This window comes from Battus philenor, unplaced genomic scaffold, assembly GCF_028537555.1.
Source record: "Battus philenor isolate CCGP_79_NKW_IND1 unplaced genomic scaffold, ilBatPhil1.0.hap1 SCAF_13, whole genome shotgun sequence".
NCBI lineage: Eukaryota > Metazoa > Arthropoda > Insecta > Lepidoptera > Papilionidae > Battus > Battus philenor.
Genome location: NW_027181675.1, coordinates 949,051 through 1,020,584, shown reverse-complemented (window position 1 = coordinate 1,020,584; position 71,534 = coordinate 949,051). Strand labels below are relative to the sequence as shown.

The window sequence follows — 71,534 nt, the reverse complement described above, 5'->3', positions numbered from 1 at the left end:
GAGCACAAAGTTGGAATATACGGCGTGGCAATAACGGTTGTATCTAGATATATATTATCAAAGGATCCAAACTTTATCGTAATTAGAATGTAAGGTAACAATGGAATATATTATAGAAAATTAATATAAAAGTTGAAAAGATAGCATTGTTTTTATAATAACTAATTTCTTCGTTTCAACCTATAGCTGCACACTGCGAGATATTCCTCCCCACGAAGACATCTATAGGAGGATATACTAAAATCTCTACGCTTAGCAAGAGAGTTGGTGATCGCATTGCAGAGGACGCTACTGCCCATCATCTGGAAACCTTGTGATCAGCAATTCTATATATCCCGGAAATCGAATCCGCGGCCTACCACTGCTCGATAATAAAACCTAATTTATGCAGCACTGGTCACGCTAGGAGCAGTTCCTGTTGTTAAATTAAAATCTAACTACTCTGTGTTTATCACTAATCGGTGTAACATAACTCCTGAACATGCCCCGTGGAGGGGTGAAATACGTGTTGAGTGATTTGACGGTGGCGGTTGTGTAATTCGCATTGTTTGCATGCGCATTTATCAGCAAGCTGGCAGGCGGTGCACTTTGTTGCACGACTACCACTGCATGTGCGGAAGTGGCTAAATATTGGTCCTTTTCTTAAATTAAAAACTATTGCAGCTGCTACTTGAAACTTATTTATTCCAACGAGTCCCGACCGGCGTTAAAATAATCGTCTTCGAAAGACTTATACTATTGCCTTAATCTTCCACTAGGTGGACTGAGAGCAACCGCAGGACCTGTCATCATCGAATGACATCTATCGGCTGATAAAAAAGAATATACGCTATTAATTTAAAACATAACCTAAACATTTGAAGCAGTGATTCCCAAAGTGGTCTACATCGACCCCTAGGGGTCTATGACAACCTGCAAGGGGTCTACGTCAGCGAAAAAAAAATTGGGGGTCCACGATAGTGGATCTCAACACATACACTGATAGTACCTATTTACTTACATCATACTATCTTATAATATCAAAACATTTACTTTATTTATAAAAGTACCTATAAAGTAAAAAAAAAATATATGTTTATAAAATTGTGTAAGTTGTAGGATGTTGGTATAATAGATTGGTTTAGTTGGTATAGTAGATACAAAATTTTATTTTGAGTAGTTTTAATTTAAATTCAATTAATAAATGTATAAATTAACATGTGTTTTAACTTTATGTTTTTAACACTAAACTTCACTACAGTTAGAAATTTACAGGAAATCAATATCAGGTAAGTAGGAGGTCTACCAAACACGGAAAAACATGGCAAGGGGTCTACGACACAAAAAAGTTTGGGGAACTCTGATTTAAAGTATTAATAAAAAAATCACAATTGTTTAAGTGAAGAAATTTTTCATCAATAAATAATTTAATCTCAAAGATAAACTAACAAATATATCTAACCTATTTATAATTGATTAAGAAAATAATATAATTACTGTCGAATAGTTTTTCGTAGTTACTTCATCAGAGAGATAGATGGCGGCTGCGTGACCTTGTCGACATTCGAGCGCCACAAAAACCTTCGATAATAAAAGACAATCTATTTTCTCTGATATCCGATAGGAAATTAAATGTCAATTGGTACTCTGGGGAGGTTGTATTTCCAATTAAAGCCTCTCCGATGGCGATATCAGCAACGGACAACCAAAAATTTGTAAAGAAAACCATATATATCAGGGGTCGACACATGCGGATTTTCGAACGATTATTTTTGGCGCCGATTGATTGTTGAATTATATCAATATTAAAAGTTATATAAACTATTTAAGAAAAGGACCAACACAACCACAGAGACTGTGTTTGGCACTAATTGGTGTAACGTAACTCCTGAAGATGCCCCGTGGAGAGGTGAAACACGTGTTGAGTAATTTGTTGTTGTGGTTGTGTGACTCGCATTGTTTGCCGCATACGCATTTATCAGCAGGCTGGCGGGCAGTGCACACTTTGTTGCACGACTACCACTGCATGTGCGGAAGTGGCTAAATATTGATCCTTTTCTTACTTAGGATGGACTTCCGTAAGGTAACGCCTGATTCCATTAATAATTATATAAACTATGTCAACTCTCTTATCGTGTAAAACTCATCAGTCAATCACAAGTCGACAAGTATTGCAGAGCGCCCTCTTTAGCACAATGTATACAATTATATTTCTGTGGAATTCCCCTTTTCGATGCGCCGCTGACAATAACGTAATGCTCCTTTATTGTACACATACATTCTATAAACAAATATTAACATCAGATTAGTAAGAAGATTAGGAACTACGTCTCCTGTAAAAGAAAGCAGTATCCCAACGTTGGGATGATTGCAAAATTATATTACCATTGATACACTAGTAGCGACAATTAATTAAACATTATTTATTGTACACGTTAGGATACATTTAATAAGTTTCACAATAATATACCAAAAAAGTACAATGGGCGGTCTTATCACACAAGGTAATCTTTTACAGACAACCATAGTATGGAAAAGGTAAAAGTACTTATAATATAATAAAAAGAAATGAATTAACAGATAGAAAATCATAGGTCTAATAAATACTTAATAATCAATTTCTTGAAAATAGGTCGTGAATATGCACGTCTTATATTCAGAGGTAAATCATTCCACAATCGAACGGCCTGCGTGGTAAAAGATTTGGCCATAAACGAGGAAGAATGCACCAGAATTTTTAATTCCAGATTTTCTGATGATCTCAAAGACCTCTCATGTGTATCCTGAATGAACTGAAGCCTTGATTTGAGATAAGAGGGAGTATGTGGATTGAAAAGAATACTATTGAGTAGATAAAGTATGTTCAACAATGTTGTTAAAACGATTAATTAGAAATGAAATCAAATTTATTATAGACAGACGACCTGATTAAGATCATTGGAAGCTGCTGGATGCACTGCTTCCAACCGGTCATACTGGATATATATGTCCAGTATTAGAAGACTTACGATTTTAATGATCTAAGGTAGATAAACAATAGTGACACCAAGCTGCATAGATCACTACGCGCTATAAAACTTGAAGCTTATTTATGTAAACCTTTCTCTGTCGCACACATCTTCCGTCGCCTCACACAGACGACACTTGTAATTGGTAGTAAAGTAAGGGTTGTGATTGGTTGTGTAAATAAAGTTACTTCTAGGATTCCTTAACATAGTTTTAGGGTTATATACATGGGCGGCTTAACCTATAGTGCAGGGTGTACAATTTACACGGGCGCTGCCGCCTCAGGGGGCGCCGCGGCGCTCCTGGAGACAGCTAAGAGTCTTGGACCATCATGGTACCACAATGTTCAACAGAAGCGGCCAGCCAGCGCGGTGGCGGCTGTTATCAAACGCGAGCGCCTTATGGGCGGCTTCTTTTTCGAATATCTTGTTTCAACTCGAAATAAACCTTATTTAAAGTTTAGAAGCGACCAGACAGCAATGAGTGTTATTCTGCTGTCATAAGAAGAAAGGCCGTAACTAATACCATACTGTAAGCTATACCTACTTATAAAATAGCTTGTAGGAATATGAAAAAACTTTCTTGTTACGATGGCAAAGTTAAAAGTTATAGCCGTGGGGGGTGGTAGGATCAGGCCTAGGGGGCGCCAGGGTTTCATTGCACACGGGCGCAACACGAGCTAGAGCCGCCCCTGGTTACGTATAAACATAGGGTCTGTATAAAAAAAAATCTTTCGTCTACAAGAAGACATCTATACTGAGAAACCTTTGCAATAAAAATAAAGGTAGGTTAAAAGCTGGGGTGTACCAATAATTTAGGACGATTTTCTACGAAAGGTTTGCGTGTTAAACCTTTATGTTATTACTTAATACTTAAGTGTATTTACGGCTGGAGAACAGAAGATGGTTTCAATAAATTTTTACACAACTTAGGTATACTTAAGAGTGTTCTTTCTATGTAAGTTATTGGTTCAATGAATCAGTGTTTACATACGGAACATACACACGCACGCATTCCTGTTCAGTACAACTGAGGCATGTTTGGTTTAATGTCTAGTTTTTAAATAACTTTGTGTTTTTTTTTTAAATTTATTACCTTCTGTTCACCGTCCACTTTCCTTGAACTGCTCTAATTTTTGTGGATGTATTATATTATAAGAATATATTTGTTTGTATAGATAGGACTAATTTTTTGTATACCTTTTGTTAATTAAATAATAATTATTATACTCGGTAATTCTTGTCTAGTTCTTTTATTAACACTATATAATATTGTTAATATTTGGTGTACAATAAACATATTGTAATCAAGAATTATTGAGGTTAATTTATTTTGGCGCCAAATTGTATGTCATACTTTAAAGTAAGAAAAGGACCAATATTTAGCCACTTCCGCACATGCAGTGGTAGTCGTGCAATAAAATGCACCGCCCGCCAGCCCGCTGATAAACGCGCATGCGGCAAACAATGCGAATCACACAACCGCCACCGCCAAATTACTCAACACGTGTTTCACCCCTCCACGGGGCATCTTTAGGAGTTATGTTACACCGATTAGTGCCAAACACAGAGTCATACTTTAAAGTTTAAACGAAAATTTTATTAATAACAATGTTGCGGTAAGATACAATGAAAGTTGTAGATACTTATATATACTTGGGACAAACTGTCCAGTTTTTAGATCAACTTCAAGAAAGAGATCACATCAGAGAGATAGAGAAGAACGTCTTTGAACAGTGTGTCTTGCCAGTGATACGAGACTTGGTCGTTTACGGTGGACCTTAGAAAGCTTGAGGTCACCCAGAGAGTAATATAAAGAAATGAGATCCGCAGAAGAACCAAGGTGACTGGCGCAACTTTAAAAATTGCTTATCTAAAATGGCAGTAGTAGTATGCCCCAAATAGATTTCTTTTGTAAAATAAAACCCCATAAAAATTATGAATAGATTGTTATTCTAAAATCAAAATTTAAAAACATTCAAAAATAAACACATTTAAAAAACGTGGTGGTTGTGGAAAAATATGTACCTAGTCCGCCATATTGGAACGGCGTCCATCTTGAATTTTACATTTTCACATAATCATCGTGTTTTACTAGTGTAGCCCTTTCATTTGATACCGAGGAAAAATACGTACCTACTTAATCCGCCATTTTGTATCGGCGGCCATCTTAGATTTATAATGTTATTGATTATATTATATTGTATTGTCATCTAAATTAAATGTGTGTACCAAATTTCAGATCAATCTGACAACGGGAAGGTGCTTAAATTTCAATTTCTAATTTTGATCCAAATAAATTCCGTACGGGTCGAATTAAATAAAACCGTTTAATTACAATTATCAAAGAAAAGGATTTCAAATATCAGATGTCGAGTTCTCTGACTGTTGATTCGATCCTAGCTAAATTCAATCCCTGAGTGCAGTTAGATATCTCGACCGAAGCGAAACGTGTTTTATTTCCCAGGGGTCCAATCTTACGAAAGTGAAACTATTATTTTCAATTTTTACTTGTACCCTGCCTCCGGCAATCGAGCCCGGGTTTTGCGAGCGAAACCCGAAATCGTTTGGAACACGGTCTTGTTTAACATTAATGATTTGACCTTTGATTTCTACAAATTCGAATGCAATCATATATATACCATACACCATAAACCAAAATTTGTTTTCCGAAATATTAAATAACTTAATGATAATATAGCATAAAAAGCGTCTAAAATTCAGATTACTGTATATTAAAATTAATTATTGTTTATTATATGTCCATGCAAACTTAGCTTGTCGCGTTCCAACAGAAAAAATAAATGGATGTCACATATTACAGATAATATTACTTTTAAAGCCAAGGAAAGGTTGTTGTAAAAAAATAGAAATTAAGTGAGTAACCATTGTTAATAAATAAATAAAGTGACCGCTTTCAAATGAATAAAAACCTCTTATAACTTTAACTTAGACGTAAGTTTGTTTCTGTAACGCGATGCGGCCGCCCCAACGAGCGTTCAGATATTTTTCTTATCGGGTTACCGGAAATTTGAACTTCAGTTTAACTTGGATCATCTTTACTCCGTCCATTATGTATTTGGACAGAGACTAATCGTTGTTTTTTCCGGTACGATCATGTTACAGATGTTGACGACCTGTTTCAGAGTGATCACTTTATATATTTGAGCATCGGTAACCCAATGGCAGAGAACTGAGAGTTGAAGATCGCGGATTCGATTCTCTAGTGTATCTAGATCTTAAATAATTCACACTTTGTGCATTAATTGTATAGAATTAAAACTGCTCACAAACAAGTTTCTAGAAAGATGGGTAACATCGTCTTCTGTGCACGATAATACCGAACAGCGATCGCCAACCTGGCTGCCAAGCGCGGCGATTATGGAATATCCCTCCGTAGATATCTTTAGCGGAGGCCTATGCATCAAGCTGAAAAAACGAACTTTATTTATTGATTTATTATCTATAATAAACCGGAGTCACTTATTAAAAATATACTTTCTGTTTGTAATATTTTTTTATTACAATCTAACATATCATGGCAACACTGACGTCAAGTATTTGACAGCTAATGACAGTTTTTTTATTTAGTCTGTGGTTTATTTGAGATGATAAAATGTTATTGTTTATGCTGTAAAATATATATTTTACCTTCCATAAGAGTCTTTTTAGTGCTTTAATAACAATATAATAGCGTAGTATTGTTTTTAGCAATAAATTTGAAAATATATTTATATTTATGTAGATATATTTGTATACTGGCATATGGCGAAAAGGATAATGCTGTTAAACATCTTTTATTAGAATCTTGGAGTTCTTCGTCAAGTCATTTCTGAACGTGGCAACGATTGTCTATGGTAAGAGAAGGAGACGCATTCCTGTCCTCTGGTCTAACCAAATCCATAACACCTTAATGTTTCTTAGATCATACGCTTAGAGGAGAACCGAGAAAGAGGAACACGGAAGTAGTTATCATTACTGCATGATTGAGGTGATAATGCCACACAAGGAAGGCAGAAGGAATTAGAAGAATAATGGAATTTACACACATTACTTTTTCTCACAAGAAGCTCATAATGTATAGTACTTAAAAGAGAAACTTTAGTTCAATCTTTTGACTTAGCTTTCCTTGTTGACGGATTGTTCACTGTCCGCCAGGGACGCGGGATGATGTATGGACTATGTATCGAATTACGAAGAAAAACCGATGCGCTTTCAAGTCCTTGTATTATATATATATATAAATATCACGGAGGGGGATGAAGAACATCCTCCTAGTCAGATAGACATGAATTCCATCCATAATTCCTCTTGAGCGTAGGTTGTCGAATCGAACACAGGTTGTCGGGGATCACCTATTATTATTAAAAGAATAAAATAACAAATTGTTATTAAAAATCATCAATTTAAGAAAGAATGATTAAGATGAAAGAATTAACAAAAGAATAGAGTTGAGTGAACGCGATGTTCTCAGCGCTCGTGCGCGCACTATGGCTACCCAAGCACAACTACCCGCAATTGCGCGCACGCACACAGATTACATCTGTATGTAGACGACCTCGTCGACCATCCGAATTTTCGTTACGCTCGGCGCTCCTCAATTCCGACACACTCACACACACACGCACGCGCGCGCGCGCACACACACACACATATTACGTTCAATCTTTCGCCAATAAGTATCGAATAAAATTTTAAATATATAACTATTCACTCATTCAATATAAAATGATTACGATGGCGTGTTTATACCGAATTAAGATATTTTTTACGGACCAATAAAGTTTGATTTTTTAGCACATTATATAGCAATAAAATACATTACGAAACATTAGCGAAAGTAAGTAAACATTTATTTATCGAAACGGAAATGATAATTAGCTTATTACAGTTTTAATAATTATTTGATCGTCTAAGAAAGGAACTAATATATAGCTACTTCCGCTATGCAGCAGTAGTCGTGCAATGAAGTGCACCGCCCGCCAGCCCGCTGATAAATGCGCGTGCGGCAAACAATGCGAAACACAACTACCGCCGTTGATCTACTCTACACGTGCTTCACCCCTCCACGGGGCATCCTCAGGAACTCGGTGTTTGGCACTGGTCGGTGTAACATTACTCCAGCACTTAATAATTGCACGACTACGATTGAACCTAATCCAGTAACCTCTCTAATTATGTTTAAACTAAATATTTGCATGTTACTACACTGAAGTTTAAACTGTTGACAAAATTTTTAGCGCCTGCTAAAATAAATTAGCAAATATTTGATTAAAATGCAGAGTGCAGGACTTTAGTAGGCGCGGTTTTTAATTAAAATAAAACTACAGTTGTTATTTTAGACCGACCAATGCCAAACACCGAGTGAGCCCATTTTTTCTATTATATATACTTGTTCTTCTGTTGATCAATTGCAAATCTAAAACAACGATTAAGGTGAGATCGATCTAAAATTAAACCTGATTGAATTTCTTAGAAACTGAACGTATGTGACAGTTCTATACAACAGGCTTATATAAGTATAGACCTAATACAAAAATAGCCACGATGAATGGTGTGCCTGCATTCAGCTGGTCCACCTAATGGGATAACAGCCCACGGCTCGTGGCCACTAGTCTAACCTTTCGGTCCAAATGGTCGATGGTTTTACGAGTGACCCTGGTTCTCCCACGGGTTTTTTTTCATTTCTGCTGATATCGTAGCATAAATCTGGGCATAGGTTTCATAAAAATTAGTTTTAAACACGGAAACGAATAACGGACAGTACTACGAAATCTTCACAAAGCCTTAATGAATGTATTGCGTGTTACAATATTATTATTGTATGAAATAAAGATCCATAAATCATTTGTGATCTTTACATCGGCTACTATTTCTTTCAAGGAAATTATGATTTATTATATCTCTTGTACCCTTTCTGTACTTGTGGCTATATAGGTGATTGTTTATAGACATAAAATCTCTAAATGGGTAAATATATATTTGTCAGTGAATTTTCATAGCTTTTACATAAGCTAGCCACTACATTATATGTTATAGTTGTGGAATAAATGTTTATTTAACAAAATATATATTGTACGAGTAATTTATATATGTATGAAATATTTAAAGAGAGTAATTGTAATTACATTTATCCTGTATAAAGATGTCACTGTGAAATATGTTATATTTTTTATTGCAATGCGATAAGCCAAAAACTTCTGGCAGTGAAGCCTGCAGAGATAGATAATAAACAACAATTAATTCTAATATGTATTAATACTAATTTTAAAAATTAAGAAAAGGACCAATATTTAAACACAGAGTCCACTAATTGACACTAATCGGTGTAGCGTGGCTCTTGAAGATGCCCCGTGGAGGGGTGAAACACGTGTTGAGTGATTTGGTGGTGGCGGTTGTGTGATTCGCATTGTTTGCCGCATACGCATTTATCAGCGGGCTGGCGGGCGGTGCACTTTATTGCACGACTACCACTGCATGGCTAAATATTAGTCCTTTTCTTACTTAGGATGGACTTTCGCAAGGTAACACCTGATTCCATTAAAAATGCTTTTTCTTACTACATTATCATTACGTTGTTTATTATTTCTTAGATTTCATACCTAAAATTAATCACCATGTATATATAAACATGTTGAGTGAAATATGTTATAATAATTAATTTTTCTTTTAAAATGCGTTTATGTAATGATTTCTTTTTCATTGAATAATTAATTTTAACATTTAGATTTTACATGAAATATCAATAACTATGTACATATATATATATGTGGTAAGCGTTACGTCCAGAAGTTCGCGCTGCAGCTTCATGTGGAAAGCCGCCACCGGCGTCAGCCACCTCCCTGCACCTGCTTCAAGAGGTCTGCCACTACTGCCACCATTTCTTAACCTCATACCCTACTGGTCACTGCCTATACTGTACTATTTTTACGTACGATCAATTTATTGAAATATCGTGGTAATGGCTTAAGTATACTTCTTTTTAAATAAATTATATTTTTTTTAAATTGAACGTGGGATTTCAGTTTCTCGACACGAGAGGAATAAGCTGGTTTGGTCTTTCGCATCTCGTCCTTTTGACTAAGTAACTATTCTTGGCAGCTATAAAACTAGGAGCGTTCGTATTTACTGTTACATATAATTTCTCTGTCACACACATCTTCCGTCGCTCTCGCACAAACGACGCGCGTGATTGGTTGTAAAGCAAGGATTGTTATTGGTTGGGTAAATAAAGTTAGTTTTTGGATTTGTTACCGTAGTTTTGAATCTTGGTATAAATACAGGGTCTCGGCGAATAAAATTCAGTCTGTTCTGTCTCATAAATGAATTATAGTGTGAATACAAAAAAAATATTTTAAACTTTTTCTTTATTATTAATATGTACAATTAAATTTTATATTTACACAAGTTATTAATATAAATAAACGGATACATTTCTTATGACTAAATAGTTTTCGTATATCTTCGTAGCACGACACGCCTACTGCAAGGAATGGGTCTCCCCTAAGATATATAAGGGTGATATACCATAATCGCCACACTTGGAAGTAGCATTGGCGATCGCAGTGTGGTATTATGGTACGCAGAGGACTTCGCTCTGGAAACTATTTTGTGAGCAGTGACAATCCTATATCATTAATGATTGTATCCGAATCGAACCCATGACCTACAAACGTATGTCTCAGTCCTCAACCGCTGAACTACCACTACTGTTACCTATGTATGAATATATATTTTTAAAATAAATATTAATCTGTTTTTCGTCTAGCGTAGCATATTAACTTAAATGTATTTTTATTGTAAAATGTTATTAATATAAAATATTAATTTATTTTAGGAACTAAATAATATATAGGTAATCCTTGTATATATTTAAAAAATAACAATATCATGTTATTGCTACAGAGCAAATAACACAATATTAATTCATATCAAATTATTTCTTTTGATGGGAAATCCCCTTACGTAAAGGGATTCCCCGTTTAATAAAAATATTCACATACCCCCTTTTAGAATAAGGGTGCTTCCAAAAAAGTAACAGAAATGACCTGATAATAGTACAGTCAGTCTTAGAACCCCCTTTACACGACTTTCAAAATTCGAATACTTTAGTATCATTATATAGGGTGCCCAAAGTTTTGCAAGTTTAACCCTTAATAGCCTAGTTTCAATTTTGATACGAGTTTTTTAAACCGAATGTTCGCTGTACGAATTTTACTGTTGTATAATATTCTTTCCAACGAAATAAAAAAAAATCTATTTTTCCCTTCATCTAGACCCTCAAGCAAACACAGTAATATTTTAAAAAAATCACTTTCGTAAATCAGGCTATTAAGGGTTAAAAAATGAAGTCAAGACCGAGTAAATGATTCTCAACTTATGTTAAAACTATTAGAATATAATTTTATCACAATGTACACTCTGTTATTGCTCGTGATCACGAGCAGATGTTCTAACAAGCGTTTTGAAGTACGAAATAAAAAGGAGGTTGCAGTTTATTGAGACCGGTGGTGACCATTCCCGGCGGCGGTCCGTGCCACTCTAGACGGTACTTGTCCAGGACTCTGGTCGCGAGTGCCGTGGTCATTCTACCCACGATCTGCGAAGCAGGACATTTCTCCCCAAACGGCATGGAGGTGGCAGGATGCGCTCTGGTAGCTCTAAGAGGCTCCCAACCCTCGCCGCACCAGCGCTCCGGGACGAAGCATTTAGCTCTGCCCCATTCCTCTTCGTCCTTACTCGTTACTCCGTGAGCCAGAACTATGTCCACCTAGAAAAGTAAATTTTATAATAAAAATGGAATTTTAAATTATAGTTCCTAAAGATATGAAGCGTGGCTAGAATATATATATATATACATATATATATATATATATATATATATATATATGTATATATATGTTTTACTATATATATATGTATGTATATATATATATATAAATATATACATATATATATATAGTAAAACAGTTGGGGCCTAGCAGTAGAAGACCGAGTTTTGCGACCGGTGGTTGCGGGTTTGATTCCTGGGATACAATCTTATTGTGTGAATAATCACACTTTGTGTATTAATTATGTAAGATTACCACTGTTCATAAAAAGTTTCCAGAGGATGGGCAACGAAGTCCTCTGCGTACCATAATACCACACTGCATTCTCCAATCTGCCAAGCATTTCGATTATGGTACATCGCCCCCTGAGATAACTTAGGGGGAGGTTTATGCCTTGCAGGGGGCGTCTATTGACTGGAAAGACGATTACGGTAAAACAATAAAAATACATTGGCATTTCGATAAGAGATTCCTACCAGCTTCATCACCATCATGCCAGCCGATGGACGTCCAGTGCAAGGCGTGGGAGCCCACCTAATATCTCCACGATTTTGTACTACCTACATCCAGCAACTCCCCACGACCTTGATTATTTTGGCTGTTAAGTTAGTGATAGGCTTTCTCACGCTGCGTCTACCGGCTCTTGGTCATCATTTGAAAACCTTTCTGTCACTGTCACTTCAGACGAGTAATTCTTTGAGTTGATTTAGAGGTCGGATCTCTTCATTTCACAGCCTTCTCCATTGTTCTCTGAGTGACCTTGAATCTTCTTATAAGGTGACTCCCAGCGACCTTGACTGTGTCGAGGATCCATGGGCTCGTGGTCACCTTTCGGTCAGTTGCCCGATAGATGCTCCGCCGACTGCCACTTAAGACGAGGAATTTTTTCGAGTTACTTCGTGTTTAGATTTCTTCATTTCACAGCCTTCTCCATTGTTCTCTGAGTGACCTTGAATCTTCTTATAAGGTGACTCCCAGCGACCTTGACTGTGTCGAGGATCCATGGGCTCGTGGTCACCTTTCGGTCAGTTGCCCGATAGATGCCCCGCCGACTGCCACTTAGACGAGGAATTTTTTCGAGTTACTTCGTGTTTAGATTTCCTCATTTCACAGCCTTCTCCATTGTTCTCTAAATGACCTTGAGTCTTCTTATAAGATGACTACCAACGACCTTGACTATGTTTGTCGCTCCACCGGCATGCCGGGTCTACCGGCTCGTGGTCACATTTTGGTCAGTTGCTGATTGATGCCCACCCACTGCCACTTCAAACGATCAATTCTTCGAGTTACTTCGAGCTTGGATCTCATTTTACAGCCTTCGACGTGGAGAGCCTACCCAAGCTACCCCTAGCGGGGGGCCTGCCCTTGTCACGTCGTCGCCATTCAAGAACCTGTTAACTGATATTATAAATAAAGAATACTGACCCCAGCTGGTACTTCATATCCTCCAACAACCAGGTCTTCGGTGCTCCTTCTGACAACTCCTCCGGTGACGGGGTAGAGTCGCATGGCCTCTCTGACGCAAGCATTGATGTAGGGTAGCTCCGGGCAGTCAGCTCCGGCTTCTCTAGAGGCGACAGACCACGCGACCTGGTCGTGTGCCCGTTGTTGAAGCGCTGCGTGCAGCGACAGCTGGTAGAACATGCTCAGCGCTGTCTGTGCTAGCTGCGGACAAAGATTGAGCAGACTTTATTGTCTTGCGACTATCTTTCATAACAAAAACAAAATAATAATTTTGACCTTATGAGTGATTTTTTTTTGAATTTACTTAAATTCTCTTAACATAAATGATGCTTTTCAATAAATGATATCTTCATTGAAAACAGCCACGATAGCTATTATATAGTTTTCGTGTGTTATACTCGGCATATATATACACCTAAATATGTATATTCTGAATTCTTGTATACACCAAAGAATGAAAATTTCAATTTTCCAAAGAGACTGCCATCAGTAACGTCTTACATTTATTTTTTATGAACAACTGTACATGCAAATGTCAAAATATCTCTACGAAATCAAATCAGTGATGAGAAAATCCTTAGAGTAACGAAAGTAAGTGATATTGGTCAGTCTATTGACAAGTTTAGGAAGCAGTGGGCAGTTTACATAAGGCGGAAAACTGATGGCTGTTGGGGTTTTAAGACCTGTGCCCAGCAGTGGACATCCTAGACCAAGTGATGACAATGAAACCCTTTACAAGTAGATTTTACGACAGCATTATCCCCCGCCTCCACCCTCCTAAAGATCCTGACAATGATCGGTCTCGTGCTGCCAGCATCCTGACAAATGTGTAGTCTTTCTAAAGTAACTTACAGGGTCGACCCCAGCGAGCAGTATGTCAGCGGTCAACGGCAGAACCATGCTCTGAAGCGGCTTCAGCTTCTCCACGAGCACTTGTTCAGGCCTGAGGCTGTTGGAGTCCAGTGATTGCACCGCTTGCAGGAGGAAATGTTGGGTCAAACTGTACAATGGAAAGTAATATTCTTAATCGTGTTTTTTTATATTTGTGTGCAGTAAGGACTGTTTCATCAGGGGTGGCTAAGCTCTGATAGTCTGAACCATTTTTTAAATTTTTCGTATGTCGCTATTAAATACGTATTTAAAAGATATACAAAAATACATTTATTGTAAACATATAAACAATAATAATATATGCATATGTAAAAAAAATTATGAATTTTCGGTGACGACATTTTTCAGTAATTGTTACGAATGATGAATGATAACAGTCATTGGTGATTAAATTTTACAACAAAAATTTTTAATACACCACAAAAAGCAGGAACAAAACTCTGGAAAATATGTACTAAGAGCTATAGATATTCCTTCAAAGAGCCCTAATTCCCCCTACTTAATTCAATCAATAATTTTTCACTGAATATTGTTATTGTCATGCTTCTCTTTCATCCTTTTTAATATATTCCATTAATTTCTCTTTTTTTCTCTTTACAATATCTTACATTCTTTTTCTTATACCTTTCATTTCTTACATAATTTCTGTAAATTTCCCAAAAATTCGAAAAATAATTCGCTTGTTTTAGTTTCAGCTGAAGGCTGAGGAACCGACAAGATTTTCCGTTTAATTAAGAAATGCGTTGAAGTGAAATCTGAAGGTATTTCTGAGTGAGTTTAAGGATCCAGGAATATAAGAATCTTCGATCTGTACCAAACTGGTGCATGTTCATGTTCAAAATATCTTTATTCGAGAAGACATTTACATGCGCTTTTGAAAGTTGATTATTATACTCAACAGTTGGTCTTTTAAATGAAATTTAACAATTAATGTAAATGAGTCAACAAACGAAGTTCCACGCATTTCAAACAACTAAAAACTCTTTAATGCTAATTTAAAACTAGGTCTAAGATATCTTATGAAACTGATAACAGTTTATATTCGCCCACTGACTAGTGAAGGATTCGTTAAGTTTTTAAACAAATTTTATCATGTGTCTGTCTGTTCCTGATTTTATGAAAGCATTATTTAATTTTAAGTTAAATTATATGTTATTAAATACGTATTTAGAAGTAACAGTTGGAATATCATTTGCTTTATAAACATATATTCAGAGGATTTTTAGTTTTTAAATTATATATAGACCTTCAAGTTTCTGTTTACCTGTAATGTGTGTCGTATGCTTTCAGTGCGCTAGTAAATGTGCTGGAGTCCCTCTTGAGAGTGTCCTCGCTGCGCACCATGTAGCCGCCGTTTGTGATCTCCAAGGTGCTCCTCACCAGGCGCTCTGCTGGTGTCATATCCTCCGAGCAGCGCTTCGAGAGTGAACACGTGTCCGGTGTGTCATCATCCAGAGACATCTTTTGTTTAGGCCTGGAAATTTTATTAAGGTAGAAGACATCGTAGAATTCTAGCAATTTAATATGAATCGGAAAATAGAGTGAGACGTTCGGTTAGATTCGGTTTGGTAGTGTTGTCCTTTTCTAAGGCATTACCTATCTGAGTAGTGCTATAAGGACAATACTCTACTAACTAAATGATATCAAAGAATGTGGCGAAGAAAGTAAAGCAATACGTGTAAAGACTGTAAATGAAAGGAAGAAAGAAGAAGAAGTAGAGAATGTGATAAATGAAAGAGGTTCTAGCAATACACGTTGCAAAGGATGAGAGAGGAGAACGAAAATAAAATTGTAAATGAGGTCCCTGTCCCAAATATGATAGGGGAAACGCGGGGCCTCTGATAACAGGATCTTTAAAAATATGCTCTACAAAAGTGAAATCTGCTGTTCTTTGTCTGACCTTTACCTGATGTGCCAGACCTTCGCCGAACATTGCAGGAATCTAAGAGGTAAGATGGTAAAAGATAACAAAACATTATTTTTAGACGGGTAAAGGAAACTACTACTGATGCAGCATAAGTGGTTAAAAATTGCAATATAGAAATTAAAAATAAGTAAAAGACTATAAAAAGAATTGTTTAAAATACAGATCAAACATGATAATAAATAATTATAAAAAAATAGTCCAGGAGGAAACCGTGAAAGTGAAGAGGCGATGTAAAAGATAAAAGAATGAAAAGGTATAAAATTTTATGCGTAGGAATAAAGAGAGAAAAAGAATGAAGAAATAAAAACAAGAGAAGGTGAATAAATTATTAACTAACTGTCCTTGTGAACCCATGACGGGTTGTATGAGAGGTCTCAAATAGCGGGGGCCTTAAAAAAAGGGGGGTATATTGACCTGTTTTCAGCTGTCGGAATGTGAGCAGATCCGTCCAAGCAGCCTAGTCGTATTCCGAACACCATGACACCTATGGTCTCCAGCGCCCAGCGGTAGATCTCAGTCGATATCTCTTCGTTTAGTGCATTATCCGCGTGTCGCAGTTCACCGAGCCTGTGAAGCAAATTACTTTATGTCGTCGCTTCACCCCATACACGCCCGCGGCTAGATACACTAATATTAAGCAAGAAAAGGACCAACACATGCAGTGGTAGTCGCATACGCAAAACTGCCACGGATCACATTCCTACACTGTCGTTAGTTTTTTTTTTTATTGGCCCCCGCTATTGGGGGCCTCTCGTACCCCTATCTTTGGTGGGACAGGGACTTTAGGGGCAATTTATTTTTTTACATAGTTATTTATTATTTCCATTCTCTCCTGTCGTTCTTCACGTTAGTGTATATTGTTAAAAATATAATACACAAAAACTCTGTTTGGCACTTATCGGTGTAACATAACTCCTGAAGATGCCCCGTGGAAGGGTAAAAAACGTGTTGAGTGATTTAACGGTGCTAGTTGTGTAATTCGCATTGTTTGCCGCATACGCATTTATAAGCGGGCTGGCGGGCGGTGCACTCTGTTGCACGACTACCACTGCATGTGCGGAAGTGGCTAAATATTGGTCCTTTTCTTACTTAGAATGGACTTCCACAAGGTAACGCCTGATTCCATTAAATACTATTACTAGGCTTTATGACGTATCGTTTTGATTTTTTTCGAAGTTAGATTTTTGAGGTTGCGTTGTTTTGGTTCGAATCTTTAGTTTTTTTTTCTAAAAGATGGCATCATTTATGTTTGTAATTGCGCCATGCATTTTTACTTGTCGTTTCTGGTTACGAAAAGGGAAAATGTTTTTCCAATTGATTTAATGGCAGAATTACACCACTATTGTTTTTTTAATGTTTATTTTGTTTAATTATCTTTTTAAAAAGTAGTATTTTCGAAGTATTATTTCGAACCTGTCTTCGATCTTTACATCGTTTGCTATAGAAAATATTAATTCACTTTGCGACATTTCAATTTGCGTCAAGTTTTTCAAGCAACCACAACGCAAAGTGAGGTATTGGTGTATAGGCCTCCCCCAAAGATATCTTTGAGGAATACATCATAATCGCCACACTTGGCAGGCAGGTTGACGATCGCAGTGTGGTATTTTGGTATGATGGCGATGCTGTCCATCTTGAAACTTGTTTATAAGCAGTGGAAATCCTGTATAATTAATACACATAGTGGGAAATACATAAGACATATGACCTGGGATCTACCTCCACCGCTGGACTAACTTACCTCCGTGTGAAATCAGCCGCGATGTCATCGAACGCCTGATCAAAGTTATTTCGAAGAGTCCCATCTTGAAGTAGTGTTCCAATGGCAGCCCATATATCTTTCGTTTGGAAGCTGTTAAAACATATATATGATATAAGTTATACAATAAGTAAAATACGCTCATTCACTAATAAGGTATAAATATAAACCAGAGTTCCCCAATGTTTTTTTGTGTCTGGTTGGTCTTTAGACTACCTCTGGTTAAAATGGTGATGAAATGTGTTCGTATATAAAAGGCTTATTTAAATTATTATGAACGCGGATTTTTGATTTAATTGATTGTACAAGGAATTATATAGGAAATTCAATATTCTTAATTATTAAACTTGTTTTAAAAATAAAAATAATCCTTCTAATTACTTAACTTGAACTTAGTATTACATAGTTTACGATTTAAGTTAGTAAATAGCTTTATAAGACTTAGTAAAGACTGTAAGCAAAAACATGAGCATAATATTTTTTTTCAGAAATATTAAACGTAAATGTAAAAATAGCAAGGATGTCTGTGAAATCTATTCCTTATATATATATATATATATATATATATATATATACGTAACACGGCTGTGCACCGTGATTCGACTATTTTCCCATATTGAATGAGTTCATTGCAACACATACATAAAACAAAACGTATCACGCGTACAAACACACGCACACGCGAATACCATTCACTTCGAAACAATTAAGAAATATCTTCATGTGTGTATCTGTTTATTATTAATATAGTATTTTCTGTGTGTTTGTGTGTCTATGAGTTAAATCACTGTAATTATTGTATGCAATATGTATTATTAAAATCCTTACTCCCATAAAGACATCATTTAATAATGTCGTAAGCGCCACATTGACATTTTACCCGTTAAATAGAGATATATATATTTATTGCTATATAATTTTTTAACATATGTGTTATACACACGAAAAAAAAATTAGGATCGTCGCGTTCAAAAAAAAATATTCAGAACAATAACTTAGTTTCTTTATTAAATGTGTGATAAATATTAATCGATATATACTGAGAATATAATGCAATCAATAAGACAAAACTAAAATTGTAAGACTGAGAGCGACATCTATCAAAAAATTACAGTACTAGAGTTACGCAGTTTAATTTCTTTATCAACAGATGGCGCTAGTGGTAGATTAACACGCGCTATCATTGTGTAGCGGCAGATTAATGGCATCGCCGGGTGTCAGTTTGTTAAGATGTTCAGCAGTGGACGTATAAGTAAATCTTATATGATATTTTTGAAAGCTGTTCACACTTAAGTGATTGAACGGTGCATTAACTTGTATGGGAAGAGTACTTATCAGGAAAAAACATTACTTAGATCATCAGGATTTTCAATAGAAGGGCCTTATGCCCTTCAAGAGGGTATTCCCAAAATGGATTTGGATGGCTCCATATGAAAGCAATACTGGACGATGTATTTTTTTATTTATTCGATTTAGTATCGCTAGTGTTTTTTTTTTTTACGAATTTTTTTTGCTCATTCTGAACGCAGGCAGTTGGGAGAGGGTTGCCGCTATTTGATACGGATCTTTCTTCTGCCAGCTGCGTGGCACGACAACGTTTTCCTGCGACTTTGAATATGTTGTCTTTCCAATTCGAGCGTTTTTGTGGTCATATTTACAATGCCCTTAACCATTGACGGACCCCCGGCAAAAAAGGCCGCTATCGCCTAGACCAGACCTTCTTAAACTAAGGGTCGCGACCCCAAAAGGGGTCGCGAGACAAAATTCTGGGGTCAGGAGGTTTTAATGTCAAATATTTATATATACCATTTTACTACTACTTGAATATATTGGAGCGAATTAAGACGATCAGAATCCACTTTTATTTTTGAAACTATAATAAATTCAATTTTATAATATTTTGTGCGATTTTTTATTTTAGATTTTTGTATGTTACAAAACGAATTCTAAAACTATATATTTTCATGTGTATATAGTATATTGCTACCTTATAAGTTAATCATCAAAAAATATTAATTTATTTTTCTTTTATATTTGTATGGGGTCATCAAGAAACTCGCAATCATAAATGGAGTCGTGAATGACAAAAGTTTAAGAAACCCTGATGTAAAGGAAATAGAGTAGAGCCAAGAACCTGTCGGTATAGAGACAATCGGCTAATTTCGGCTTCGTAGAGCATATCTCTGTCCCACATTACCTATGTGTCGTTTTGTCAGTCGTATTTCGTGCGAAAGAGATAACGCTCTACGAAGCCGAAATTAGCCGATTGTCTCTTTCCAAAGGTCGACGTGCAACTGGTACTGTATTTGAATTATTTATTGTCCAGTCTATAACGACCATCCAATTCTTTCTAGAACTTTCTAGTTTCATCCTCAATATCTCCCAATTGTTATTTATTGGCCCGGGCGCGTTTAAATCGACGAGTGTAACTTAATTTCACAAGTGCATTAACTTTGTTCTCACGTCTGCAATTTACGACCCCTCCCCGGTTAATACTCCGTGAAGATATCTCATAGAAATTCGTGCGGTGCATTTCATTTCACTTGTGTTCGTTGCTGTTATATAGCAGTGGTAGCCAACATTTTTGATTATTTGAGCCATTTTTGCAAACTTGTTATTTTTCGCGAGCCACAATTGAAATATATACTAATTTTAAAGGTAAACAAGAATATATTCCTTTTTATAACATAAACTATTTCTAATTAAATTTTAAAAATAAAGGTCATTTCATAACATACTTACGTTAATAATTAATTAAAATTTGATGTATAATTGGTGACAGCTTTTCAATAATTTTTTTCAGGGATAATATTCATTTAAAATATAGCATAAAAATAAGAAGAAAATGTATTAAAAGCATCAAATATTCCTTCAAACATCCGAAGGTTGGCTACCCCTGTTATATAGCTTTTTTTATAACCACCATTTTTATAACCACCACCGTTTTTGGAGGCCTCGCGTTCTGTCTGCCTTGTGCAGGGCAGGGACGTCGTTGGGGTAAAATGAGTTTTCAATTCCTATTCTAAATTCTCTTTCGTCCTTCAACGTTATCTACTATTCATTCCTTTTACGCTTTACTTGATCTGATTATTCGCTTGCAGATCTTTCTTGAATCTCCTTCCTTCATTCGTCTACATTTCTAGATCACATACATTTCTTATGCTGTTTTACTATATAGCACTATGTTACTACTTTTTAAAAAAAAAAACTATGCTACATAATTTAAGAAATATATGTTATTAACTTTCCCTTCTATTATTTCTCACTCTTCCTTTGTCCGTCTTAATATCTCTTACACATTTCTCTTTTTTCCCACATATAATCTTTCATTCTTTAACCTTTCATGCATCTTTTCCATCTTCGTTACATCTTGGACTGCTATATATATATATATATATATATATATACACACACGCATACATACTTGTAGACAGCTAGAGAATCTCCTCCTAAGTGAGAGAGAATTGAGATCCACTATCGTGGACACCCAATTTTCATTTCATGGACCCCCAAATTTTTTTTCGCTGACGTAGCCTTGCAGGATGTCGTAGACCCCTAGGGGTCGATATAGACCACTTTGGAAATCACTGGTCTAAGACATCTATTGGAACTATTATATATGCGTACACTTGTACCCTATGATAGAATTGTTAACTTTCTAGTTTATTTTTATTTAGTGTCATCATGTTATTAAACATTCCATTTTGAATAAAAAATCCGCAATTGGTTTGGACAATTTGAAAATTATTTTAAATATCAGCTGGATATATAACAGCTGGTTGTCGTGACGAGATTTGCGATAGACCTGTTGGTTTTATTAACTTACCTTTGTAATGAACTCTCTTTCGCACTGTTCCTCCTCTGCTCGTGAAGGGGAGAGCGTTCCCAGTAAGGCGGTTCTGTCGCTCTGCTCTCGTACACCTGTACACAAAAGTTCATCATTTATTAATGATGGATTTCAGTAGGCATTTACAGCTTAACTTGGGTGGTAGAGCTTTCAAGGTCAATAGTAGTCTAGATCTCTACAGTATTTAAACATCAAGTTGCGAATCGAAGAATTTGTAGCCACACAGTGTATTCGGTTTGTATATTTTATAGTACGGTTTTTTTGGGACCTCTCGTTCGTTCATGTGCCATGTTTGGGATAAGGACACTACAATTCGAGTCAACTATTCTTCATTTTATACTTTTATTTCACTTTCTCAGTTTGTTCTACACAATCTCTATCACTATTCTCGTGCATTACCTTCTTTCTAAATTAATAACATCACTTAACAAGTGAATATTACAGATAAACTTTAGAAATTCATCACCTTCAAAGCTCTGGATCTTGTGATATATAAATTTATATTATAATTTATGTAGACAGAGTAATTATTAGTCATGCAATCGGATTTAAGACTGCCTTATGAATATAAATAAATCATGATTGATAAAAAATAATGAGAAACGTTTCGCGTTGTTCAACAGAACAATTGAACCGTGCGATGCATTTTGGCTTCAACAACTGCGTATAAATTATTCAGATAGGAGACAATCGAACGCACGCGTCCGCAACGTGTACGGCTGGTACCTTGCAACTTAGTGGTTATATGGCTCTTCGACACCAGGTTCAAATTCAAATTGAAATTAAAAAAAAAAATATTCCACATCTCTTATTGACATCAATGGGAAGTCAGCGGACTATGTACATATTACTTTTTGATTAAAAAAAAAAACTACATATGTGATTAACATTAAATTAGCTTAGAGCAGTGATTACCAAAGTGGTCTATATCGACCCCTAGGAGCCTATGACAACCTGCAAGGGGTCTACGTCAGCGAAAAAAAATTTGGGGGTCCATGAAATGAAAATGGGGGCCCACAGACTTGACATCATTAGCCGAGGAGATTTAAGATTAACCCTTACAAAATTGACGCCAAATGTTGATAATTTATTATTAAAGCATCAGGTTCATCCTTCTCACTAAAAATATTGACTTATTGCTTATGTTATTTTATTTATAGTTTATTTAATGTTACGTATATTTTACATAACAAATACAAAATTTTATTTTGAGTAGTTTTAATTTAAATTCAATTAACAAATGTATAAATTAACACGTGTTTTTACTTTAAGTTTTTAACACTAAACTTCACTACAGTTAGAAATTTACAGGAAATCAATATCAGGTAAGTAGGGGGTTTACCAAAACACGGAAAAACATGGCAAGAGGTCTACGACACAAAAATGTTTGGGGAACTCTAGCTTAGAGGCTATACGTATTTTCTATGGAGTAACTTCATCGATCTAGCCAAGAGAGGTCCACTGTAAGGAATAGGCTTTCCCCAAAAATATATATACGGGGATATACGGTGATCACCATACGCAAGTTGGTGATACAGTGTGGTATTATGGTACGACGAAGCTGCCCATCTTCTGAAAACCTGTTGATGAGCAATGGCAATCTTATATAATTAATGCACAAAGTTTGAATTACATAAGAATTGCACCAGCTTAAATCTAGCAATTCATAATATTACTATTTTTATTAAACTGTTTTATTTAGTTCGACCCGTACGGAATTTATTTGGATCAAAATTAGAAATTGAAATTTAAACACCTTCCCGTTGTCAGATTGATCTGAAATTTGGTACACACATTTAATTTAGATGACAATACAATATAATAAAATCAATAACATTATAAATCTAAGATGGCCGCCGATACAAAATGGCGGATTACGTATTTTTCCTTAACCCTCTCAATATGGGTATCAAATGAAAGGGCTACACTAGTAAAACACGATGATTATGTCAAAATTAAAATTCAAGACTGACGCTGTTCCAATATGGCGGACTAGGTACATATTTTTCCATAACCACCACAATATGAGTATAAAAAAACCGTTTAACTTAAAAGTTTTTTTAAATGTATTTATTATTTTAATAAAGGCTTAAAAATTGTCTCTAAACTTTTCACATTTTTTTAGTTTAGGTTTATGCATCGAATTTAGCCTTATCTGCAATTATTTACCAATAATTAAAAAAAAAAATCCAAATTCATGTCACCACGATACGAATCAGGTTCGTGCTTTAGGATACTGATACAAGGTTGCATTATTAGAAAAACGAGGACTAGTTGATATTGAATAATACATAAGTAAAAGAATCAGTTTAAATCGGTAAGTTATTTGCAATTATCCGTCGTAATGTATTCGCAAAGGTCGTGAGATTAGAAACAAGTTTAATTGTCATGTTTACACCGTCTGGAGTGTTATCAGTTGTCGAATAAAAACAAAAATGTTCACGTAATGGATTTCATAACTTGATCACCGTAAAAGTGGATGGACGGTGATCACGACCACGGCCTATATGCTGGAGCCTCAATAAATAAAAAAAAAAACATTCTAGCCGGAGAACTATTATTACTACTCCGCAGGCGCAGTGACCCAAAGTGGGTCTTGGCCTCCGAAGCGAGAGACTTCCACTTTCCTCTATCTTGCGCCATCGTCTGCCATTGGTTGACATTCAATTCGCGCAAGTCTGCCTCAACGCGATCGATCCAGCGATACCTGGGTCTACCCACTGGTCTTCGACCCCTCGGTTTTTCCAGGTACGCTACCTTCACGTTCCGATCAGATCCCATTCGCTCCAAGTGACCAAGCCAGCGGATTCGTTGAGCTTTATATTCGCCAATGAACTATTAATAAAAAATAACTAATCAAAAAATATTTTCTTAGCGTATTTAAATTTGAATAAAGAATTATCGAAATTTTCTTTTATAAGTAGATATCGATCGCTTACGGAAGATATATCATAAATATAATATCTCGACACTTATTTATTTACAATTGGAGCTTAAATTTTGTAATCTCTTTAATCGTATTATCATATGTCTGTACGTACTCTAGACAAATAATATAACATCTAATTACAAGATCGATTCTCTGTTGAATTAAATAAAAAAACAACATTGTGGTGTTTTTGTGTATTTAATGGAATCGGGCGTTATTTTGCGGAAGTCTATCCTAAGTAAGAAAAGGACCAATATATAGCTACTTCCGCACATGCAGTGGTAGTCGTGCAACAAAGTGCACTGCCCGCCAGCCTGCTGATAAATGCGTATGCGGCAAACAATGCGAATTACACAACCACCACCATTAAACCACTCTACACGTGTTTCACCCCTCCACGGGGCATCTTCAGCAGTTATGTTACACCGATTAGTGTACTCTGGTGGACTCTGCGTTTGGCGCGGGCGGTGCACTTTGTTGCACGACTACCACTGCATGTGCCGAAGTGGCTAAATATTGGTCCGATAACCACTCAGCGCGACGCCGATAAGCACATGTTCGACGTCTGGAATAATCCAACGTTCACGCAGAAAGGCTTCTGGTCCCCATAATATTCTAGTCCAAAGAACCGGACCCGTAGTTCCAATTGCGAATCCATTGAAGCCAAGTGTCACTCCAACCCGTAACAAGATACGAACAGTATAATATAAACAAAAAAATATGCACTCAATGGTGATGGTTCATTACAAGCTTGTATTTTTGTCTAAAAAATTAAAATGAAATAAAGTTTTTGATCCTTTGAGCTGTATTGTTCGTAGGCAATAATAAATATATTTCACGTTTAGATACATATATTATAGCATGTATTTTGTATACGGAATGAAGTGATGGTATAAAATGAAAAGCTGGTGAAATCTGGATCACCAAAGCAAAAGACAGATGTGGAGAATAATTATATTTGTTCCATGTTATCAGCAGAGAAATCCTAAGTCACTCTCTGTTACTAATGGTCGCAGTAACTAAATAAATAACTCATTATCAGAGGAATTAGAATTTGACGTTTTTAGTGTCAATCCATATGAATTAAGGCGCAAATATATTAATGATTTGTTTGGTTCTCGGATTTATAATAACACCTTTTTTATTTATTTACTCATTGCATGCATATGTATACCATATGCATGTGTATGTGAGTATATGTTCATATGTATCTTGTAAGAATTTGTTGTTCACTCTGCATGCGCTAGAGTTTATTGGGTAACTTTCTTCTATGTAGGATTATGATCCTCTTGCACGTCTTCACAATGTGAATAATGCTAAAGGCGAAAACTTGTAATGATCAATTGATGTATAACTCGCCTGTTAAAATGTAACTAGTTTTTAAGTTACCTGAATGAATAAAAAACGGAGGAGGCTTTTACCCATAGTCCATATTGATTTATGATTTATAAAAAATGAATTTTGATTGTTTAAATTTAATTTTAATGAATATTAATAGTAATATTTTTTAAAGCATGCACATATCTAATATATAAAATTCTCGTGTCACGGTGTTTGAAGTTGAACTCCTCTGAAACGGCTTGACCGATTTTTACCAAATTTTATATGCGTATTTAGTAGGTCTGAGAATCGGCTACTATCTATTTTTCATACCCCTAAGTGATAAGGGTTATTCAACCTTAAAATTTTTTTTAACGAAATTTTTGTTTTTATTTTTTTATGATACATCATACAAAAATACATACAACCCTAAATTTTCACCCCTCTACGATCAACCATTATTTTTAAATTGAAAATTAAAAATATTTTTTTTGCAAAACAACGTTTGCGGGATCAGCTAGTTATATAATAATATGATATACTTATTTAATATATTATTCATTATGAAAATAAAATGTCTATAGTATTGATCTTTTGTAAACATAATATTAATGCAAAATATAAGTTCCGCGTATCTGCGTAATAAAAACTGGAAGTCGAAGATAAGATGGAGTTGGTTGTTTTGGTTAAAACACCAGATACTGCAACGTGCGTGACATAATCACACGACCCGTGTGACGTGAGTATGATAATGCCTTGATAAAGCGTACCATAAAGTCTATTTCGGTAGACAGAACTGGTCAATTGTATATCTATCAACCAAAACTGTCTTTTGAAGGCATGCTAGGAATATAATTTAAACATATTTATTTGTAAGAAAAGGACCAATATTTGGCCACTTCCGCACATGCAGTGGTAGTCGTGCAATAAAGTGCACCGCCCGCCACCTCGCTGATAAATGCGTATGCGGCAAACAATGAGAGAAAGAGATATAATCTATAGGTAGATATACCATAATCGCCATACTTGGGAGGCGGGTTGGCGATTGCAGTATATTTAGATACGCAGAAAAAGCTGCTGCCCATCTTCTGGGAACTTGTTTGTGTATATAATAATATATAATATTGTGTTTCCCAAAGTGGTCTATATCGACCCCTAGGGCTCTATGTCAGTGAAAAAAAAATTTGGGGGTCCATGAAATGAAAATGGGGGTCCACGAACTGGACATCATTAGCCGAGGAAATTTAAGATTAACCCTTACATAATTGACGCCAAATGTTGATAATTTATTATTAAAGCATCAGGTTCATCCTTCTCAGTAAAAATATTGACTTATTGCTTATGTTATTTTATTTATAGTTTATTTTATATTTATCTAATGTTACATATATTTAACATAACAGATACAAAATTTTATTTTGAATAGTTTTAATTTAAATTCAATTAATAAATGTATAAATTAACATGTGTTTTACGTTAAGTTTTTAACACTAAACTTCACTACAGTTAGAAATTTACATGAAAACAATGTCAGGTAAGTAGGGGTCTACCCAACACGGAAGAACATGGTAAGGGGTCTACGACACAAAAAGTTTGGGGAACTCTGGTGTACATAATAAAGTGTGAATTATATAAGATTGTATCCCTGGAATCAAATCGATCGCAAGTCTTCCATAACTAAGCCTTGCTGTATACATATATAGTGAGATCTGTATGTTTACATACTAGTAAAAATATAATACTCGTAAATAAGTATTTATATATATTATCCACAATAACACACCTTTTAATAAAGTATGACAATACAGATTTATGAATATATACATTATGAGATATAGCTTAAATGAAATCAAAATTATCAGGCGACATCACTGCCAAGAATTTTTGTCATTTAAATATTTGTTTATTGAACAATAAACCTTTTCCGACAATTTACTTTTAAATTGCGTTTCGAATTTTATAAATGGTAGTCCAATAATCTATTGCGGAATTTTATTAAAAGATCTGAATGTATCTATATTTCGCCGTCGAAACTTTGGTACGGTTTCTCATAGTGCCTTGTAAAAACACTATTGACTTCATTTATTATAATTATTGTAAATATATTGTGAGGCCTATGTAAGAATATTGACCACTAAACTGTTTTTTTTAAAAGATTCGCGGCTCTAAGTCGTAAAAAGCTGTTGTAACGCGCTAGATGCCGTATGAAAGTCCTATTGGAAGACTATATCTAGACCTATATCTAGGAGAAGTTCAACAGCAAAAATAACCATAAGATTTTTGGATAGTGGTGGCTTCAATACGACTCCGTGCGTCGATGACCCCCTAATATCTTATCTAACGTAAACAGTAGGTCGAAAATAATATTTACAATACATTGATTCTATTTATATTGAACTATTTACATTGGAAGATAAAACAAAGCAGCAATGTTTGCGCAGTAAACCACTTATCACACATTCGCGGGTCATTAGTTTCGATTAATGTTTGTAAATATGAACTGTACGCTTGTATTTAATATTACCAGTTGATACGATATACGTTGTTTTAGCTAGGAATAGGTTAAAAGGATACAAAATGAGACACTTTAAGGATCGCAAAGGACACATACGCCTGGTCGACTCCGAATGCCGGTCAGGCATGAAGGTTGACGAAGAAACATTGGCTTCCTAAAACTGTGTAGAAAAATTGTAAAAGATATAAGGTACGAAAACGAATATACGAAATAAGACTTGAGAGAAATGGTAAAACCAAATAGAAAAATAATTAAACAAAATAATAACTGTAAAAGTAAGAAAAGGACCAATCTTTAGCCACTTCCGCACGTGCAGTGGTAGTCATGCAATAAAATGCACCGCCCGCCAGCCCGCTGATAAATGCGCATGCGGCAAACAATGCGAATTACACAACTACCACCGTTAAATCACTCAACACGTGTTTCACCCCCCACGGGGCATAAGTTACACCGAGTAGTGATTCTGTGATTCGACTCTGTGTTTGGCACTAATCGGTGTAATATAACTCCTGAAGACGCCCTGTGGAGGGGTGAAACACGTGTTGAGTGATTTGACTACCACTGAATGTGCTGAAGTGGCTAAATATTGGTCCTTTTCTTATTTAAAACTAATAACTGTAAAACAATATTTGTAACAAAATGTAAAAAATATTGGCTATTTCCATTACAATACAACAATATTCATAATTTTTTCAACATTCTCTTCAGAAGATTTTGTACTATGATATATACAAAAAAATTATAGAAAATAAATGTAAAATTAAGAAGATTTATTTATTTACAAACTCGTTTTCCTATTCGAACACCGTGCAGTCATTTTTTAAACATGAAAAAATCATTTTGGATCTTTTCACTGCACTTCTGTTCTTGCTTCTGCATACCGTCGTCTTAAATTTCGTCCTGACAATTTTTTTCAAGCCAAGAGTCGATTTCCACGAAGTATGTGATTCAAATAATTTCTTCATTTAGCATCCATCACTGTTTCTCCAATGCAAGTGCAACACTGGAAGATAAATTCCAGCCTTGCGATTTTTTATTATTGGAATTATACTAATAAATTATATACGAGTTTAATAGTAGCCAAAGGTTCACTAACAAAAGGAGCGCTATAGTGATGCTGGTATTTTACAGAACTAACAGCGCGACGGCGCTCAATATATATTTTATCATTATTTATATATATGTATATATTTATTTATTTATTTACTTAAAAATATTAATCAAGAGTACAATACCTCTTTCATGTTCTCCGGATCGAAGACAAAGAGAACAGGACGCTTCCGGGATGCCTTCGCCAGCCGCACCAGGTTGCCATATCTTTCACGTAGACCTTCCAGCAGACCCAGCCCCACCGAGTGGTGGAAGTTACCTGAACATAATACATACATTTGGAAATCCTTCCAAGAGACTTTTGTCCAGGAGCGGAAGTTTTACGGTAAAATAATAGTTTTACTTATTATAAGAGCCATAGAAATATAACATAATATAAGGTGGGCCAAATTTTTTTGCAAATAGCAACACTTGATTTCTCCAAAACCGTGAGAGTAAGGGGCCAACGGCGAGACGGAGCACATCTCGACGATGTAATTTTTAAAAAATAAATTTTAATATATGATAATTACGGTAAATAAATCATAAACAAAATAGCATTTGTACTTTTATTTCTACACATGTTTCAAAAGTGTAAAAATTTATACCCCACCCTATATATACCAGAGGTGTCCAAGATCTTTAATAGTCCGAGCCAAATTTAAATGTGTAATTTTTACGGAATTAAATACATATTTAAAAGTAATGAATAATAATTAAAAAAAAATAAGTTATATGATTGGAAACGTTTAAATAAGAGTACGAAATATGTGAGAACAAAATTTAAACATTGTACAAAATTTAATCCAACTCGAAGGGACAGCGTTCCGAAAGATTCGAAACATTCTCTCTTCCAAAATACCTGAAAATCTTAATACGAATGTATTTCACCAATGTGTTAACAGTGATGACATATGGCTTCATTTGTGGTTGCTCACGGTGCACTTTATACGAAACTTCAAGATCACCCATAGAGCTATGGAGAGAGGTATGCTATGATTCGAGTAAGAACCAATGTCATCAATGTATGTATATGAATTTCTCGTCCCCGTCAACCAGATGGCCTTTGGGGTCGAAGGGTTCTAGAGTGGCAATCACGAGCTGGTGGCAGCTGGAGGGAAGGTGGCGGGAAGTCGCTGACGGGTAGCGCAAGATCGTTCATCGTGTCGATCTTGGGTAAGTCCTATGCAAGGGCAAGAACAAGGAGCAAGGGGCGTCTATCGAGTGAAAAAACATATATATATATATATACATACATATATATATATATATATATATATATATATATACATATGTATATACACATACATTTACAGAATTATACTTATAAGGTTATTGCCCTCTTTCCTACACTTACATTAATAATAATTAAATATAGCATCAAATAACGCTCATTCAGGTACAGTCAGCAACTATTTCAATAATAAAAATTATTATTGTTTACACGCCATAAAAAGCTGTGCTAAGCGCTATGTAATGCGCTTTCATCGCGAATAATGTAAATAAGTGTTTATTTAGCAAAATATATATTAGGCTATGCAATTTTATTTCTGCAGTAACATACAGAATGATTTAAGTGTGATATATTTATATGGGTAAATGAGCTAAATGTTAATTGGCTAACAGAATGCTATAAAGCTTTTAGACCAATTTATAATCATCCTGTATAAATAGATAACTGAGAAATGTGCTATATTAATTTCTTTTTTTTTTTCTAGTAGAATTTGACATGCTAGTAACTTCTAGCAATACAAAGTATGCAGATATATAGTGAACAGTAAATTAATTTGAAATTTTTCCTTACTATATAATATTTCTGAAACTATTAATTTTTGGATATAGTGTACCATACATTTATTGACATTAAATAAGTTAGACATTTATCTTTTTAAAGCCTTTACACCTATAACCAATCATACTGTATAACATTCAGGACATGAACAAAACAACAACAATTTTTGACATTCTTTTGCCAGTGCAAATTGTGTCTAAATTAAACAGAATGTGGCGAAGAAAGAAAGGCGACGTGTGAAAAAAATATATATGAAAGAAAGAGAATATAACAAACTTTAAAGTTGTAATAAAAATAACGATTAAAAAATCATTTGTATCATACTTTCTTGTCCCAACGATTAGATAGAGGGAACCAGAGGCCCTCAAAAAAGAGGTTCATAAAAAAAAAACTTCACGCGATTTTTTATCTGTGGTTATCCAAGTATATTTGTATACGTGCTTGGATTTTTAATTTTAAACTGAATGTAGAACATAAAACAATACGTATTTATGTGTAAGTATAGTTAGAATAGATAGGAAGCAGTAGTCTTATTGGTAAAAGGTTGTGGAGAACACATGGTATTTTTATATCTATACTAATAAATCTAACAGATATGGGACCCTACTGTTTTAGAAAAAAAAGTCGGTTGAAAGGTGGCTCCGTACCATTCTGCACTATTATACCAGGCCGATTCGGCACCGTGTAAAACAATACCATGTTTGAAGGGCCTGGTATCACAGTAGTTAGTGGTATATAGAAGTCTACGATCACCGGATGCACGAGCGATGTGCCCACTGCCACTTAAGATGAGCAATTCTTTGACCTACGTCAGTGCTATTGGTTCTTTTGCGGATCTTTTTATTTCTGATTTGATCTCACAGCGAAACTTTGAACAGCCATTTCTCTTTGAGCGATTTTATCTTATGATCACCGCCAACACACATTGGTCTGTGGCGTGCATATCGCGTGCCACTCAAACACGCGTTGCCTAGCAACCCACGTGTCCGTCGATCGCATCGCGGCGACGGCGGCAATGAAACGGATAAATGACAGATGGCGCCACAGTAGACGCAACGAAAATCTGCATCGCGCTGTTGAGAGTCTCCGCGCTCATTATAAGTGCTAGCGGAGGTGCGGTCAACATTAACAAGAAGCTACAGAGCTACCTTGTCTCCCACAGATGCAATAAAGTGAGATAAAGATATATGAATCCGAGACACATGGACGGCTCTAGCTCGTGTAGCCCTGTGCAATGTAACCCTGACGCCCCCTAGGCCTGGCTCCCTCTCGCGGCTATAACTATTAACTATGCCGTCAACATGCGGTGACCATAAACAAGAAGCTACAGTACTACGACCACTCCTACAGGTCAAGCAGCTTCGTCTTTAAACATTGCAGTATTGCCACTAAAAAACCTTTGACTATGGTGGTCATTGGTCGCACGAGTGTTGTGGTCTGCCCACTGTCACTTTGGACATATAGATAGTGAAGTAACGTATTTAATCGTAATAACAAACTGCATTGAATTGGTGGTAAAAATATTATCAGTAATGTTATAGACTCAAAAATTAAATAAATTGAATTCGTGTATTGGAGGGGTAGCCTTTCCCAGTGGAAATAGTGCTTCGTACCTAGAAGTAATATAGACTATGCAATTGTTCTATCTGACGCTGTCTAGACAATTTACGACTGAATTTCACTAGTCTGATAAAATTTTATAAACTATCATATTTTACTTATCCATTTTGTATACAGAATGATTTATTATAGTTGTAAAAGACTTGTTGGGATAAATGTATAGGTTATTTAGTAAATAAATAAAATTAATTAAAAGTGATACCTTAAAAACGTCACATTATTTTTTAACGGTTTTATTTAGTTTATTATTTTTTTTTATTATTTATTTAGTACGGAATTTATTTGGGTCAAAATTAGAAATTGAAATTTAAGCACCTTCCCGTTGTCAGATTGATTTGAAATTTGTTACACACATTTAATTAAGATGACAATACAATATAATAAAATCAATAACATTATAAATCTAAGATGGCCGCCGATACAAAATGGCGGATTACATATTTTTCCTTAACCCCCTCAATATGGGTATCAAATGAAAGGGCTACACTAGTAAAACATGATGATTATTTCAAAATTTAAAATTCAAGATGGACGCCGTTCCATTATGGCGGACTAGATACATATTTTCCAACACCCACCACAATATGGGTATCAAATAAAACCGTTTAACTTAAAAGTTTTTTTTACCGATTTTTATTTATTTTTAGTAAAATCAAAGATAGACAATAACCAATATATAGTTACTATTATATTATTTATATTATCATTACATTATTTATTATTTCTGAAACGATTTATTCTTACGACACATTACACATTCACATAACTTTTACGCTTATAACCAAATCACCCTGTATATTATTATCTCTGTTGCATGTATACTTAGATTGCATTTAAATAACAATTCAAAATTGCAATATATATTGCCGTTTCTGCTCATAGAACTCCACTACAAGCCATATTGCCTCTCCAAAAGATATCTATGGGATGTACCATAATCATCACGCACGGCAGGTGGATTGGCGGTCGCAGTTTGTTGTGGTCGCAAAGGAGCTGTGGCAATTCTATATAATTGAGGTACAAAGTGTAAATTATATAACATTGTATCTAGTAATAGTTTTTTGTAAGCTCAAGACCTTTCTGTTCCGTAAACTCATTTCCGATGAAGCTATAAAATCCCACAGCGAGAACATCATCAGATATTTAATGGAATCAGGCGTTACCTTGCGGAAGTCCATCCTAAGTGAGTGCCTCTGTGTTTGGCACTAATCGATGTAACATAACTCCTGAAGATGCCCCGTGGAGGGCTGAAACACGTGTCGAGTGATTTGTCGATGGCGGTTGTGTGATTCGCATCGTTTCTCGCATACGCATTGCATTTTGTTGCACGACTACCACTGCATGTGCGGAATTGCCTAAATATTGGTCCTTTTCTTACTTAACATCATCAGAAACATTCATCCAGCGTCTTCTGATGATCTTAACAAGTTGGACGTGCGTGGACATCCTCCGCGGTAGTTGTAGATCTGATCACCACTCCTCCAGAACTTTGAGGCTCCAGCGGTAAACCAAATAATGTCATAATATACAAATCAATTACCTATTCTGGGCAGCACATAAGCGGAGTGTCGCAGTAATGGCAGAGCCAAGGGTCCTGGGATGTCAGTGAACTTGCGAGGGTTGTGGGCATTCGTGGGGGCAGCTGCAGCAACAGGGGCGTGACGCTGTGGGGAAGTAGATGCGGCTCGGCGAGGAGTACTAGTGATGGTTCGAGACTGGCGACAGGTTCTGGAGAACAGTTTTAAATTTAGAATATTGTATAATTAAATCAAGTGCGATCAAAATAGGATTTATTTTTATTTATTATTGTATTATATTTTTATGTACAGTAATACCCCGCTTTACGCGACCCCGTTATACGCGGTTTCACTATAACGCGAATTACAAATTTCGCGCTCAAATGCCTTGAATTACGCGAAAGAGTGCGAATAAATATAATGTAGTCATCAACTTCTCTATGGTGTCTTGACCATCTGTCAAACAATTAAAAACAGTGTTGGGTGTTATGAACGTATTTTACAAGAACGTAAACAAAACGTTACCCAAAAGACAATAGATGTATTTTTCCGTAAAAAATAAGAGTATGTATTGCATAAAGTATTCCTAGAATTAAAGTGATTGATTAAAATGATTTGTATATTTTTGACTATGTTTAATCATAAACCTCGTTATACGCGAATTTCAGTTAACGCGTTTTTTTTTGGAACGTATCCCTCGCGTAAAGCGGGGTATTACTGCATATGTATGTTTTGTACAAGTTAATTATCTATTATATATACATGTAATGTTTCCATACCATTGTTGTATGTAAGAGATTGCCTTGTGTGATAAGACCGCCCATTGTATCTCTTTTGTTTATTATAATGTAACTCAAATGTATCCCAGCGTGTACAGTAAAGAATATTAAATAAATTAATTAATTAATTAGTAGATAATAGTTGAGTGGTGACCATGAGAAGGTAGTGACGTGAATAGAACATCTATTGGGTGGAACGAAGACATATTTAAGGTCGCGGAAAATGTCAGGATGCAGGATTTTGGCGATCCTTGAGGTCTGTACCTCGCAGTTTTCTTTTAATTTAAAGTCACGTTCCGCTATTCTAAAACGGAAGATACCTTGTACTACCTCATTTAGTTTTTTTTACTTTCATAATTTCCAACTCTTTATAACAATATACTAAACTGTATCTCCTATTATCGTTGTTTCAATCTTAATTTTAATGTCATATTTATAAATGCGGACCTTCTCTTAGTCTAATACAGTTTTCAACCTTTTTGTGTCTTGTTCCACACTTAACCTTTCCTAAAGATCTTACGCCTCCCATATGTAATGTACATAATTTTTATATCAAAGCGAAAGAGTTGAATACATAGAGTTGACTTTTGAATTGCTCCATTAACAATCAATTTGTCCTCTTGTGGGTCGTGGGCCTCACGTTGAGAAACACTAGTTCAATACATATCTAATTAATTTACTTCTAATTGATTTAAGATGTATTTTATATAAAATTTACATAAATTATTATGCTATTTCTAGACTTCCTATGTATATGTCAGAACTATGTAGTTTCGGCTGGCGTCGACAGATGGCGCTAGTTGTTTGTGAACGTATAAAATGGGCATCGCGCGGTAGAATCGTCATTAACAAAGAAGACTCCACAACGACTAGACATGTGCAAACGTAATCAATGGCGCTGATATGCCTAGCAATAGGCCTCTAACATCAAAATTATGATGAAAAAAGGTGAGTAAGTTTGGTGGGTGATACACATTGATCATGAAAGTTCATCATTTCTGTAGGATGCGGGCTATATCCAGTGTATTCCGGAGGCTTTAACAAGGTCATTACTGCACCTGACAGTGGTTCCCAATACTGAATTTTAAGGCATCAGCTGCTATTTACCCTCCGCGCTATTTGTCCATTGTCTATTGAATCTACCAATTAACTGGGGTGACTAAGTAAGTAAATAGATATTATTTTGTACTTGTTTATTCAAGTCTGGTTCATTATAAATTATAATAATATGTATATTTGCAATTGTTTTGTACACGTGCACCGGTCTCGAACCTTGGACTTTTGCTGACGTGTTCATAGCTCCGTGGTACGCGTGCGGTGTTTTGCGATCTATTCGATAGATCTCATTGGTCTAAAAGATACATCGCCATAAAAATAATGTTTAGCTAAAATGAACTTTAACGCCTTATCGCAAGGTTGAAATTTATAAAACTATTATGGCTGTTCGCTTTATATGCAGGATTTAATTGTGTATATTGAAACGTCGCACGTGACAGGGGCAAGGATGAGGTGGTGGTTGGTTCAAGACTTGCCTTGTAGCGAAGTGTTTCTCAAAGTTTTTGGCGTCATGTACCACTTTTGCCTTTTTTAAATTCTTAAAGTCCCCCTACGTAACATACATGTTTAATTATCTGTATCATCGAATAAATAAATAAAAAGTACAAGCGAAAATCGAAAACAAATAAATATCGAAAATAGACGAGGAAAAAAAGGCGACTCGTGAAAGAATATCAGAAGGCGAAGAATGAAAGTTTAGATGAAAGATGTGAGAAAAAAAGAGAGAGAGTAATAAAAATGAAATTTAAAAAAATATTTACACATGCATATTAACGTCACTGGACCAAAACAAAGCAGGGAGAAAAAAATAATAGTAACAAAAAAAAAACAAATATATTTTTAATATTAAAAACATTGAATTGTTGATTTAAGACAGGGTACAAAAGCCTTGTTTAGCGAGATTTTGAAATGTCCGGGATTCCCCGCGCAACCTCCCTTATGCAGCAGGGAAGTTTACTTACGATGCTAAACACCTGATTAATATTATTGTCTCATCCAACGAAACTTTCAAGATTCGCTTTTTTCACTAAATTTTGCACCGAAACCTAGCATTACATTGAAATGGTCCGGAGCGAAAAGGTTACACTTGTTTTGGGTCGATTTGGAACTACCCGCATGTGGTACGTGACCCCACATTTTTTTATTACCTAATTATATCACAATATAAAAAAGTAAAAAAATATATGAGCCGCACAAAAGTCAATGCGGTTAAGTTCATTTTTGATATTTTTATTAAAGGATTTACTCGTTGGTTACTTTCTCTAGGCTAGACAGCCCTTTTGTTAATATCTTCTAAATATGTTGTAAAATAATTTTAAAAGCCATAGTGAATAAATTCACCTTTTATCAATATATTTTTTACATAAATTTCTTGTATTTTTCAGCTGCCAAAAGTTGCAAGTCCTGAAATTTTTAAGAAGCTGTCATTATTTCAATAGATACTTAAGTTTTTATTTACACGTCCTGTATATATCTAGTTTATTTGCAAAGTTTTGTTTTTCTAATCAAATTGATTAACCAAGTATTTAAAAAAAGTATAAAAAAACATTAATTTTCTCAATTTTTTTTTCATTTATTAAACCATCGATTTTTGGAAAGAATGTACTGTACATCAGTTATCAAAAAAAAAATGAGCAATATTTTTACACATTTAAAGCCTTTACATCTATAGCCAATTGAGCTAGTTTATTAAAGGTTATATTTTACAAAGAAATAAATAATTTATAACTTAATACAAACTTTAATTTTTGGCATTACAAAAAGTTAGTATCGCGTTTCGTATAGACCACGAGACCACATCGTGTTGACGTTCTCTTTTCAAAAATAAGTGACCTTGACGAATTAAAAACGACTAACAGTACCTCGACTGCGACCCAACGAAGACCCACTTCCTAGTTGGATGTGTGTCGCTACAATCTAAATCAAATTAGATAATCGTTCACTAGAGCTGCGTGTGCGCAAGGAGCGGCTAATGGCTCCGCTTTCGCATGGAACACGTATTCTGTCTGCGAAATAACCAGTTTTACGCTAGTGATGTGCATCATACTTCTCGATATATTTATTTAAATAATATTATACATGGAGGCGGTAATAAATAATTATATTGTAAATAGAGAATTCTACATATAAAAGCCTCTTAACAAGTTTCCAAATGCTGGCAGCGCAAGTAAGGTTAGGTTAGGTTAGCGCAGCTGGCGGTGGGAACAGCTATGTCTTGCTTTGGGCTTCTATCAGGTTGACATGATGTTTAAAAAAACTTTTAAAATATGCCTGAATTGTAATTGAACATTGACCTTATGTATAAGGTCAATGTTGATTGAAATCATTGACAAAACCCTTGGAAAAATTCTTGTTTAAATTTAAAAAATGGAAAAGACGAGATATTTAACTATGTAAGTCAATTGTATCTTTCTCTAGGGTTCATGAAACGGAGTAACTTTTCTTCACTGCAAAGCATAGGCTTATAGATATCTAAGACAGGATATACCATAACCGCCATGCCTGCCAGGCGAATTGGAAGATAGAAGTGTGCTTTTATGATACGCAGGAGACACTTGCCGATCCTCTTGAAACTTGTTAGTAAGCATTTGTAAACCTATATAATTAATATACAATGTGTGAATTATATAAGATTGTGTCCTAGGAATCGAACATGCGAACTATGATCGCAACTCTCAGTCTTCTACTGCACACACAACTTTCCGTGTACAGCTTATAATATTAAAAAAATATCATTAGACTAAATTTGACAATAAATTTTTGTATTTAATGGAATCAGGCGTTACTTCGCGGAAGTCCATCCTAAGTAAAAATTGGTCCTTTTCTTACTTAATAAATTTTTGGGTACCAGTAGCGATTTTGATGATTTTTTTTTAATTTCCTGCGAAATATTTGTCTAAATATTGTATATATAAGATACTCGCGCTAAATATTAGGTAACATATTTAAAAATAGTTTAATTAAATCGTTAAAGTTGTTTTCAAGTTAGAACGTGACCAAGAAAATGATTCGAACTGTAGAACATAGGCTGGATATTGAGCTTTTTCATAGATGTCCAATAGGACTAAAGGATACATTAAAAGCCTTCTGACAACCTTAATAAGGTCGTCTGTCTGCTGCAGAAACTTAACAAGCCATCGGCTTTCAGCGCTGGTGGACTGACCACAGATATTCATTTATGTATATAAATTATCACATTAATATAAAAAAAAATCTTATTTCCTTTTTAAAAAATACCATATCGATATATTTACGTAAATAATGTCAGCCTTACTATAATTAAATGTCTGAGTTTATTTATAAATAAATAGTTTATTCAACCATAGAAGCCTTTTTAAATCTAGTTAGTTACGCAAAGGCTTCAATAAGAAAGTGTCTTTAAACGTGACCATTAACATACAAGCGAAGTAGATTATATATTTTTTGTATCCGAACATGTTTCTACGTTTCTTTTTTACAATAGCATATAAATAGATGACTACTTGTATATATTAAAATATACTGCATTAAATTTTAACTTATACATACATACATATATATATATATATATCAGGATCATTATTAACCTCTGTTGGAGGCAACCTGCATATACATGTATGTAAACACCTTTCGGCTTGCATATAACATACATAAATCACACACATACATATATAATATACAATTAATTAAAGTGAAATTACATTGATTTTTTGTAATCGGAATCTTCAGGCTATGGTTACATTCACGAAGGCTTTTGCGAAAGGTTGCTCCATCGAGCATCAGATTTAAGAACATAATATCTATCAATATGTTGGGTGTACGCATATATATTAAAGTTTCACGAGGTATCTTTGACTTCCCGTTTCTTAGTATTAAATCTATTATTAAAAGTATATTATTAAATCTCACTCTCAATCTCTGTGTGGAATTTGGTATATATTTGGTGGATATATATATATATCAGCAACTGTTGGGATCTGCGTCTCGAGCCGGCGGCATCTTACTGCTTATAATGTTAAAATAATTTTGCAACTATTGTCCAATTAAAATCAGCGTCTATTTATTTTCAAATGTGTTAAAAAAACAAAATTTAACAATTTGTTCGGGTATAAAATATTTATTTATATTAGAAAAACAATCAGTGATAACCATAAAAATAGATAATAATACACTAAATACATATCTAATAGATTCAGCCATTACTTTGCGGAAGTCCATCCTAAATAAGAAAGGGACTAATATATAGCTACTTCCGCTATGCAGCAGTAGTCGTGCAATTAAGTGCACCGCCCGCCTGCCCGCTGATAAATGCGCGTGCGGTAAACAATGCGAATTACACAACGAAACACGTGTAGAGTAGATTAACGGTACCACCGTTACACGTGTTTCACCCCTCCACGGGGGTGACTAAGTTATATAATATTAGCTGATCCCGCAATCGTTGTTTTGCAAAAAAAATTGATATTTTAATTTACAAATAAAAAATAAGGGTTGATCGTAGAGGGGTGAAAATTTATGGTTGTATGTATTCTTGTATGTTGTATCATAAAAAAATAAAAACAAAAAATTTCGTTAAAAAAATTAAAAAAAATTTTTTAACTGTGAACAACCTTTATCACTTAGGGGTATAGAAAATAGATAGCAGCCGATTCTCAGACCTACTGAATACGCATATTAAATTTGGTAAAAATCAGTCAAGCCGTTTCAGAGGAGTTCAAGTTCGAACACCGTGACACGAGAATTTTATATATTAGAATGTATACATTATTTCTTTTAAGTTGAATCTACCGAGGGATAACTTGAACACAGTTAATGTAAAGTCGAAAGAAGTCCTTCATTAAAGGCAAAAACCTAATTGTAATGTTCATTGCAAATAAGTAACCGAAATAGGCCAATGGATTGGCACGTGGAAGTCATAGTAGGTAGGTCACGTGCCAGAACAGATGCCCGGTAGAGCTTTAAGATTTTGCAATGACTACGGAGCGGCAACCGCAGCGCTGGGCGGCCCACAAGGTGGACAAACGAACTTGTGAAACATGTCCATATTGCAAATTGTTGCAAAATAAGTCGTCAAAGAGGTTATGAACAAAAAGTTTAGATTTAATAAGGTCGGGTATATTAAAAAAAAATGTGAAATCAAATTAAAAAGCTAGCAATGAAGAATTTGTAGTTGTAAACTAAATTGTATCAAAAAATGTTTCGAAAGAAGAGAGTCGATGCGAGTAAGGATTGCGGATAGAAGAGAAAAATAGAGAAAGTAATGAATTAAAGAGGATGCAGAAATAGAAATTGTAAAGGACGAGAGAGGGTAACGAAAAAACTATGAAAAAAATGTTGCTAAATAAATTTCCTGTCTCAATTACGATAGGAGAAACAGTCTCCTATAACGGGGCCAAGTAAAAAAAATTGTCTTATTCGAAGTCTCAACGTGAGGTCTATGCCCAGCGGTGGACATCTTACAGCTGAAATAATTATTATTATCGTCTCGTAGTGTATACGTCATGAAGATTATACCAAAAAAGCCTGATTTGATAGAAACTAGATATAAACGAAGCCCCACTAAAAGTATAATCCTTCAACTTGAAGGTAAAATGGTTCCAAACGTGACTTCATTCGAGAAGAGCCCACAATAAACTCAAGATATAACTGGCTTTGATAAAATCCTATTATATGTCAGATTATTTAATTATAAATAATATAATAACTTTATTTAAAGGATTAAAATGCTTATTGCCTTTGTGACTTTATTATAAATTTAAAAAAGTAGAAAGTATACGTTCAAATGAATCTACATATGAAGTGTCTTTAAAATGATTTAAATAAACCGAACGCTATTCTGCGCATAACTGTTGGATTATTCAGTTCCACAGACTAAATAGAATATAAATTTCTATTGTCAATAACAAAAAAAAAAATTTTTTGAATATTTTATTTAATTTAAAATACAAAGATATATAAAACGATATATTACTTAGCTTTGGATACTATATTATTTTGTAATAAAAATCATAAAATAAATATAATATTAATAGACGAGAAATGCTAAAGATGTCAACTTTAATTTTTATCATAAACGTTTTTTTTTATAAAATAATATTTAAGGTAAGAAGTATAAATAGTTAAATATTAAAAAAAAAAAAGAATATGCAATACGACAGCTTTCGTACTATGGATGTAAACAATAAACATAAACAATATGAAAATCCCGCCAAATTTACTTTACGTATTTTGGACAAATTCATAACAATTAACAATTATAAATATGTTCTAAATGTTATTATAAAATATGTTTTATAACAGCCATTTTGAAATTAACTATTTCAAAATGGCAGTTATGGGACATGCGAAAATAAATATTAAATTAACTTACATAAACTGACGTAAAAATATCGCCGTGGACGCCATTTGTTCAACTGAATGACGGTTTTTATAAAACTAAACTATTAATGTCTCACATATAACGCAACATATTTGTAAACAATCCTTTATCGTATTTGTTGTGGTCGGGCACGTGTTTTCGATCCAATGCACGGTTTTATAATGTACCTCTAGAGACCAACTGCGCCGTGAGCGACGCGCTAGTGATGCGACGACGGCTATCGAATGTTTTTATTTTTATTTAGCTGAAAGCGTTAACATGATTAATATCGATACTTTGATTTCTCATTGTACTGAATGATTCAATATAATGTAACTGTGTTTTAATTAGTAATAATATCACATGGATTTAAAACCTGTTCTATAAATAATTTGCGTTTATCATTAAAAAATTTGATATTTATTAACAGACTTTTCTACATATATTTTTATATTTATTTAATCGTAACAGAGCAATGTTAAATATTTATTTAGACACAAATGTTTGGTTACATTAACTGACATCATTTGATGGTTGTGATATTTTATCTGTTTATTAAATAAATATTTATAATGTAACATCAAAGATGTTGTACGTATTAAAAAAAATACAGATAATTATAATAATAATTAAATACGTATTATTTCAAATATTAACCCATCCTTACTATTAAACATAAGAACAAAACATCTAGAAGGTTACGACAGTTATCGCGTAATTGAAAAATATATTAAAAATACAACTTTATGTCCGTCGGTCTCGTAAAGAGTAAACTATATTAGTATTTGCACAAAGCATTAAATGTCTCCAACAATGTAACATAAATAAATGTTGCTAAAATTATTATGACTTATTAATCTATAGTGAAACACAAACATAGTTAAATATATGCAAATGCGTATTAAATGTGACAATTTAGCAAGGAATGAAATTTCTGAGTAGAAATTTTAAAGATTAAATTAGTTATAAAAATATATTGTACTTTATACTTTATCGATAAGTGTACAATAAGTCCAGCACTACAATTCAACTTTGGACTTCGTTCTTTGTTTATAATCCCGGTTTAAATTGACTTCAAGGTTTTATTTTGCGATTCACTATTGAAGTTAATTAGCTTAACCATTGTCTATTTTTCACTTAAACTGGTTTTTAAATAAAATTATAGGAATATTAATAGTTATTTGAAAATGATTTATATTTCTCCATATATATTTTTTACAATTTATAAGCCTACTATAAGCATACTTACAATACCTTAAATAAAACATTTTATACTCTTACAAAATAAATACATAACATGAAGTTATTCATGGTTATAAACAAAAATCCCCGAGAAAGAAAAATTAAAAACTTAAATAAAAACGAACTTTTTAATTTTTATCTATTTTGGTACAAAGATATACATGAAAACAAGTACGATTGATTCTTTTTAATTGCAGTATTTAAAATAATTGACCATTTAAACATTTTGCGTTTGCTTCCATACGCTATTCATCCCCACCAAATGACTTAAATATATTTTTAGCTTATGAATTAATTACGCAACTGTTTTGGTATACTTGTTATCCAAAACAAACGAACGTAAGAGAATCACATTTGGAATGTAATAATAAGCTATTTTAAGTATATAAACATTTTTTCTAATGCATATTTTTTAAATATTTGAGGTTATAAATTCTCTAGCATGTCTGATATATGATTAATCATCCAAATCACACATTACGTAAATCTGATATTATTTATATATAATATAACTATAACATTAATTTAAAAATAATTATAACGTAACATTTAAACTTCCAAATGTGATAATTTTTTTAGTCTTCATAAGAGCGCAGTACATATAAATTGAATTGACATTTTGCACTGGCCTGTTGCAATTTTTAGGTATTTATTTATTTATCTTATTTTATTTCATAGTGTAATGGTTGGTTATATATCGTATTTAAAATATTATGCTAATATGTATTGATTTATTTAAATTACTACTATATATATATTTTTTAGTTTCTATCTTGAAATTATTCAAATAACTGTTTTAAAATTTTTAATAGATTTTGATTTTGACATATTATATATGTTAATTTATAATTTGAATTGGTTAATATTTTTATAAACTCTTATTTATGTAATAATCATTTTTCTGAATTCAAATAATCTTTGTAAAATGGCGGTAAAATTCCCGCCAAAAAGATGTCAAGTCAAATGTCAAATTGTCAAGTGTGCAATTTATTATTGTCATATTAAATAGTGTTGTACTACATCATTTCGTAATGTTTATCGATACATAACATTTATTTAATTCATTATTTTAATGAATTTTGCACATTCGTATGACGCTCTTGCTTTTAATTTATAAATAACCTGTACAGTTTTTTATATAACTAACTATACATACATTCACCACGAATGCTTTTATGTTTACTGTATATTCGACAGTAAATTCTGACGTTCACTTACAAGCGCCGTTACGAATTTAGATTTTTAATTACATTGTTCCTTAGCTGTATTTCTACATGACGTAGATCACGTCGTCACTTGGACTACGTGACGAGTTGGCCGACCGCACACTTTAAATAACACCTGTCTTTATCTTAAAGCCTCTTCTTTCGCCCACTATTTGCTTTGTTAGTTCGTTCAGTTGGACAATACTAGAATCCTATACAGCAGGGCTTCTTAAACTATGGGTCGCGACCCCAAATGGGGTCGCGTAGCAAAATTCTGGGGTCGAGAGATTTTAATGTCAAATATTTATGTATACCACTTTATAACATCACTAGAGTTGGCGGAATACAGTGGACTTGCAGCGTCTAGACACGCGCATTTGTTAAAGGTTATAAACTATTATAATATAAATACATTTATAATTTTTGGTGCAATTTTTAATTTTAGATTTTTGTATGTTTCAAAACGAATTCTAAAACTATATAGTTTTATATGTATATTTTTACCTAATAAATAAATCATCAAAAAATATTAATTTACTTTTCTTTTAAATTTGTATGGGGTCGTCAAGAAACTCGCAATCATAAATGGGGTCGTGAATGACAAAAGTTTAAGAAGCCCTGCTATACAGTGATATAAGTATAAAAGCATTGGTTGTAAATATATAGCCCATTTGTAATAACATGATAAGAATCCTTGACAGTGATTTCGCCTGATTATTTTGATTTCAAAGTGTATATGTATAAATCTGTTTTGTTAATCTTTTATAAAAGGTTGGTTGTTGTGGAGTTTCTTTCTACTTCTTTTTCATAACTATAACATCTTGTGTAGTAGAGTAGAGTCAAAATAAATAGATAATAAGTTGACGATCAATAAGAGTTCTGTTAAAAGTTCCGATGTTGAATAAACGAATTTTATCTTCATCTTTAAAAGTTTTACACCTATTTCCAATCGTTATTTTTTTATATTGGAATGCAACTAGTCAATAACTTGTGACAGTAGTCTGCAGAAATAAATAGTAAAAAATAATTAATTTTAATATGTTATTTTGAAAACATTCAGAGCAAATGAGATGTATATCCGCCTCTTCAAAGTTTTCGTACCTACAAACAATAACCATGTATATGTAAGAAATAACTCATATCAGTTTTAAGAAATTAAAGCATAGACTAAACAACAGATAACCCGTCGCAATTCTCAGATATTTATTACTGCATAGAGTGTTTAGAATTTTGCCAACGTACGATGTCCTCGAGGTATATCAGACGAAGATGACGGCAGTCCAAATATACTCAGAATCGAGGTTCAGGGAAGAGATGATCAACTAAAGAAGTCAAAAATCGATCGACATATTGGAAAATACGGGAGAAACCTCTTTTTCGATAAGGGGTAAATCTTCTGGATGGATACATGATACCCTGCTTTCTAAGGCCAGGTCTGTGAGATTCGTACTCACTAAAGCCTTTTGGTAGGGCCGCTGAATCTCTTGCGGAACCCTTCAGTAATCCAAGGCACATCTCAAGGGAAACTGTACCTTCAGCATCCTCGCTATACCGCAGCAACACGAGTCCACTTCACAGTGTTGCTCGTCTAGGGCTTTCATGGATGATGAAGGCTTTCAATCTTAACGTCCGGATCCAATGCCAATTTAGCCTCTCATGACAGGCACGGGACATAGCCTTATTCTCTTGGGTGAGACCTAGGTCTAGTGGACGTCCAACAGCTGAAATCACTATGTTAAAACAAAAGTGTAATTTTTACCATTTTTTGCAATATATGTATATATCAGAACCATTCTCAATCTGTAATGATAACGTATAAGATTAATACTGAAATTTGTATAAGCCTATTTTAGTTTGAAAATTCTTGCTTAACACATGTAGCGATTATATATATGTATATATATATATATATATATAGATATATATATATGCATGTGTGTGTGTGTATATATATATACATATGTACATTTCTGTTCATATTACTTTAGAGCAGATTACCAACGTAGTGACTACGCCCCACAAGGGGGCAATTTGATTGGTATGGTGTCATTTTGAAAGTGGACTCGACACTTATTCAGCTCTTTCTATTTAATTCGAAAATTGTATATTATATGTAAATAGGGGTGCTTGCGAATTTTAGAAAGGCGAGCGTATCAAATAAGGTTGGGAAACACTGGCTTAGAGGTTGTGGGCAACTACGAGAAATTCTATGTTAGCGTATTCGATTCCCAGAAGGTACAAGTTGTTACAAGTTGTGTAAACAATAAATATTTAAAAAGTAAATCGAATATTTACAGGAACTTGAGAGGTACGATATCTATCTCTCCCTTTTTCTCATTCGCCGCTTGCAAACAAAATCATTCATTTTGTTTTTGCCTTATATATATATATATATATATATACATATATATATATATATATATATATATATATATATATATATCTACACACGCTCAATAAAATTACGCTTTTACAATGAACTCCTCATTACTCCAATTATTTTATATATTTTAAGTGTGAAAATTGTTAATAAACATAGTCTTTAAATTATTTTTTGAAAATGTAATAGAATTTATTTATTATTGTATTATATTTATAATATGCATTAAACCTTTATTATTATAAGTATATTTGTTTTATACGTATGTATGTATATTTATGTTCATTTGTTTGTGAATATGTATTTTTTTGTATACGTGAACTACCCTTTATAAGTACTTTTATCTTTTCTTTACTATGGTTGTCTTGTGTGATAAGACCGCCCATTGTACTTTTCTGTATATTATTGTAAAATTTATTAAATGTATCTTATCGTGTACAATAAAGAATATTAAATAAATAAATAAATAGAGTTAAAAAACATATAGTTCTAACTTTACAACGTTTGTGAAAATATTAATTTAAATGGTTATCCTTATTTAACCTGTATGTCCAATGCTGGAGATAGATTTCTAATAGAAGTATGCAAGACTCTTCCATTCGACATCTTTGATGACTAACATGTTCAACTTTTAACCTAAAATATGGACAGCCACGCTTGCCCTTTACATTATTTTGTTTAATTATATCAAATGGTTAATGACAGAAATATTTACATAAATATTTATATAGATGATAGTCAAAAGATATAAATCTATAAGAAACGCGTAATATATATTGGTTTGGTCGACTATTTTGTTAACTGCTAAACGCATAGTAGTGTACGCTACAATGGTCACGTACGCACTCCCAAATTTGACACAAATGCATCGCTATAGGCCAGAGTTCCCCAAACTTTTTTGTGTCGTAGACCCCTTGCCATGTTTTTCCGTATCGGGTAGACCCCCCTACTTACCTGATATTGATTTCCTGTAAATTTCTAACTGTTGTGAAGTTTAGTGTTAAAAACTTATAGTAAAAACACATGTTAATTTATGCATTTATTAATTGAATTTAAATTAAAACTACTCAAAATTAAATTTTGTATCTGTTATGTAAAATATACGTAACAAACCACAAAGCGAATACCAACATCTTAAGTATACACAATTTTATAAACATGTATAATAAATAATTTTTTTACTTCATAGGTACTTTTATAAATAATGTAAAATTATTTTGTTAATGTAAATGTTTTGATATTATAAGATAGTATGATGTGAGTAAATAGGTACTATTAGTGTATGTGTTGAGATCCACTATCGTGAACCCCCATTTTCATTTCATGGACCCCCAAATTTTTTTTCGCTGACGTAGACCCCTTGCAGGTTGTCATAGACCCCTAGGGGTCGATATAGACCACTTTGGGAACCACTGCTTTAGCCGAAATATCGCCGAGATTGCTGCGTAGTACGGGACAATGAACTTTAACACGGAACGACGCCATTATTGGAATCAATTCATATATAAATTACTATTTGACAATTGAAATATATTACCAGTTATTCAAATTTAAGTTTATGTTAGTATTTATCTATGATTTTACTTTTAATTTATAGTTATAGTAAATTTTTATAACGGATACAGTAATACCCCGCTTTACGCGAGGGATACGTTCCAAAAAAAAATCGCGTTAACTGAAATTCGCGTATAACGAGGTTTATGATTAAACATAGTCAAAAATTATTACAAAACAATACAAATAATTTTAATCAATCACTTTAATTCTAGAAACACTTTATGCAACACATACTCTTATTTTTTACGGAAAAATACATCTATTGTCTTTTGGGTAACGTTTTGTTTACGTTCTTGTAAAATACGTTCATAACACCCAACACTGTTTTTGTTTGACAGATGGTCAAGACACCATAGAGAAGTTAATTACTACATTATATTTATATGCACTCTTTCGCGTAATTCGAGGCATTTGAGCGCGAAATTTGCAATTCGCGTTATAGTGAAACCGCGTATAGCGGGGTCGCGTAAAGCGGGGTATTACTGTATAAGGTTGTATGAACTGGATTCATCACGGTCATGTCTGCATTGGATGTCCATTGATTATTATTTATTTCAGCGGAAGTAGAAGCTGTTTTGCATCCACAGGAATTCGATGGATGTAGCGTATACCTTAAAAGTGAAACTTCATCAGTGTCTTTACGCTAGGGAGAATAACTCGAAATATAGAAACACCCTGTAACTTACAACTTGATAAACAAGTTCTTATTAACCAAGGTGTAGAGACAGGTTCAAGGACGCTCAACATCCACGAGGATCAGGGGATAAAGAACGAGGTGGTCATTGTCCGTCAGACAATATGGGGCTGTATAACAGTGTCCATCTGCGGCGGTAGTAATATCACGTCACAGAAACTAGTGCGTGTACCACCACACGGATGAGACTCAAGATGCGATCTCAAGGTTCAGGGACGTGGCGAATACGGCAACCGCCGCACAGATACTGCCGTACAACCTGAGGATGACAATATGGAGTAGGGATGAGGAAGTGGTCGCACGAAACGTAATTTTAAAAACTGGACATTGTCAGGGCGTTGTTAAAATAGATTGAGACTTAATAAATACTAGTGTCAAAAACATGTGCTTTTCAAAGATGACAAGAAGTACACCACATTTAAGTCTCATAAGAATTGTAAATATTTCGAATACATCTGTTTATATTTGTACATATAAGTGTACAATAGTTTATTTTAACCGTTTGATTTCTACGCGGCACAAAAGCGTTGTGTTATTTTATGCCTAAAACTGCGACGCAGCGCTTTTGCGCCGCAAGTTTTATGTGTTTTTAAACGGTTTTGTTTAGTTCGACCCATGCGGAATTTATTTGTTTGGGTCAAAATTAGAAATTGAAATTTAAGCACCTTCCCGTTGTCAGATTGATCTGTAATTTGATACACACATTTAATTTAGATGACAATACAATATAATAAAATCAATAACATTATAAATCTAAGATGGCCGCCGATACAAAATGGCGGATTACATATTTTTTCTTAAGCCCCTCAATATGGGTATCAAATAAAAGGGCTACACTAGAAAAATGCGATGATTATGTCAAAATTTAAAATTCAAGATGGACGCCGTTCCAATATGGCGGACTAGGTACATATTTTTCCACAACCACCACAATATGGGTATCAAAGGAACGTTTAACTTAAAAGTTTTTTAAATGTATTTATTGTTGCTCTGTGGTTGTGAACGTAGTTTGGCCTCACGCGTACTTTGTAACACGAGTCATTGTAAATCAACTTTTTACAGTTTTCATATATTATTTTTATAAAATAACCATGTCACGGGCTATTTAAATGGACGTTGATTCTTTTGCTGGTATTTCTGTGGACGATAAAAGACTAAACACAAGAAGTGATGATAGCATTATTATAGCTCATAAAAAAACATTATTTTAATTTTCAATGAAAAAAAAACTATTTTTGTTTATTTTTTCTGTATAATACGAAAAGAATTATTAAAATCGATTGATGTTTGTCTAAAAGAGAGTGTTTTATTTGACAACATCAAGTCAAAATATATCCTGCGGTGTTGGTGCGTTCTTCCAACAATTAGTTTCACTGTATTTAATGGAATCAGACGTTACCTTGTGGAAGTCCATCCTAAGTAAGAAAAGGATCAAAAGTTAGCCACTTCACATGCTGTGGTAGTCGTGCAACAAAGTGCACCGCCCGCCAGGCCGCTGATAAATGCGTATGCGGCAAACAATGCGAATCACACAACCGCCACCACCGAATCACTCAACACGTGTTTCACCCCTCCACGGGGCATCTTCAGGAGTTATGATACACCGATTAGTGCCAAACACATGGAATTAGTTTCACTGTGTCTTTGTTGACCTAGATGTTTGGCTTTCTCATTAATTTTTTTACATCTCCTCTTGAAACCATAATAAGAGAAAATCGTTTTAAAATTTATGTTAAAATTGATTGATGTCTGTTAAAATATGTCCTGTATTTGTCTTCCGTTGTTGTTGCAATAAAAAATGTTAGTAATATGTCATCTAAATTTCCAAGATCCACGCTACTGTTTGTCATATCCATAACATAATTTTATTTGAAAAAGTACCTTACTATAATTGAATATGAGACTGCAATTAATATACCAAGATGCAAATTACTTGAACATAAATATCTGTTACAGTTCTATACACGGTATATACAATTACCAACAATTAATCTAGAGCAGGGCTTCTTAAACTTTTGTCATTCACGACCCCACTTATGATTGCGAGTTTCTTGACGACCCCATACAAATATAAAAGAAAATTAAATTAATATTTTTTAATTATTTATTTATCAGGTAACAATATACATATGAAATTATAGTCGCAGAAATCATTTTGAAACATACAAAAATCTAAAATTAAAAATCGCTCAAAAAATAAATTATAAAGTTGAATTTATATTACTTTAAAACCTTCAACAAATGCGCATGTCTAGACGCTGCAATATATATATATATATATATATATATATATATATATATATATATATATATATATATATATATAGCGACCCATAGTTTAAGAAGCCCTGATCTAGAGTAAAAATAAACAGTGTCGTGTATGGCGGGCGCGCGACAAAAGTCACGTCGTGGAAGCGTGAATACTGCGTCGTAATAGACATTAATTGACAATGTAGCCGGGAATCCCCTGTCACGGTGTGATAACACGTGTTTTGTAGAATATATAAAATTATGTAATAAACCGGTGCATGTCTGGATCTAGTGTGAAAATAGGGTATTAAAAATTAAATTATAAAGGAATCTAAATGTAATAAAGCTAATAAAGAAATAAAAATAAAGCAAAGCATAACAAAATGTAAATTCGCAGTATTCTGGTAGAGTGGAGAGAACGTATATATATATATATATATATATATATACATATATGTGTGTGTATGTATATATATGTTATATTTAATATATATGATATATTATATTTAAAACAGCAACAGTTGAGATCTGTGTCTCAAGCCGGCGGCAGCTTACTGTTTATAATGTTAAAATAATCGACGATTCAAAAGTGCCTACTATAAATGTATTTATATATGCACACACACAAGAGAGGCTTGTTTTGCAGTATCCGTTTATCGATTGACATAATAATGATAATAAATTTTTAATTAATAGGTAACTTAATTATTTCAAAATAGATGAGGTGTTTGCTATAAACACATTGCATTTGTACTGTTTTGATTTTAATGCTGTAAGCCCGGGGGCTTTTGCTTCGTCGGTAATGACTTCACAGAGCTGAAGGGTCCACCAGCTCCACCCTTGTAGATGTGTGGTGTGCTATATGTGCTGGAGATGTCAGCGTATCACTCGACAATCTAAAGAATGATGTGGATCCTATCTAGAGCAATAGGCGCCATTATAAACAGATCCTGTGAGCTTGGTATTTAAGATAGCTTAAAGTTTTGTATTTTGAAAGCATATATATAAATATAGATCGACATATAATGTTAACAGCTGGTATCGGCCGCGTACAAATCAAATGTTAAACCGACAATAAACTAAGTGCATGTGACGCGTGGTAATTGAATAATGCACCGGAATGAAACCCCACAATGCAACGATCGTATGAATTTGTTTTATCACTGCAATATGATGGGAATGTTTTCCTTGTGTTTATTTAGACTATATATTTATTTATTTAATTCTTCACGCTACGACTGTATAATCAAATGTAATTATTATATAAAAGTCTTTCATTATTCAAACTATATGCCCAATGTTGGACACAAATATTCTCTTCGTTTATGGCACAAGGTATATGTATATACAATAAAATTTGACAATCAAATTCAGTATCTAATGGATTCAGGCGTTACTTTGCGGAAGACCATCCTAAGTAAGAAAAGGATTATATAGCTACTTCTGCTATGTAGCAGTAGTCGTGCAATAAAGTGCACCGCCCGCTAGCCCGCTGATAAATGCGCAAGCGGCAAACAATGCGAATTATACAACTACCACCGTTAAATCACTCAACACGTGTTTCACCCCTCCATAGGGCATCCTCAGGAGTAATGTTACACCGATTAGTGCCGAACACTCGGGCTGGGGCGGTGCACTTTATTGCACGACTACTGCTACATAGCGAAAGTAGATATATATTAGCCCTTTTCTTAATCAATTTCAGATCTACCATTGGAGAGATATAAAGTCAATATTAAAAGAGTGTTATTGAAAAATGTGTATTATTGTATCCCAGAATACTATACTGATGTTAATGCGTGGAATTAAATGTTGATGCTCATTCAGGAAGATAATTACTGTCGCGCGCTCTTTATAAAACTATATTTGTAAAGAGCAACTGTTGAGTTTCTCGCCGGTTTTTAGAACTGCCTTCTGAGCTGGTAGCTTCCTGTAGGGACAAAAATGCTGATATTTTAGGTTGATTGAGATTCGAAAGTGTTTGTTGCATATTCAAATAAAGAATATTTTGTTTATTACATCTTTATATATGTGGCCTTATGTTGTCCAACTATAATATAGTTAAGACAGGTATGTTACAATCATTATATGATTTTTGCATTAGTTCTTTACTTTAAATTTTTCTTACTTCCTTCACAATTTCTTCTATACTTCTAGTGTGGTGGAAATTAGCACCCATGGTTGGACACGTGTTTCAATTGCACGTGTATTCTTTATATCTGAGTCGAGAATGTATTTCTGTTCATTGATAAATGGATTTAATATTTTTTTTATTCTACCAAAACTAATAAATCTATTAATACAATTCAATGATGCTATTGCTCATATAAAAACCAACGAACTCTCGCTCGTACTGTTCAGGTCGTTAAAAACGAATCAACTGAAAATCACATCGCGATCTTTTCGACCATACTGGCTCCGCAATGTAACCGAACATTGATTGCCTGAATGCGAACATTTCATCCATTGCTCGTCAGATATGATCCTTATTACCTTTCATGTATTTCCTATTATTTCTTAACTTTACTTTTTATATATAGGGTGGGCCAAAAATTTTTGCAAATAGCAACACTTGATTTCTCCAAAACCGTGAGAGTAAGGGGCCAACGGCGAGACGGAGCACAACTCGACGATGTAATTTTTAAAAAATAAATTTTAATAAATGATAATTACGGTAAATAAATCATAAACAAAATAGCATTTGTACTTTTATTTCTACACATGTTTCAAAAGTACAAAAATTTATGGCTAACCCTATATTTTCTAAAGCAATGTTTATCACGCCTAACAAGTGGACAATTCGGAAGTGGATTTGACACGAGTTTGTTCTTTTCGCTTCAATATAAGAATTTTAGAAAGACAAAGGCGGAACATAGCACAAAAAAGGTTAAAAAATATTGGTCAAAAATACGTTATCTCTGTCGCACGACTTACAAAACGTAACATAGGTAGCGTGAGAAAGAGATAATGGTCTACGAAGCCATAATTAGCCAATTGTCTCTTTTCAAAGGTCGATGTGCAATATTTATCGCCAAGTATTGTAGTAAGTGTTGGTATGTTTAATGTTAACAAATATGAAAGTTTGTATATGTATGCATTTGACACTATTCTTAATTCGTTGTTTAAGTCGATACCATTGTATTTCTGTACGTTTTACGAATAATGAAGACATTACGCCGTACCAATGAGATTTCAGTTAGATGCGGAACTAAACAGAGTATCAAATGCCCTCGCAAACGGTTCCTCATTAGCAGTCGAGGCAGTTCCACTTCATTAAGACATGGACGATTTGCGAATCCCTGTTACAGAACTATTTAGGACCTAATTATCGAAAGTGGTAAAGCTTTCCTTAAACTAACTTGGTTTGTTAATACATTTTAAGTTTTTTAAGTTTCCTGAACGAGTAAAAATAAAAGAAATATTATAAAGTTATGTTCATTAATATTTCTGTCGTATCTGGACACAAATCTCATTCGTAGATTTTAAATATTGTTAAAGAAATTATGGTATGAACTGGCAGTAGGCGGGTAACTTCGCGTGTGCAGCTGGTGGATTAGGGCCCACAGGTTATCAAATATTTAATGGAATCAGGCGTTACCTTGCGGAAGTCCATATGTAAGAAAAGGACCAATATTTAGCCATTCCGCCCATGCAGTGGTAGTCGTGCAACAAAGTGCATCGCCCACCAGCCCGCTGATAAATGCGTATACGACAATCAATGCGAATTACACAACTGCCACCGTAAAACCACTCAACACGTGTTTCATCCCCCCACGGGGCATCTTCAGGAGTTATGTTACACCGATTAGTGTCGAACACTCAGGCTGGCGGGCGGTGCACTTTATTGCACGACTAATGCTACATAGCGGAAGTAGCTATATATTAGTCCTTTTCTTAATCAATTTCAGATCTGCCACTGGAGAGGTATAAAATCAATATTAAAAAAGTATTATTGAAAAATGTATATTTGTATTTTACAATACTATACTGATGTGAAAAACAGAGTGAGCTTAGTCCGTCGCCGCTTTGTTATTTAAATGCCACCTCCTCCCCCACTACCTTTCAAAGTCACGTGACTGATCACGTGGGCTATTTTTATTATACCCTCTCTTACCTGTAAGTTATATTTGCGATTTCACGTAATAGACGAGTGCCCCGATCGAGTCCCCCGACAAACTTGTAATAATGGAGAGGAGGAAACATTGACCTGCTCGTTAAATATCAGGTTATCAAAAGGCGACCAGGATCTGGTAAACGCCGTCGCAAGAATTCGCTGCAGTCGGGAAGAGTAAGTCTGTTCTCTGTCGTGATCTTTGGGGGAAAGGGTGATGTCTTGCAGTGGGCTTCTATCGACTTTTATTTAATGGAATCAGGCGTTACCTCGCGGAAGTCCATCCTAAGTAAGAAAAGGACCAATATTTAGCCACTTCCGCACATGCAGTGGTAGTCGTGCAACAAAGTGCACCGCCCGCCAGCTCGCTAAATAAATGCCTGTGCCAAACATAGAGTTCACTAATCGGTGTAACATAACTCCTGAAGATGCTCCGTGAAGGGGTGAACCACGTGTTCAACATAAACCATATATTCAGCGGGCTGGCGGGCGGTGCACTTTGTTGTACCACTACCACTGCATGTGCGGAAGTGGCTAAACATTGTTCCTTTTCTTGCTTCTATCGATTTGATGATGACCTTGACACTCTGTTTAATTCACTAACAATAATCAAAGAACACGACATATAAATGATGAATGATATTTACATTGGACTGTATTTAAAAGTTAATTGAATTATTACAACAGTGTATTAATTTTTATCAACCAGATTTTTATATGAAAAAATGCTTTTCGTATACTTTAAGTGATATAATAATGAAAAATGGCTGCTACACCTCATTAATATCTGTCATTCGTGACAACGCTTGCGTCGTTCAGTTATAGTAACGATGGTTATGTATAACCAAAATATTTTCAACATATGTATGTGTATATGTTGCGTTACACGAGTTTGAAATGGCAGGAATGTGGAGATTTGTACATGAATGAAAGTAACAGGTATATCCTAGAAGATTGTTACCTTGTAGTGGCAGCAGGCAGACCAGAAGGCACGCAAAACGAATGTGGATATACTTTGTTAAGTTCATTTATTTGCAAACCTCTTATTTTTGTGGCCTCCGTCTTTGGAGACCTCTAGTTCTTCCTCCATCTTAATAATAACAGACCCGCGATTCTTCCTTGTCCATAAGTGATGCGATGTCCCTTTCTTTGACTCCTTGCTGCAACCGAAACTGTTAATCTGTTCTTAATGCATTAAATAGGAGTCGGTGATCAGGTGAAGTGTTTCAGCTGACACCGAGCCCACAGCTGAACGTGGGCGGTGAAAGATGATGTGTCATTAATTTATATCAGAACATTACAATGGGATATTCCGAGTGTCGAAACGTTCGAGGAATTGAAATAGTAAAGCCTTTCAAGTGAGTTATACAGGGTGATTGGTTATTGGTATATATATTGAAGTGTGTAATTTTGTCAAAAGCCACCACCGTATATATATATACATATATGTACAGACAATGTAAGTAAATTTTATATAATTGATATATCTCATGTTGTATATTTGATGGAATTTCTTTCATTTTGATTTATAATCTGTTATATTATCCAGGAACTTTCTGGTATGCAAGATATAGACTTGTTTATTTTGGCCGGCGTATTATTCAGGGGCATCGCTGCAGATATAAAGTCAATATTTGTAAATCGAATACGAACTTTGAAGGCCATATTGTACTAAAGCTCAGGATAATATGCAAGGAGTTTTTAATAGAGCTGGTATTTTTACTGCTGCGTCGCATTATATCTAAACCGGCACCGAACCTCCGGCTACCGAATTAAAAATACCGGCGCATTCTTCTTCATCTTTGGACAAATCTTTCACCACGCAGGCCGTTCGATTGTGGAATGATTTACCGCTGACAATAAGACGTGCCAAGTCACTACCTATTTTTAAGAAAATGGTTAAAAACTATTTACTAGATCTATGATTATTTATACCTTCATTCATTACTTTTTCTTCCTCTGTTTCTTTATTTTATTCGAGGCAAGTGCGATCCAAATCAGTTTGATGTTTTTATTTATTATTGTATTATTTTTATAATATGTATTAAACCTTTTTTATTATAAGTATAAATGTTATATACGTATGTATGTATGTTTGAGTATGTATGTCTATGTATATGTATGTTTAAGTATCTATGTCTATGTATGTTTATGTATATTTATGTTCATTTGTTTGTGAATATGTATTTTTTTTTGTACACGTGAACTACCCTTTATAAGTACTATTATCTTTTCCTTACTATGGTTGTCTGTAAGAGATTGCCTTGAGTAATAAGACCGCCCATTGTACTTTTCTGTATATTATTGTATCTGTATATTATGTATCTTATGGTGTACAATAAAGAGTATTAAATAAATAAATAAAATAAAAATATATCTATAACAATATTTAATTTGTCCGCAAAAATTTTAAAACTTAAATAAATTGTTTATGGCACAAAGTATACGTATGTACAAAAAAATTCCGCATACAATTTTACATCTGCCACTGGAGAGATTTAAAAATCAATATTAAAAAAGTATATTACTGTATCCAAGAATACTATACTGATGTTAATGCGTGGAATTAAATATTGACGCTCACCCAGGAATCTAATTATTGTCGCGCGCTCTTTATAAAACTATATTTGTAAAGAGCAACTGTTGAGTTTCTAGCTGGCTCTCAGCAGAACTGCCTTCCGAGCTGGTAGCTTCCTGTAGGGACAACAATGCCGACATTTTACGTTGATTGACGATTCGAAAGTGTTTTAACGGCATATTCGAATAAAGAAGATTTTGATTATGATTGACATGCTATATTTAGTTAAAACACGATATATACTTATAAATCGAAAAATCAATGATTTCAGAAATAATAAATAAAGTAATGATAATAAAGTAAGAAAAAGCGTTTTAAAATTGTTTTTACTACATATTAAAATTATATATTGTTTATTATCTGTCTCTGCAGGCTTCACTGCCAGAAGTTATTGTCCTATGTTATTCCAATTAAAAAAATAACAACCTATTTCAGAGTGATATCTTTATAAAGAGTGATTGGAAATAGATGAAAAAATTTTTTGCTGATAAATGTAACATATGTATAGACCGCTTTAAAACATACCGATATTCATTCATCCTTTATTGTAATAGAGAAAAGTAGTGTCTGTTTTTTTTATAAACCAAAAGCAATTAAGTTTCGAGTTAAGCTGAAATTTTAAAATTAACACGTTCACTGCGACTTGAGGCCGATTCAGCCTCATGGTAGACTTTGCACTGGTGCGGCGCGTAAAACTCGTGTTTTCTCTCTAGTGCGGCGGCTGTTTACACTCAACCGTATGAGGTATGACAAAGACAAATATAGCTTTCTTTATGTCTGCGAAGCATTGACTCAATATTGTAAAAAAATATTGATGAACATGAGGCAGAAAAGGCCTCAACCGCACTACTAGGAAGTTCAGCTTGAGGCTGATTCGACCTCAGCCGCACCAGCTGAAAGTTCTTCAAAATTGGGCCCGCAGTGAACGTGTTAAACCAGTGTTATTTACTACCGCTGTCGTCATGAATAAAAAAATATCTCTTCACACAGATGCTACGTAGAGATATCCAATACTTTATTGGTTATAACTTACCCAATGCAGCTGATCTCTATTGAAACTCTGCCAGAGACTATAAAAATGCGGAAAAAAGGGTTGAAAATTTTCTTACAGCTGAAATTGATTTAAGAAAATCATTGTTCGAATCTGGTCGAAATATCAGACGTTTCAAGATCAAAAAGGATATCTATATTATTTGGATTTCTTATATGATATGAGAAGTGGCAATCCAGTGGTAGAGAAGTGAGACTTCGATCTTAAGTCGTGAGTTCGATTTATATCATACAGACGAGACCCCTCCACGGGGCATCTTCAGGAGTTATGTTACACCGATTAGTGCCAAACACAGAGTCATACACTAATCGGCGGGCGATGCACTTTGTTGTACGACTACTACTGCATTGGCGGAAGTAGCTATATTTATATGTCCTTTTCTTACGAAAAAATATTTATATTAATATATATATACATATATTTATATATATATATATATATATATAAATATATTATAATATAACACGTGTTGAGTGATTTAACGGTGGTAGTTGTGTAATTCGCATTGTTTGGCGCATACGCAGTTATCAGCGGGCTGGCGGGCGGTGCACTTTGTTGCACGACTACCACTGCATGTGCGGAAGTGGCTAAATATACCGGTCCTTTTCTTACGAAAAAATATTTATTTATAGATACATACATATATATAAAATATTTGAAGTAAGATGTCCTTCGTTGAGTACGGTTGACGAATGTATTGTTCAACTTGAACTTATAGTTTCAAGAAACGTTTTTGAATCCGTCACAAGGTCCTTATCCGCCCCATTTGTCAAAGGAGAGAACATTATCCTTCGTAAACGCGTGACATCGTTCCGTATCAAATATGAAACCGTACTTCGAAGGTCACTGGTAATAAATTTGTTCTATTAAGATTTTGACACGAAGCGAAAATGTATATACATTGCATGCAATATATCGAAGAGCATGAATGCTATATTAGATATGAGCAGCGGTAGTTTAGCGTTAAGGACTTGCGATTATAGATCGCAGATTCGATTTCCAACATACAAACATATATAATTCACACTTTGTGCATTAATTATACAGGATTGGCACCGCTCACAAAAAAGCTTCCAGAGGTTGGACTGCAGCATCTGCGTACCATAATACCACAGTACAATCGCAAAACCGCCTACCAGGCGTGGCGATTATGATATATTCCCCTTGTACATATCTTTGAGGGAGTATTATGATCTTTGAAATTGTAAACACCAACTTGGTCACAAGCACTTGTAAGGTTATCTATACAAATAAATAACATTGGAATGTCTCTTTGTAATATTAAAATAATCGCTTTTTGCTATATATCAGGGCTACTTAAACTATGGGTCGCGACCCCAAATGGGGTCGTGTAGCAAAATCCTGGGGTCGAGAGATTTTAATGTCAAATATTTATATATACCATTTTATAACATCACTAGAGTTGGTGGAGTACAGTGGACTTGCAGCGTCTAGACACGCGCACGTGTTGAAGGTTTTAAACTAATATAAATACAATTTAATAATTTTTTGTGCAATTTTTTACAATAGATTTTTGTATGTTTAAAAACGAATTCTAAAACTATAAATTTTTATATAAGTATGTATATTGTTACCTAATTAATAAATCATCAAAAAATGTTAATTTTTTTTATACTTGAATGGGGTCGTCAAGAAACTCGCAATCATAAATGGGGTCGTGAATGACACAAGTTTAAGAAGCCCTGCTATATATATATATATATATATGAGGGTGTGCGTGTGCGTGCGTGTGTATGCGTGTGTGCGCGTGTATGCGTGTGTGCGCGTGTATGCGTGTGTCTCTGTGTGTGTGTGTGTGTACATTTTTATTTGTCTATATATCTAAATATTTCTTGTTAATCTTTAAAATAGCTACACCTATTTTAATGAGTCTTATACTGGCAGGTAACTTATGTTATAAGGAATAATTTAAGCAACTTTATTTTTAGAAAAATCTTTAAAAAAAAATCATAATTTTTTTTGTTAAATGCCACGCATATGGAATCTCGGGCACAGCTAGTGTTTTATAAAAACAAATAGATGTATAAATATATAAACATTTATGAGAGTATGAGTAAGTAAGATTTCTAACATTTTTCATTTCAAGTCTATCGCATTTGCCTATCAATCGCGTATAAGGATAAAATAGATTTGAAAAACTGCTAGGGTCTACTTAAACATTCGTCATCTATTATCGGACCCGTGGGATCTATAAGGCTTCCTCGTGATAAATGATTTCGCGAGAGAAACTTCTTTAAGAAATTCTTTCTTCAAATTCACTTATCATTTAATAAAAGAAGTTTATACGTAAAATATTTCTCTTGGTTCCAAACATATGCAGCTAATCTAGAAGTGCACTATCACGAAAATTATTATTATTTAATGGAATCAGGCGTTATTTCGCGGAAGTCCATCCTAAGTAAGAAAAGGACCAATATTTAGCCACTTTCGCACATGCAGTGGTAGTCGTGCAACAAAGTGCACCGCCCGCCGATTAGTATATGACTCTGTGTTTGGCAATAATCGGTGTAACATAACTCCTGAAGATGTCCCGTGGAGGGGTGAAACACGTGTTGAGTGATTAAGCGGTGGCAGTTGTGTAATTCACATTGTTTGCCGCATACGCATTTATCAGCGGGCTGGCGGGCGGTGCACTTTGTTGCACGACTACCACTGCATGTGCGGAAGTGGCTAAATATTGATCCTTTTCTTACTTAAATGATTATTGTTATATATATTTCCTTATAATACACATTATCTTTGTATTATATTCCATTTATTGTATATATTCTATTTATTCTTAGCCGGTAATTATTCCTGTTCTTGAAATTCAACGTAGTGGTATATATTGTAGTATGTATTTTTATGGCACCCTTTTCTGAGTACCCACCGTTCCCCTTGGTTTCTCGGTTAAATTTTTTTTAAATGTTTGTATGTTTTTTTAAAATTTTTCTTCTCTCTTCTTCACAATTTCTTTTTCTCTTTCCTTGCATCAATCTTCGTCAACAACTTTTTACCCTAATTCACATTCCTGGTAGTATTTGCTTTTTTACAACCTTTTTTTGTTTCTTTTAATAATAGTTTTAATTTACAATTTATTATTTGATCATTTATCTTGGGTTTTACCCGACCTTTTATTTTTATTATTTAGTTTTATTTCTGTTAACGGTCTTCTGATATTATAGAATGTTATGTTTGAAGTTACGCTGTTAGCAATTTTGGGGAACTAAAATATTTACGCTGTGTGATCGTATCCTAGCTATGACGATGACGTTCGCACGTCTAGGGACTACACCCGTGGAGGTGTACAGTGTTGTAACTGTAGTGTAGTGGAGGTGAAGCGAGGACTACTTGGCGATCGGGAGCGACGTGGGTCAACTCTGAACCTCGCTAGGGGGCGCCGGCGTCGTGAGTACTGGTCTACTATCGTAGCGTTGATATATATATATGTATAAAATTTAGCACATGTTAATACCGATTCTTAAAATTATGAAAACAATCTTTAACCAATTAAAACCGAAAGCCAATAGCAAGACTGGAATTGGAGCGCTTTGGTGTGGGATTCCCCTGTTTGATGCAAGTTTTTTTTTTCAGTCCATAGATGTCTCCAAAGATATCTATAGGGGACATACCATAATCGCTACGATTGACAGGCGAATTGATGATCATAGTTTGGTATCATGGTACGCCCAGGATGCTGCTGACAATCCTCTGGAAACTTGTTTCTGAGCAGTGCCAATCCTATATAATTAATGCACAAAGTGTGAATTACATATGTTTGTATGTTGGGAATCGAACCTGCGACCTATAATTGCAAGTCCTTAACGCCAGACTACCGCTGCTCATATCTTATATAGCATTCATGCCCTTCGGTATATTGCATGCAATGTATATACATTTTCGCTTCGCGTCAAAATCTTAATAGAACGTATTTATTACCAATGACCTTCCAAGCACGGTTTCATATTTGATACGGAACGATGTCACGCGTTTACGAAGGATAATGTTCTCTCCTTTGACAAATGGGGCGGATAAGGACCTTGTGACGGATTCAAAAACGTTTCTCGAAACTATAAGTTGTAGTTGAACAATACATTCGTCAACCGTACTCAACGAAGGACATCTTACTTCATATATTTTTATATATGTATACATCTATTAATAAGTATTTTTTCGTGAGAAAAGGACCAATATTTAGCCACTTCCGCACATGCAGTGGTAGTCGTGCAACAAAGTGCACCGCCCGCTAGTCCGCTGGTAAATGCGTATGCGGCAAACAATGCGAATTACACAACCGACACCGTCAAATCACCCAACACGTGTCCCACCTCTCCACGGAGCATCTTCAGGAGCTATGCTACACCGATTAGTGCCAAACACGGAGTCAAGCTGTCAAGATTCCAAGCACTTTCGAATCAACAATCAACATAAAATGTCGGCATTGTTGTCCCTACAGGAAGCAACCAGCTCGGAAGGCAGTTCTGCTGAGAGCCGAAGAGAAACTCAACAGTTGCTATTTACAAATATAGTTTAATAAAGAGTCCGCGACAATAATTAGCTTCCTGAATGAGCACAAAATACATTAAATCCACGCAATAACAGTGCAGTATTCTTGGATAGAAAATTACATTTTTATTAATAATATTTTTTTGATATTAGTTTTAAATTTCTCCAGTCTCTCTTATGTCCAGCTGTGAACAGTACTACAGTTGAAAAGATGAAGATGAATAACATTTGGTTGTACCCTATATAAATGTAATAGCATATTTATCCATACATAGTAGCTCGAAAAGGATTCAGAATATCTCATTAAGTAGGCTAAAGTGGATTCTCCCGCATCCTGATTTATTTAACGGCTCCTTTAGTTAAATTGAACACTCTAACGTCATCCCTTTTATTTCAGTCATGGCTTTTAATAAATTATCTGGAAGTATTCTCTCACGCTTTTTATAATGTAACGAGATTTGGATGTAAGATAACCAGGAATCTGGAATTCTGGTTAACGGAATACTCTTTAAAGTTATTTTTTTAGTACAGAACTAATTTTAAATTAAAATTACGAAATATACAATAATGATGCTATTAAAGCACAAACTGCAATTCTTCTTCAACTTTTCAGTTGATAGCTGCCTTCTGCATCTTCTCCATTGCTCGTTATGCGTCCGAACCTTGGGTAATATTAAAGTAACTTTAAGTTTAATATAGTGAAGCCTTAACGCTCTGCACGCTGGCCACTAGCCACAATACTTTTATGTGTAATAATTATTGAGCGTTCGATTTGAAATTCGAACGCCGATTTAAATTTCGAAGCCATTAGTGATGAGGGCGCTGCTGTTGCATTAGGTCGTGAAAATTGTAAATACTCTTTGTACACATGTTAATATACCTTCTTCTATCATACTTGGTCATAATGTTTCTCGTCAACATGCTTGGATGGTAAATCACTTCCGTTTTCGTATCTTTGTCTGTATGTCGCTGAGTTTCTTTCTGGTAGACGTGGTGTGGGCAGGCCCACTCTAGGTTGACCGACGACATAGTTAAGGTTGCGGGGAGTCGCTAAATATGGGCAGTGCAGGACTAGTCATGGTCGTGATCTTTGAGAGAGGCATATGCCTTCCAGTGGGCGTCTATTATTTGAAACAATGATTAACCCTTTCCTTACCGCAGTTCGTTCCGTCGAAGTGACTCTACTGAACCGGGCATGTGTGCGTTGCTTATTATATATTTTTTTTGCTTTTTCATGTCAGTTTCCAAATACGCACTTCACTTCCAAAGAATTGTTTTCGACTGAAGGCGCATTCAATAACAAAATTGATAAGAGAGTCGAAGTGACTCTACTGAACCGGGCATGTGTGCGATGCTTATTATATATTTTTTTTGCTTTTTCATTTCAGTTTTCAAATACGCACACCACTTCCAAAGAATTGTTTTCAACTGAAAGCGCATTCAATAACATAATTGATAAGAGAATGTAATGTAAGCAACGGAAAATGGATGTCAGCTAATTCCGGCGCTGGTATACACAGGTCGACCAGTGGACGCCGGCTAATTCCGGCGCTGGTAACGAAAGGGTTAAGGACATTGTAAAAGAGACCACAAAAAAGTAGAGTTTATTGTAGGCTTTTTTTTAAGGCAGGGTGTTTTGGAAAGCTTATAGCCTTAACTTGAAGGATGCCGGCATGTGTGTCATTTCATACATCTTATTCGTTATCCTAGAACAATGTTGTCGTATAATTTATATGTTGTTTTCCCTATGATAACACAGAACTTTCTAGATTGAAACTGTGTACATGCTTACATTATTACGGGTGTATTCATTTTAAGTTTGATTGTACTTTTCACCAGTGTATTTTATTCAATGTTAACTTTATATAGAATTGTATATGTTATTTGTATATATAGGTATATTTTCCGTCCTTCAAGTTCAAGGTACAATCAATTTACGAGAAAACGACGTGTATATATGTCCTTTTTAAGTATTCAGAAGGTGCGTTGTATAGCAGAGCTTAATAGTCTCTAGGGGCGAAAGAATGGTTCACGGATTTTTTTTACAAAAGAGATCTTTTATATTTCGTGATTTTTTTTGTAACAACAGAATATCAAACGAACGATTTCTTAAGTTTATTATAAAAAGATAGGTTTTAGTCTTGAAGATGCTTACTTTGCATAAAATCCCATCGTTTATTCTTGAACTTCATGAAACAGATATATATATATATATATATATGCTCAGTTCTTTTCCGCGTTGTCTTCCTTTTTTTAAATAACTTCGTTTATTCAAAATTGGAATTTGTAACAGAACTTATTTATTGTCAACGTTTTTTTAGTCTATTTTATTTTTGATTCTGCTTCACAAGGAACGTTGTGAAAAAGAAGCAAGAAGGAATTCCACAACAACACAACTGTAATAATGTTTAACAATACAGATTTATGCATATACACTTTGACAGATATAACCTAAATGAAATCAAAATAATCAGACGACATCACTGCTAAGAATTTTGGTTTGATTGAATAAAAAACCTTTTCCGTCAATTTACTTTTATTATGCGTTTTAAGTTTTGTAAATGGTTGTCCAATAATGTTTTGCGTCATTTTATTAAAAGATCAGATTCAGTTTATTACGAATGAATTAGAGATTTTTGAAGTTAAACTTTGGTGCAGCCAGTTTTTCACGGTGCCTTGGAAATACACTATGGACGTACCTTGTTTTTTAAATTTATTATAATTGTTGTAAACGTACAATATATTATCGTTAATATATTGTGAAGCCACTATAAGAATATTGACCTCTTTGAACCACTTTCTTAAGGAGATACGCGGCTGTAAGTCGTATATAAGGTCATTGCACGCATTTTTATTTCGGTAGTGTAATATTGGGGTAGAGATTAGACTTGTTATTCCCCGAACTGCTTCCACCGCGGAGGGGCCGCCCAGGATTCCGCCTCGCACACGCTCGCTATGAATGGTGCTCCCCTACCATAAACGTGAACTTCGGAGTCGCGGGAGTTTAGGGTGGGGGCCCTAAATTCCCACTAGCTTCGGCGACTCTGAAGCGGACGATGGTGGTCTCGTACCATCGTGATAGCACCACGAGGGTTTCGGGGGTAGCGTAAAAATAGCACGGCGCGTGGGAAGACCGCGTGGCGATCCCTGACCGGGAGATACCGCGGTCCCCCGTTTAGCGCAGAGGGCGACCACAGGGGGGAGGGGGGTTTAGTGGGTAGGAATCCCACATACCCCTGTCCTCCCCTCAGAGGCAGGGCATCTTGAATACCGGAAGATTTCCCCTACCGAAACAAAAAAAAAAAGACTTGTTATTCCTAACGCCCCATACGGAAGGAACGAACATACTTTGTTACAGCTAGTAAGTTAATATAAGAGAACTTGAAGTTATTTGCGATAACATTTCGATTTCGGAACGTACAATGAAAAAGAGTATTAGGCTCCAAGTAAAAAAAAAACTCGATGACAAGACCGCCCCTCTGTCCTGACGTTGAGATTTAAATTAATTACACGCAATATTACACAAACTTTATTCAATTTTAAGCCCTATCTGTTACGCACAAGGTTAATTTTAGATTGACTACGAAATAAAAACTTCGTTCGGAAAAAGTTCTCATCTTAAATCTGCAAGTACAGTTACATTGCGGAATATTTTCCGGCGTCACGGCTTCCGGCAAAATGTCGTTAGCGATAGGACAAAAAAACATACGATACGATTCAGAGATCCCTACTCCTAATTTCTCATACAATTTTTAAACTTTTGAATTTGGAATCTGGAAAATTCTACAATTGCCAACTACCTACAAGATTGGTTGTCAAACATATACATACACTCCGATCACGAAAAAGGTTTTTTTTGCCCGGACTCTTCGTCGAAGACATAGGCATCCCTTAAAAACATCTATAGAAAGATTTACCATAATCGCCACAATTGTCAGGCGTTTTGGGGATGTGCATTGTACGCAGAGGACGCTACTGACCATAGTCTAGAAGCTTGTTTATGACCAATGACAATCTTATATAAATAATACACTAATTGTGAATTATATATAAGACTATCAAAGGAACCGAATTCGCGACATACGATAGCAAGTATCATTCCTCTACCGCAGGGCTACTACTGCTCAACAAGACTTATAGTGCTGCTTTAATGTCATTTGAAGATTCCACAGGTTTTCTACGGCAGGTCGCTGAGAGCCTCAGCTTTTCAAGGAGCTTTCAGCTCTCGAGTGAAAATAACTTTTTTTCATAATGTCATCATTTATGAGTGGAGATTCACTACCAGTTGGGAACTCTCAATCTACAAGTCTATTTTTTTTATTTAGTTGTAATGGGCTTTTGTCTTTTATCTCACCTGATGGAAAGTGTAGATGGCGTAGAAGGCGAAGTTGGTCCAAAGGTCATCCAAAATAAACCTGTTCTCTCTACCCTTAAAGACTCCAGAACTCATCAGGAAAAATAGACCCAGACAAGTCGTTCCAAGTCTTGGCGACTCTCACCAAAAACGAGCGGTCAAGCCGTTTAGTTTGACTTTTGGTCATGTCAACAACGTATGGATGAAACTTTTACCTGCGCCTAGTAGTCAAATAAAGGAATGGAGATGGCTCAATCTGTTCGAAAAGAGCCTTCGAGCAATCTCCAAAGTGTATCCTATATAAACCGATAGTTAGCAACTCGACGTCGATGCTCAAGGGTGTGTAGTCTTCTATTTGAGAGCTTTTCGTTGTTAATTAACCTACGGGCTCTTCGGTCAACTGAGTACAAACCTTCCAGATGTTATTTGGCTGCACCGTCCAAGAGGTGACTGCAGTACTTCATGCAGGATCGAACTTGGGCAGTGTAAAGATTGAGCAGCTGTTCAGAGGTGAAGTACCGCAAAACCTTTGAAAGAATTGATAATTTATTTGACGCCGCTTGTGCCATAGACTTAATTTGATGGCCAAAACTGAGGTTAGAGGTGATGGTAATACCTAGAAGACCTAGATGTTTAGTAATCGGTAAGGATACACTTTCGAAAGAAGTGTTAAATCGAAGCTACTCTTTTTCTCTATTCTCTTATAAATGTTTTTGTATAAAAATATTTGTGGATAAAAGTAGTTTTATTTATTTATATTTACATATACATTTTTGAATATCTTTAGTTTGTCCAGTATATTAATATTAAATAACTAAGTCTGCAGCGACAGCAGTTAAAAAGAAAAGTAATTTCACTGTGACCAGTAAGCGTATTTTTAAACACTATTTATAAAAACACAAAATTACTCATGTTAATAAAAATAGGCTTAAAGTTTTAAAGTCGTGAATATATAACGTATCTGACAGTAAAAGGCTTTAAAGTTTCTACTTTTATTTTCAATCGCCTTGTATAAAGTTATCACTCTGGAACATGTTAGATTTAATTATGTTTTTGATAGTAATGCGACAGATTAGAAACTTCTGGCAGTATATATACTACTATATATAGACTACAGTCTACAGTGAGAGATAGAAAAAAAAATTAATATGTAGTAATACGAAAATATAAAATATATATTGAAATGTTTTTGTTACTATATCATCATTACGTTATTTTTTAATTCTAAAACTATTGATTTTGGGTAGAGTATATACCATATATCAAAAGCTCCTCTATCTGTACCAAATCATTCTGTACACACTTTTAAAAATTTTACGCAAAAGAAGCAACATGATTAATTGCTAATATTAATTGGCAGGCGTTTTACATGTTACATACAAGTAGAACAATACAAAAAGTAACAGAGTAGCAGGTTAAAGGATTCCTTCTTGCATTGCATTGGCATTACCTTGACCAGACTCCTTGCCATTCCTATTCATATATTAAAAGATCGTAACCATGCAAACTTAAAAGGCCGTTTCAGAAATGGGTTAATGTACGTCTTTGACAGGTAAGAAAAGGACCAATATTTAGCCACTTCCGCACATGCGGAATGCGGAGTGGCATGTGCGGAAGTGGCTAAATGTTGGTCCTTTTCTTACTTAGGATAGACTTACGCGAGGTAACGCCTGATTCCATTAAATATCCTTGACAGGTGTTAATTCTTCAACAGATTATGGAGAGTTTTAGTCGTTTTACTTCTAGCTAGTATATCCTCTGTATACTTCTTCTTTTAAGCCGATGGATGACCACTGCGAGGCATATCTCTCTTTCAATGATCACCATGACTGCCGGTCCTGCGCTACTAGCATTCAGCAACTTTCCGGTATCTTAATTACATCGTCAACCCACCTTCGGGGAGCCATTTCAGTAGCTTTTGGCTCCAACAGCCATCGCCGCAAATTCAATATATTCCGAGTGATTTAAATAAAAATATTTAAATTGGGGAGTCACAATGTGTATTACTATGTTCAATATTTAACGAAATCAGGCGTTACCTTGCGGATGTTCATCCTAAGTAAGAAAAGGGACCAATATTTAGCCACTTCCGCATATGCAATGGTAGTCGACGATAATGATGATTTAACGCATTTATCAGCGGGCTGGCGGGTGGTGCACTTTGTTGCATTACTACCATTGCATGTGCGGAAGTGGCTAAATATTGGTCCTTTTCTTATTACTATGTTCGTTTATTATTAATTCACTTATTTTTCATGTTATTTAATATCGCTGTGACAAGATGAGTTTTATATCTCATCTAGCGTTGTAAATAAATTCCAATAATGTTATATTAGCCATGAATATTCACGGTTTTAGTTCGTTTATTTGATCTTCTCCGAACCGATCAGTCATTCGAATGACTGACGACCCTTTGACACTTTCGAATGAAATATCGATGAGAAATTGCTATTCGTAAGTCGTTAATAAACCCTGTCTTCGCACTTTGCAAGCAATCCTATCATGAATCTGTAAGCTCTTGTAAGACTTTAATAGAATTTCCGAATTTTGATCTTTTATATACAATATAACTAGTATATATAAGCAAAATAATAAGTATATAAATAAATTATGTAAAAAAAAACATGTAATAAACTGTAAAGGCAAAATGGAATGAAAGGGCAAGACAGATGAAATGTTATATCTTTAGATGCATAGAAGAAGAGTGCAATAATAAAAATATGTCATAAAATTATTAAAAAGAAATAAAACTCTCTAACCTATAAATAAGTTAGGGGTACAAGAGGTACAAAAGCAAGGAACTTAAAAAATAACCAGAATTATTGTTCAGTGTGTTGTAGTGTAGTTTATTGTTTTTATTGTACACAATAAGATACATAATATACAGATTCAATAATATACAGAAAAGTAGAATGGGCGGTCTTATCGCACAAGGCAATCTCTTACAGA

General features: G+C 34.6%; 1 protein-coding gene across 1 annotated transcript; it reads right to left on the bottom strand.

Annotated features, from left to right (window-relative positions):
* Positions 1 to 10,957: 10,957 nt before the first annotated feature.
* On the bottom strand, positions 10,958 to 34,710 carry LOC137933433 (probable cytochrome P450 49a1; the record flags this gene model as incomplete). The annotated part of the gene is made up of 9 exons (XM_068777386.1): positions 10,958 to 11,754; positions 13,241 to 13,480; positions 14,132 to 14,279; positions 15,435 to 15,644; positions 16,512 to 16,664; positions 17,839 to 17,949; positions 21,683 to 21,777; positions 29,703 to 29,836; positions 34,509 to 34,710. Coding segments are annotated over 9 exons (1,611 nt in total), but the record flags the coding sequence as incomplete, so codon positions are not given.
* Between the last annotated feature and the right edge of the window lie 36,824 nt (positions 34,711 to 71,534).